The 72,089-nt window shown below is 47.6% G+C and overlaps 1 long non-coding RNA gene across 1 annotated transcript; it reads left to right on the top strand.

Moving 5' to 3' along the window:
• The first annotated feature begins 23,819 nt into the window (after window positions 1-23,819).
• LOC141176278 (uncharacterized) lies at window positions 23,820-56,683 on the top strand. Its single transcript, XR_012253126.1, has 3 exons — window positions 23,820-23,904; window positions 26,038-26,133; window positions 55,898-56,683. It is a non-coding gene; the product is annotated as an uncharacterized lncRNA (long non-coding RNA).
• The last annotated feature ends 15,406 nt before the right edge of the window (window positions 56,684-72,089 follow it).

Here is a 72,089-nt window from a genome sequence, read left to right as displayed (position 1 = left end):
GCGTTTTCCCGCCCTCTGCAGAGTTTCCCGCCACTGGGAGACGATTCCCGCCATTTCCAAAGATTTCCCGCCTTGGAAGAGCGGACGCCATTATGGGCGTGCCAGAGGACGGCAAGAGACCACCTCCCATCGTGGGCCAGGACGAAGAATGGCGCCAAAAGTGGAAACCGCGCCCACCAACAGAGACTGTGATGCTAGAGGTGTCAGTCAGTGTGAAAGAACTGCCCCTGGAGCTGACAACCACCAAGTTGCCCCGGGACCGCCCTCGAAGTAGGAGGAGACTGAACAAAAGAACGAAGATGGGTGCCGCCTGGAGCAGTCTGGAGCGAGCGCACCCGGAGACAAGAAGTCTAACCAGGAGTATGGAGAGAGCTTACCCGGAAATGGAGAAAGAGCAGAGCAGCACCGGCCCGCTGGCCAGGAGCCTGCTGGAAGAAGAGCAGAGCAGCACCGACCCGTTGGTCAGGAGCCTGCTGGAAACAACGACCCCACTAGGCCTAGTGGAGGTCCTAGCACAGCTCCCCCGAGACCGGGAGTGTGCACAGACTGCCCTGGAGGGCCTCGCACGGAGGATGGCCCGGGTACAGCGAGAGATATTGGCGGAGTGGAGCCGAGAGATGGCCCAGCAAACCAAGACCCGGAGCACGCCACCCAAGACGAGGAGACAGACCGCCTCTGAGGATGGCGCGGGAGGACCCAAGGCCGGAGACGGCGCCGAAAAGGGAGCCGAACGCATGGAGGCAGGTAAAGGGGACGTCTATACCCCAAACCGGGAAACCGCTTGCCTGCCCCGGCTCCCCGTCGCAGAGCCCGAAAGTCCCCCTGCCGTGCCCGTAACCGCCACGTCACCGCTACAAACTAGGCCTCAGCCGGAAGCCGCGACCCCTGTGACGTCACACGCCTCGACCCCGAGCGTGGTCAAGCAGGAAGTACTACCAGCCTGGTCGCAAGGCCCAGTACCCCCGGGCGCCGCATCACCAACAGCGCCCCCTACCTCTGCGGAGCCACCGGCCTGGTCGCAGGGCCAAGTAACCCAGGGCGCCGCCGTCCTAACGGTGCCCTTCACCTTCCAGGTGCCCCAGGCCTGGCCGCAAGGCCTGGGCAACCCGGGCGCCACCACCACCGCGCCCGTAAAATCGAGGGTGCCGCATCTGGGAGAGGACCTGTTCACCCAGCTCACATGGCCGGACGGGCGGCCCTTCATCTGGCCCGAAGAATATTATGAGCTGGAGCGGCAGAAGAAAGCAAGGGCCATGTGCGAACCCCTGATCCCGGCTCCGAAGCCCGTGAAAAGGATCTCGCCCCCGCTTGAGGAGACCCAGTTTGAGTGGGACCCCACCGGAGAAGATCTCATGGGTTTCACTCAGGAGACTCGGGCAGCTGCAGCAGAACGTGCAGAGTGCTGCCGACAACAGCTCGAGGTCTTCGAGAGGGAGCGGAGAGAGAGGCGGGTCCGGGAACAACAAGCCCAAATAAGGAGCGCCGAGCAGAAGAGCCGGACCAGGAGGGACCCCCGTGCAGCGCATAGTCCCCGTACCAACGGGACTGTAATAAAGTTTAATCTGCAGCACGGGTGGGGGTTCATCAGGGATCACCGCACCCCAGGAGACGTCTTTGTGACAAGGAGAGACGTTGAGTCCCACCTACCGGAGGGGCACAGAGGTCGTGACCTTTACATCGGGGACGAGGTCACCTTCACCCGGCACAAGTGTGCCAAAGGACCCTACGCCCTCCATGTACATCGCTTGACGGAGGAGGAGCTGCGGTGTGAGGAGGAGCAGGAGGACCCGGACGGGTCTGAAACCAAAGAAATCCCCAAAGAAAGAGCAGGAGGACGTCGTCGTTAAGTACGGCAGAGTAGGAGTTGTAAATAGTTACCCGTCGGGGTACAAAGTACTGTTGCTGCAAATGTAGTCCCCGTTGGGACCAGCATGTGTGAACTGTTACCCGTATGTTCCTTAATCCCACTGACCGAGGACTGAGAGCGGTCATTCCCTCCCTATATCTGGCCGAGGACTGAGAGCGGCCACCTTCCCCATGTATATAGTTGCGCTTCCTAAAGCGCCCCCTACTGGTTTTATAGGAAAACCATGTCCCAGAAAAAGAACTGTTGCAGTTTGCCCGGTCATCAGTTGCACAGTGACCGGAGGAGAAGCAAGAAGAGTCTACGAGAAAGTTTTCTATGAGAATGTTATTTATATATATATTTATATGGTGTTTTATATGAAGTTTTATATGTTCCGTTATTATGAAAAATTGTATGTTTTGTGGTGTTTTGTCTTTACAGCCCGAGGACGTGCTGTGATTTACCAGGGGGGAATGTAGCACCCTGAGGATTCGGCTGCTACAGGAGTATTGCACCTCAGCCAGAGGTGTGATATTCCACTCCCGGGTAAGGATGGAGTGTGGGACTGAGCTCGGCAGGCTGCATGCACTACACACATCCCATTTCCGAGGGGCAGGCCGACGGTACTCCCACTTAGAAATGTGCAGGTACGACCGTGTCTGTCCCTGGCTGGAGTGGGAGGGGGTTGGAACATCCCTGTAGTGTAGGGGCAGATAGGGGGAGCAGTCTGGGTAGTGCTAGGAGCTCATTGGGTGCTGGTCACCTGAGCTCACACATAGAGGGTTATATAAGGTGGGAACCAACTAAGATCAGGGTCAGTTGTAGAGGAAAAGTCAGCCTTTGCAGAGGAGTCAGCAAGTCAGAGGAAGACAGCAGAGGAGCAGAGCGGCCCAGAGAGAGAGAGAGGAGAAGAAGGACCCAGAGGGGGAACAAGAAAGGACTCTGAGATCCCAAATCCAAACATCGGGTGAAGAGTCGGCAACAGGGTACCGGATCCCAAACTGGTGGGGGCTAAAGCACACCTCAGCCAGAGACCGGAGGCCGTGGGCAGCATCTGCCACGGCCACCCACCATATCCACCCCGAAGGCAAACCACGAGTGGGGTCAGGGAACCCAAGGCCAAGGGTTACCAACAGAAGGCCCAAGGGAGCTGGACTTAGGTGGATCACTGGTGGGGAAGGCCAGAGAAAGGACAGAAGGAGAGCTCAGGGCCACGCTCCGGACTTGCTTGGGGGTTGGCCGGATCCAGGACCTGGTGGACGCAGCACGGCTCGGGAGGTCACTCAAGGCCGGAGTGGCCAGCTTACAGCAGTAAGTAAAAACCATAAACTGCACAGCCCGACTCTGAGCCTTATTACCATCTACACTGCACCACCACAACCCCCATCCTCTGCACCTGACCCCCTGAGGCTATACCCCTCCCGTTGGGGGTTATACTACCTAAGCTGCACTAATACCATCAGCCTCAGCGGACCCTGCTGCAGCGGCGGCCGTAGTGACCGCACATCAACGGGTGGCGTAGTCGACATTAAAGAACTTTATAACATCATGGGACTGCCACACACTGAGTTTGACACCCTGGGCACGGACCGGGTCACAGCCGCTCGGAGACTACAACCCCCATCTGATCCGGCTCCGGGTATTCCCCTAAAGAATATGGCCCAGGGGGCGCGTCATATACAAAACCCTCAGCCTCCTATATAAAGTATAGACTATAGGAGGCTGAGAGTGCGGTATACGTCATATATGAGGCTTAGAGTGCGGACGGGCCTACATGATGTATACAACGCACTCGGCCTCCTATATAAAGTATATACTATAGGAGGCTGAGAGTGAGGTAAATGTTATATATGAGGCTTAGAGTGAGGACGGGCCTACATGATGTATATAACTCACTCGGCCTCCTATATAAAGTATAGACTATAGGAGGCTGAGAGTGCAGTATACGTCATATATGAGACCTAGAGTGTGGGCGGCGGGTCTATATGATGTATACAACACACTCAGCCTCCCATATAAAGTATATACTATAGGAGGCTGAGAGTGCGGTATTCGTCATATATGAGGCCTAGAGTGCGGGCGGCGGGTCTATATGATCTATACAAACACTCAGCCTCCTATATAAAGTATAGACTATAGGAGGCTGAGAGTGTGGTATACGTCATATATGAGGCCTAGAGTGCGGGCGGCGGGTCTATATGATGTATACAACACACTCAGCCTCCTATATAAAGTATAGACTATAGGAGGCTGAGAGTGCAGTATACGTCATATATGAGGACTAGAGTGCGGGCAGCGGGTCTATATGATGTATACAACACACTCAGCCTCCTATATAATGTATAGACTATAGGAGGCTGAGAGTGCAGTATACGTTATATATGAGGCCTAGAGTGCGGGCGGCGGGTCTACATGATGTATACAACACACTCAGCCTTCTATATAAAGTATAGACTATAGGAAGCTGAGAGTGCAGTATATGGTCATATATGAGGCTTAGAGTGCGGACGGGTATACATGATGTATACAATGCACTCGGCCTCCTATATAAAGTATATACTATAGGAGGCTGAGAGTGAGGTAAATGTTATATATGAGGCTTAGAGTGAGGACGGGCCTACATGATGTATATAACTCACTCGGCCTCCTATATAAAGTATAGACTATAGGAGGCTGAGAGTGCGGTAAATGTTATATATGAGGCTTAGAGTGCGGACGGGCCTACATGTTGTATATAACACGCTTGACGCGCCCCCAGGGCCGTGGGGTACTCGGCAGCCGGGCCTATGGATGCCGGTTTGGGGAACATCACGGTGGCTGGCCCGGTCCGTGACCCAGTGTAGTCAGTGAAAAGGGGTGTTTTAATTTATAGGGGATTTGTAAAGTTCGTGACGCCACCTGTGGATTGCGGCTAAAGGGAGCCGCCGCTGTGGAGCAGTCCTCTGGAGCTGGTGTTCGTCAGCAGGGATGGTGTGGCTCTCCACAGGTAGAGCTAGCTCCAGGGCAGTGTAGAAAGTGTAAGTTGCGCTGGGCGTTGTAGTGCCGGGACGGAGAGCTGGCGCAGATGAAAGAATTGACGGAGGCAGTACAGTGCAGTCATCCGAGTTTTTACTCACAGTTCTTATGACAGTTCCACTGGTGCACTGTACGGGTGCTAGCCTCCCACGTCGCGCTGTGTTCACCAGGAAGGGGTTCAGTTCTTCCTCAGCAGGTTAGGAGTACCTGACAGAACTCCACTTTCTCGTGTTTCTAGCTAGACCGTCTTCACGCTGGGTCTTTCTCCCTTCTGCCCTGCGCTTCCCCACTCCCAGACCTGCTTGACCCTCATGGGGATTAGAATGAGGCTTCGGCAACTGACTATACAAGCCAAAAGCCTCCGGTTTTCCTAGCCGAGACTTAGAGTAACACAGCTGGACCAGGGGCCGGTCCCCTTCTAGCGGCCTACGATCCCTCTGTCTTCTGACAGATTCGGGGCGTACGGGTGCCATCCTGCACTCGCGATACCCCCTAGGATCCCTTCAACAGATTGGAGCCTACTCCCTGCTCCCCTCCTGGGCCTCTAGGACTAGGCCATACTTGTGGAGCAGAGCTCCTAAAGAGACTCTGCTCCCAGACTGTTCTTCTGAACTGTCCTCTCACTAACTGACCTGCCACCCTAAGATGGCTTCCCATTATATACCTACTTCTCCAAGTGCTCCCCCTAACTACTGTACTTACTCCACCCACACCCACTACTGGTTCCCCCTAACTTTGGGTTCCCCCCACTCCAGCCAGGGACAGAGCTCAGCAGAAAACACATTGCATCTTGCCCTTCCAGCCAGCCTGGAGCAGTGTAGTGTTGAATGTGGGTGCTGGGGTTCCGGGCAGCACTCCCTCCTTACCTGAGAGAAGGGAGACACCACACCTCTAGTTGAGGTGCAAGTACCTCTGTGGCGACTGAACCCTCAGGGGCGCCACACACTCATCCTCCTATATGAAGTATAGACTATAGGAGGCTGAGAGTGCGGTAAATGTTATATATGAGGCTTAGAGTGCGGACGGGCCTACATGATGTGTGTCACCCCAGGCCTGGATGCCACAAATATTAAAGGCTGTGTCTGAGAGCAGGAGGGAGGTTAACTGGTCAGGGACCATTAGCATTCAGCACCTCCTGTCCCAGGCCAGTAGGGGGAGCAGGCTGCCCCTATAAAAGCTGGAACTGAGGGCAGGGTTAGGGAGACCAGGACCCACTTCTGAAGCATCCAGAAGGGTTCCCAGAGAAAAGGGACAGGTCAGCAGCAGCTGAGGAGTCCGGGAGGCAGAGGAGGAACAGCAAGCCAGGGACAGAGGCGACGAGAGCCGGTCCTGCCTGAGAGAGAACTACACAACCGGACACTGAGGTCCGAGGCTGTCAGGGTTGCAAGCCCGGCAGCAGATAACCGACCTGAGAGGGATTTTAGGTCCCTTGGCCTGAGAAGCCTGGAGGCTCCGCCACACAGAGGGACCGGTACAGCACGGAGAAGCTACAGGTACCTAAGGCCCGAGTCGCAAGCCATACAGGCGAAGTACAAGGCCAGCTCAGGTACGTGGGCTATCACACCACGAAAAGGGGGATAGTCAGCAAGGGCAGACAGAGAACGGTAGGCCTACCCACTCACCATGATCAGTGGAGCTCCCCGAATGCTCTCAGACACCCAGGCCCATTCCTACCCTGTACTCCTGTTGGGTCATTAGTACTAACTACAATAAAGACCCTGGACTGTTTGAAGCGGACTCTGAACCCTTATTATTGCGGCCTGCACCATCACCCCCAGCATCCTATTACACTACCCTGAGGCTACACTCTTCCCGTGGGGAGTTATCCTATCCCTGTGCTGCATACCAACATCAGCCTCAGCGGTCTGCCATGCATCGGCGGTCATCCCTGACCGCAATCCACGGGTGGCGTAGTCGGACATTCAAAACCCTACAAATAGACTGCCACAGCATTTGGTCTGACCACCCTGAGCCACAGGATCGGGTTGCCACTACTACCCCCAACATTGCACTGAAGCCCGGTTCCGGGTGCCCCACGGGCAGCTTTGGCGTAGTCGGCAGGATTGTGACCAACCCGCCACAAACGTGTATTGCGCGCCTGAAAAAGATTGTACACGTACCTCAAAAGGAAGTTTCCCGCCATTCGGAGCCGTTTCCCGCCATCTTCAGCCGTTTTCCCGCCATCGGACGCCATCTTCGGGACGCCGCGCGGGAAGGAGAGGGGCGTGGACGTCCAAACCGCGTGAGACCTGAAGCCCCGCCCTACTCACCGACGCTGCGCAAGGTCCTGGAAGGAGAGAGAGCGACGCTGACGTCACCAGGACGCGACGCAAGATCCTCGCCCGGAGCAGCACCAGCGGAGCCACGGCCTATGTAAGAGGATCAACGGAAGGTAGGCCACGGTTAACTAGGGGGGAGGAAGATGTCGGAAGCAGAGGCCCCCTCTACCACCAGCGTGGCTGCAGCCGTTCTCCATGCCCTACATCCCCGGAGCAGCCTGGCTGCCCCAATACTCAGGGGAATCCCATACATTAACTGACTTTAAGGAAAGACTGCACAGTTTATTTAAAGTTTATCCCCTGACAGAAGAACAGAAAGTGAGCATTCTGACGGGGCAGTTAACCGGTACAGCCCAGCGGGAAGTGAAATCATGGTCAGATGAAGAGAAAAGGACAGTAAAGGGCATTCTGACCCGGCTGTGGAGTACCTTTGATACCCGTACCTCAGCAGAAATCAAAATGCGGTTCTATGGTTGTAACAGCGAGCCCAAGATAGTATCAGAGACTATGACTTGAACCTGCAAGAAGCTCTGGGAGCAACTAAACAAGCTGACCCTGGCAGCGTGCAGGACACCGATAAACTGTTGACTGACCAGTTCATAGAAGGTCTGCTGTCCAGCGCCCACAGAACCCAGCTGCGCCTCATGGCTCTACCGAACCCCGATTTGACTTTTGCGCAGTTCAAAGATAGGGCCATCCGGGTGCTCCGAGAACCCGCACCAGGTGGCGCTGTAGTTTCTTGGCGCCCTGCCATCACTTACCACCAGGAGGCGGCGCCCTACCCCGCAGACCTTGTGGGGGCTGATGCGCAGGCCCTAAATCCATCCCAGCCAGCCAACCTGTACCATCAGGTCCAAGAATTAACCAAGAGTGTGGCTGCATTGACCATGACCGTACAGTCGTTGCAGGTGGAATCATCAAGACCAATCAAGCTGGCTTCCAGTCCGGAGGATGTCCCGTGGCGTCGACAGAGCAGGATCCCGTCGTTCAGAGGGAGGCCCGCCGACCATTACACTGAGGATGGACAGCCGTTTTGCCGCCGTTGCAGCCATCCAGGACACATAGCCAGGTACTGTACTTTAAATGGGTCCGACGTGGGGCAGAGGGCCAACCCCCAGGGATAAGGTCATCAGGCCCGTCAAATTGGCGCGATAAGTACGTGGGGGGACGCCCGGTCTTACCCGTAGTGCTGGACGGTATCCCCATGAGCACCCTGCTGGACACCGGGTCTCAAGTGACTGCCATCCCCTACGTACTTTTCAAGCGGTACTGGAGTGACGCTGACATAGACAATGTCTTAAGCATCATCGCTAGCAATGGCCAACCCATGCCGCAGGTGGGGTTCAGAGAGATGACTATCAAGATTGGTAAGGTTGAACTGCCGGCACAGGGAGTGATCATTGTGGACATTGACCGTCGTGAAAGTCACCCTAAAATAACCTTGGGTACTAATGTGATTGAAAACTGTCTTTCAGAAGTAATTGTAATTTTGCAGCAGGTGGCGATGAATGCGAGCTCCAGCCAACAGAGGGTCCCCCACAGGTAGAACTATCTGGTGGTGAGATTGGTAGCGTGAGGATGAGCGACCCGTTCCCCATTGTCATGCCTCCCAAAAGCGAAATGATGATCTGGTGTCGGACTGCAATCGGGTTAAGAGGGAGAGACTACCAAGGTAGAACCCCTGAATTCAGACAGCAGGCCCACCATTTTGACAGCCCGGGGGGTGGTTGATGTCCGCCATGGAAGGGTGCTCGTACGGATCTTAAACATCGGGGAAAGGGAAGTACACTTGCCCCGGTACGCTACACTAGCCAAATTGTTTGCCGTCGAGCACAATGCTATCAGGGTCGTGGAACCCTTGCCTCCATCTCCACCGGTGGAGAATAATGGCTCCCAGAAACACAAGGAGGACTGGTGCCAGAAACTCCACATGGGTGCTGACTCGACTCCCTCGCACCAAAAACAAGGAGTCTACCGGGTGGTTCAGGAGTACGAGAGAATCTTTGGTAAGCACCCGCTAGACTTCGGCAGAGTGAAAGGGGTAGAACACCACATCCACACGGGGAGCCACCCACCAGTAAAAGAGAGACACAGACCTGTACCCCCTTAACATTATCAGAACGCAAAGGGCATGCTGAGAGAAATGAAGGAAGCTGGGGTCATTAGAGATAGCTGTAGCCCCCGGGGCAGCTCCCTTAGTTTTGGTAAAAAAGAAAGACGGTACAATGAGAATGTGCGTGGACTATAGACAAATCAATCGTATCACCCATAAAGACCCATTACCTAGGATAGAGGAGTCTTTAGCCGCACTAAAATCAGCTAATTTCTTCTCTACTTTGGACCTTACTAGCGGGTACTGGCAGGTTCCTGTGGCAGAGGCTGACAAGGAGAAGACCACCTTCACCACCCCGATGGGATTGAGCGAATTCAACTGTATGCCATTCGGGCTCTGAAATGCACCCGGGACCTTCCAGAGGCTGATGGAATGCTGTCTAGGGCACCGAAACTTCGAGACTGTCCTACTTTACCTGGACGACGTGATCTATTCGAAGACCTCCGAGGACCATCTAAAACACCTGGCAGAGGTGTTCGAAGCCCTGGCAGGCTATGGCATGAAAGTGAAACCCTCCAAGTGCCATCTGTTAAAGCTGAAGGTACAGTACCTGGGGCACGTGGTGAGTGCAGAAGGAGTAGCCCCCGACCTCGACAAGGTCACAGTAATCAAGATCTGGCCAAGCCCATCAAACATTAAAGAAGTGAGGCAGTTCCTCGGGTTGGTAGGCTACTACTGAAGGTTCATCCCCGGGTTCACAAAGATGGCAGCTCCAATGCAGGACCTCCTGATAGGTCAGTCTAAGACCAGAAGCCAAAAGCCACCCTTCAAGTGGGAAAAGCCAGAAGAGGAGTCCTTCTGCCAGTTGAAGTTGGCCCTCACGGGGGATGAGATCCTGGCCTACCCTGATTATGGCCAGCCTTTCATCCTCCACACAGACGCCAGCAATGTGGGGCTGGGAGCCGTACTGTCACAGAACCAACAGGGCCGAGAAAGGGTGATCGCGTAAGCCAGCCGGAAGCTGAGGCCCACTGAAAGAAACCCAGAGAATTACAACTCCTTCAATTCTTGGCAGTGGTGTGGGCCGTCACAGAACGGTTTAAGCATTACCTGGCCTCCGCAAAGTTCACTGTGTACACGGACAACAACCCGCTGACACACCTGGACAATGCAAGGCTAGGTGCCCTAGAACAGTGGTGGATGGCCCGGCTATCCAATTATGACTTCACAATCAAATACCGGGCAGGCAGGACAAACGCCAACGCAGACGCCCTGTCAAGGGTGCCTCACCTACCCGAGGGAGAAGAAGACTCGGAGGAGCTGGAGGAAGTAGAGCTCCCTGAGTTCCACCGGTATGAGGCCACTCAGTATTCTCACCGGGTAAGAGACAAAGACCTAACCACCGTCATGTTGAACCCCTTACTCCTCCACGGCTGGGCTGAAACGCAAGATAGTGACCCTGTAGTTCGCCTGGTGAAAGATCTGTTAACCAAGGCAGACGCTAGCCCTGGCCCGGATGCTCCAGAGGAAGCCAAGCAGTTATGGAAGGAGAAAAGCAGGCTATTCCTCTACGAGGGCAAGCTGTGCAGAAGGCTTGTCAACCACCGGACGCACGAGCTGACCTGGCAGGTAGTGGTCCCAAGACGAGATGCAGCAATGGTCCTGGAGGCCTACCATGACAGAGCGGGACACTTTGGGTGGATGAAATTGGAGTTCCTACTGAGAGAGCGGTTCTACTGGGTCAGTATGAGAGGGGCCATAGAGAAGTGGAGCAGGGACTGCGGCCCATGTCACCTCAGAAGGAAGGACCGTACCAGCCAGAAGACACCCTTGAGGCCCATCGTCACCAGGCAGCCTCTTGAGCTGGTAGCTCTGGACCATGTGTAGTTGGCTCCAAGCCGGTCCGGCTACATCTATGCCCTCACGATTGTGGATCATTACTCCCGGTTCCTGGTGGTGGTTCCTGTTAAAGACCTGACAGCCCAAACAGCGGCCAGAGCCTTCCAGCAACACTTCTGCCATCCACACGGGTATCCGGAACAGGTCTTGACAGATCAAGGTCCAGCGTTTGAGGCTGAAGTCTTCCAGGAGTTCTGCAACCTCTACGGCTGTAGGAAGATTCGAACAACGCCTTACCACCCGCAAACCAACGGGCTGTGTGAGAAAATGAACAATATCGTCATTGATCTCCTCAAGACGTTGCCCCTGGAAGAACGCAGCCTGTGGCTGGAGAAAATGCCAGACCTGATTGACTTGTACAACCATATCCCGGTGAATGCTACAAATTGCACCCCGGCTTACCTGATGCGCGCAAGACCAGGTAAGCTGCCGATAGACCTGGAGATGGGAGTCCTGACACCCGAGGACACCACACCAGACGCGGACTGGGATACGGAACGGCGGCTACAATACAAGAAGGTACAGGAGAGTGTGGAGAGGAGTCAGGCTCAAGCGAGAGAAAAGCAAGAGAGGCTCTTCAACCAACACACCCCTGCTGGTCCCCTGGAACCTGGTGAGCAGGTCCTGAAGCGGAAGAGAAGGCTTCACAAGCTGGACGACCAGTGGGAGAGAGACCCGTACACAGTACTGCAGTCCAACCACAACAACCCGAAGGTATGTGTGATTACCAAGGATGGAGGAGAAACCACTAGCACCGTCTCCAGAGACCAACTAAAACGGTGCCCCGAGCAACTGCAGAGTCCAAGTGAAGATCAAGATGGCCTTGAACCCGCAGAGGACAAGGAAGAAATGGTCAGCACCATTCTCGGAGAGTTCCCCCGGACCTGGACTCGGATAAATGATGCCATAGTGGTACCCGCCCTACACTTCCTTCAACCTACCCAGCAGGAGCCTGCAGAAGAACAAGAAGAACAAGCAGCCCCAGAGGCAGAGGAACCCATGCCAGCAGCCCAGGAGAGTCAACCCTCTGCTGACAGTGAGCCTGCCATGCCTGCGTTAAGCCAAATAATCCGCAGACAGCTGCCTGCCCTGCCTGTAAACCCAGCTAGCCTGTCAACCCGGAGCACTAGGGGTCAAATGCCAGCTTGCTGGAAGATCTAAATGTATAATGTATATATTTAATGTGTTATGTTTGTACCCTGGTTATTAATAATGTTTCTCCAGTTTTCTTAGATGCAATGGACTGACAAGTTATGGACAGTGAATAACCGGAACTACCATGTAGATAGTTGCACCTGGTGCCCTCTTTCCAAGTTGGCCACAGAAGAAAAACCTGTCCGGCGTGTCCTCCTTGTGGCCCAAAGTAGTTAGCTCAGCCTTGCCGCCACGCCCAAGGCCAGGAACTTGGGGTTTATAGGGACAGGTCCCCACATCGCTCAAAAACTTCGCCTTGTTGGGTGAAATGGACACCCGGTCACGGATCATACTGTGACTCTCTTCTTTTGTTGGTGATATGGACACCCAGGCACAGACCACACTGTGACCTAAAGAACTCAATATGTGGTGTTGTTTGTTATTTCTTTCCCTGTTGTGTTTATGGTCATGCATTTATACCCTGTATTTGTGTTTATTGTTTAGTCCCGGAGTACTAAAATTTACTAGGGGGGAATGTGTCACCCCAGGCCTGGATGCCACAAATATTAAAGGCTGTGTCCATTAGCATGCAGCACCTCCTGTCCCAGGCCAGTAGGGGGAGCAGGCTGCCCCTATAAAAGCTGGAACTGAGGACAGGGTTAGGGACACCAGGACCCACTTCTGAAGCATCCAGAAGGGTTCCCAGAGGAAAGGGACAGGTCAGCAGCAGCTGAGGAGTCCGGGAGGCAGAGGAGGAACAGCAAGCCAGGGACAGAGGCGAAGAGAGCTGGTCCAGGCTGAGAGAGATCTACACAACAGGACACTGGGGTCCGAGGCTGTCAGGGTTGCAAGCCCGGCAGCAGATAACCGTCCTGCGAGGGATTTTAGGTCCCTTGGCCAGAGAAGCATGGAGGCTCCGCCACACAGATGGACCGGTACAGCACGGAGAAGCTACAGGTACCTAAAGCCCCAGTCGCAAGCCATACAGGCGAAGAACACGGCCAGCTCAGGGACGTGGGCTATCACACCACGAAAAGGGGGATAGTCAGCAAGGGCAGCGAGAGACCGGTAGGCCTACCCACTCACCCTGACCAGTGGGGCTCACCCGAATGCTCTCAGACACCCAGGCCCATTCCTACCCTGTACTCCTGTTGGGTCATTAGCACTAACTACAATAAAGAACCTGGACTGTTTGAAGCGGACTCTGAACCCTTATTATTGCGGCCTGCACCATCACCCCCAGCATCCTATTACACTGCCCTGAGGCTACACTCTTCCCGTAGGGAGTTATCCTATCCCTGTGCTGCATACCAACATCAGCCTCAGCGGTCTGCCCTGCAACGGCGGTCATCCCTGACCGCAATCCACGGGTGGCGTAGTCGGACATTCAAAACCCTACAAATAGACTGCCACAGCATTTGGTCTGACCACCCTGAGTCACAGGATCGGGTTGCCACTACTACCCCCAATATTGCACTGAAGCCCGGTTCCGGGTGCCCCACGGCCCAGGGGGCGAGTCAGATGTATATAACGCACTCGGCCTCCTATATAAAGTATAGACTATAGGAGGCTGAGAGTGCGGTATACGTCATATATGAGGCCTAGAGTGCGGGCGGCGGGTCTACATGATGTATACAACGCACTCGGCCTCCTATATAAAGAATAGACTATAGGAGGCTGAGAGTGCGGTATACGTCATATATGAATGGCCTAGAGTGCGGGCAGCGAGTCTACATGATGTATACAATACACTCAGCCTCCTATACAAAGTATAGACTATAGGAGGCTGCGAGTGTGGTATACGTCATATATGAGACCTAGAGTGCGGGCGGCGTGCCTATATGATATATACAACACACTCAGCCTCCTATATAAAGTATAGACTATAGGAGGCTGAGAGTGCGGTATATGTCATATATGAGGCCTAGAGTGCGGGCGGCGGGTCTACATGATGTATACAACACACTCAGCCTCCTATATAAAGTATAGACTATAGGAGGCTGAGAGTGCGGTATTCGTCATATATGAGGCATAGAGTGCGGGCAGCAGGTCTACCTGATGTATACAATATACTCAGCCTCCTATATAAAGTATAGACTATAGGAGGCTGAGAGTGCGGTATATGTCATATATGAGGCCTAGAGTGCGGGCGGCGGGTCTACATGATGTATACAACACACTCAGCCTCGTATATAAAGTATAGACAATAGGAGGCTGAGAGTGCAGTATACGTCATATATGAGGCCTAGAGTGCGGGCGGCGGGTCTACATGATGTATACAACACACTCAGCCTTCTATATAAAGTATAGACTATAGGAAGCTGACAGTGCAGTATACGTCATATATGAGGCTTAGAGTGCGGACGGGTCTACATGATGTATACAATGCACTATATACTATAGGAGGCTGAGAGTGCGGTAAATGTTATATATGAGGCTTAGAGTGCGGACGGGCCTACATGATGTACAGTATATAACGCACTTGGCCTCCTATATAAAGTATAGACTATAGGAGGCTAAGAGTGCGGTAAATGTTATATATGAGGCTTAGAGTGTGGACGGGCCTACATGTTGTATATAACACGCTTGACGCGCCCCCAGGGCCGTAAGGTGCTCGGCAGCCGGGCCTATGGATGCCGGTTTGGGGAATATCACGGTGGCTGGCCCGGTCCGTGACCCAGGGCAGTCAGTGAAAAGGGGGGTTTTAATTTATAGAGGATTTGTAAAGTTCGTGACGCCACCTGTGGATTGCGGCTAAAGGGAGCCGCCGCTGTCTAGCAGTCCTCTGGAGCTGGTGTTTGGCAGCAGGGATGGTGTGGCTCTCCACAAGTAGAGCTAGCTCCAGGGCAGTGTAGAAAGTGTAAGTTGCGCTGGGCGTTGTAGTCCCGGGAGGGAGAGCTGGCGCAGATGAAAGAATGGACGGAGGCAGTACAGTGCAGTCATCCGAGTTTTTACTCACAGTTCTTATGACAGTTCCACTGGTGCACTGTACGGGTGCTAGCCTCCCACATCGTGCTGCGTTCTCCAGGAAGGGGTTCAGTTCTTCCTCAGGCAGGTTAGGAGTACCTGACAGAACCCCACTTTCTTGTTTTCCTAGCTAGACCGTCTTCACGTTGGGTCTTTCTCCCTTCTGCCCTGCGCTTCCCCACTCCCGGACCTGCTTGACCCTCACAGGGATTAGAATGAGGCTTCAGCAACTGACTATACAAGCCAAAAGCCTCCGGTTTTCCCAGCCGAGACTTAGAGTAACACAGCTGGGCCAGGGGCCGGTCCCCTTCTTGTGGCCTACGATCCCTCTGTCTTCTGACAGATTCGGGGCGTACGGGTGCCGTCCTGCACTCGCCGTATCCCCTAGGATCCCTTCAACAGATTGGAGCCTACTCCCTGCTCCCCTCCTGGGCCTCTAGGACTAGGCCATACTGGTGGAGCAGAGCTCCTAAAGAGACTCTGCTCCCAGACTGTTCTTCTGAACTGTGCTCTCACTAACTGACCTGCCACCCTAAGATGGCTTCCCTTTATATACCTACTTCTCCCAGTGCTCCCCCTAACTACTGTACTTCCTCCACCCACACCCACTACTGGTTCCCCCTACCTTTGGGTTTGCCCCACTCCAGCCAGGGACAGAGCTCAGCAGAAAACACATTGCATCTTGCCCTTCCAGCCAGCCTGGAGCAGTGTAGTGTTGAATGTGGGTGCTGGGGTTCCAGGCAGCAATCCCTCCTTACCTGAGAGAAGGGAGACACCACACCTTTAGTTGAGATGCAAGTACCTCTGTGGCGACTGAACCCTCAGGGGCGCCACACACTCGTCCTCCTATATGAAGTATAGACTATAGGAGGCTGAGAGTGCGGTATAAGTCATATATGAGGCTTAGATTGCGGACGGGCCTACATGATGTATACAACGCACTCGGCCTTCTATATAAAGTATAGACTATAGGAGGCTGAGAGTGCGGTAAATGTTATATATGAGGCTTAGAGTGCGGACGGGCCTACATGATGTGTGTCGCCCCAGGCCTGGATGCCACAAATATTAAAGGCTGTGTCTGAGAGCAGGAGGGAGGTTCCCTGGTCAGGGACCATTAGCATGCAGCACCTCCTGTCCCAGGCCAGTAAGGGGAGCAGGCTTCCCCTATAAAAGCTGGAACTGAGGGCAGGGTTAGGGAGACCAGGACCCACTTCTGAAGCATCCAGAAGGGTTCCCAGAGGAAAGGGGCAGGTCAGCAGCAGCTGAGGAGTCCGGGAGTCAGAGGAGGAACAGCAAGCCAGGGACAGAGGCGACGAGAGCCGGTCCTGGCTGATAGAGAACTACACAACCGGACACTGGGGTCTGAGGCTGTCAGGGTTGCAAGCCCGGCAGCAGATAACCGACCTGCGAGGGATTTTAGGTCCCTTGGCCTGAGAAGCCTGGAGGCTCCGCCACACAGAGTGACCGGTACGGCACGGAGAAGCTACAGGTACCTAAGGCCCGAGTCGCAAGCCATACAGGCGAAGTACACGGCCAGCTCAGGGACGTGGGCTATCACACCACGAAACGGGGGATAGTCAGTAAGGGCAGACAGAGAGCGGTAGGCCTACACACTCACCCTGACCAGTGGGGCTCACCCGAATGCTCTCAGACACCCAGGCCCATTCCTACCCTGTACTCCTGTTGGGTCATTAGTACTAACTACAATAAAGACCTTGGACTGTTTGAAGCGGACTCTGAACCCTTATTATTGCGGCCTGCACCATCACCCCCAGCATCCTAATACACTGCCCTGAGGCTACACTCTTCCCATGGGGAGTTATCCTATCCCTGTGCTGCATACCAACATCAGCCTCAGCGGTCTGCCCTGCAGCGGCGGTCATCCCTGACCGCAATCCACGGGTGGCGTAGTCGGACATTCAAAACCCTACAAATAGACTGCCACAGCATTTGGTCTGACCACCCTGAGCCACGGGATCGGGTTGCCACTACTACCCCCAACATTGCACTGAAGCCCGGTTCCGGGTGCCCCACGGCCGAGTCAGATGGCGAGTCAGATGTATATAACGTACTCGGCCTCCTATATAAAGTATAGACTATAGGAGGCTGAGAGTGCGGTATACGTCATATATGAGGCCTAGAGTGCGGGCGGCGGGTCTACATGATGTATACAACGCACTCGGCCTCCTATATAAAGTATAGACTATAGGAGGCTGAGAGTGCGGTATATGTCATATATGAGGCCTAGAGTGCGGGCGGCGGGTCTATATGATCTATACTTTATATAGGAGGCTGAGTGTGTTGTATAGATCATATAGACCCGCCGCCCGCACTCTAGGCCTCATATATGAAATATACCGCACTCTCAGCCTCCTATAGTCTATACTTTATATAGGAGGCTGAGTGTGTTGTATACATCATATAGACCCGCCGCCCGCACTCTAGGCCTCATATATGAAATATACCGCACTCTCAGCCTCCTATAGTCTATACTTTATATAGGAGGCTGAGTGTGTTGTATACATCATATAGGCCCGCCGCCCGCACTCTAGGCCTCATATATGACGTATACTGCACTCTCAGCCTCCTATAGTCTATACTTTATATAGGAGGCTGAGTGTGTTGTATAGACTATAGGAGGCTGAGAGTGCAGTATACGTCATATATGAGGCCTAGAGTGCGGGCGGCGGGCCTATATGATGTATACAACACACTCAGCCTCTTATATAAAGTATAGACTATAGGAGGCTGAGAGTGTGGTATACGTCATATATGAGGCCTAGAGTGCGGGCGGTGGGTCTATATGATGTATACAACGCACTCAGCCTCTTATATAAAGTATAAACTATAGGAGGCTGAGAGTGCAGTATACATCATATATGAGGCCTAGAGTGCGGGCAGCGGGTCTATATGATGTATACAACACACTCAGCCTCCTATATAAAGTATAGACTATAGGAGGCTGAGAGTGCAGTATACGTAATATATGAGGCCTAGAGTACTGGCGGTGGGTCTATATGATGTATACAACGCACTCAGCCTCTTATATAAAGTATAAACTATAGAAGGCTGAGAGTGCAGTATACATCATATATGAGCCCTAGAGTGCGGGCAGCGGGTCTATATGATGTATGCAACACAATCAGCCTCCTATATAAAGTACAGAATATAGGAGGCTGAGAGTGCGGTATATGTCATATATGAGGCTTAGAGTAGGGACGGGCCTACATGATGTATACAACGCACTCAGCCTCCTATATAAAGTATACACTATAGGAGGCTGAGAGTGCGGTATACGTCATATATGGGGCCGCCGCCTATATGATATATAGATCGCACTCTCTACCTCCTATATGAAATATAGATCACACTCTTGGCCTCTTATACCACATATACAATCTATAAGGCCTCTTTCACACATCAGTGTTTCCAGTATGTGTTGTGACAGTTTCCACACGTATCAGAGACACTGACACACGTAGACATATTCAGATGAATGGGTCTGTGCACATGTCAGTGCGTTTCCACAGACCGTGTGTCTGTGGGAAAAACACGCTGATATGTTTGTTTTTTTACACCATGCACGGGTCGAAAAACGCCTGCACACGTACGCACTGATGACACACTGATGACACACAGATGATTTCCGTGTGACACGTAGCGGCGCCTGGGAATCAGCAGTACAGTTCGTGCTGTTCCCAGGCGCCGGTACAAAGATGCCACACAGACACGGATATCTCCGGTACTGTTTTTTCCAGTATGGGAAATATCCGGACATGTGAAAGAGCCCCATGTCATATAGGAGGCCGAGAGTCTGTATGTCATATAGGAGACCGAGAGTGCGGTATATGTAATATATGGGGCCTACTGTGTATAATGTATAGATCGCACTCTACCTCCTTTATGAAATATAGATCACACTCTTGGCCTCTTATATGACATATACAGAGTATATGTCATATAGGATGCTGAGAGTGCGGGTCTATATTACATATACAACACACTCAGCCTCCTATGTAAAGTATATATTATAGGAGAAGGAAAGTGCGGTCTATATCTCATATAGGAGGCCGAGAGAGTGGTGTATGTCATGTGTGGGGCCTATATGATGTATAGATCGCACTTTCTGCCTCATATATGACAAACAGACCGCACTCGCGGCCTCCTATATAAAGCATATATTAGGGGAGACCGAGCATGCGGTCTGTATGTCATAGAGGAGGCAGAGAGTGCTGTACACGACCTATAAGCTCGCACTCTCTGCCTCCTGTATGATGTATAGACCGCAGTCTCGTTGTTCCTTATGTAGTGTATACAGCATAATAAAGTGTATAGTATGGTGCTGTGTTTGTATAATATTATGTAGCGTTGTGTATATAATATATTTTTAGCGCCAACATATTCCGCAGCACTTTACATTACAGAGGGGACATGTACAGAAAATAAAGACAGTACAGGATAACACACAACTCAGATACCAAGAGGAGTGAGGGACCTGCTGCTCGCAAGCTACAATCTATGGAGAAATAGGGGAGGCACGAAAGGTAAATGATAAAATGTGCTGATATTGTGCGATACAACCATTATAAACTAAATAGGGTCTGCACCAGCCAGCATGTGTACAGTACCAATACAGGGGACTATTAAGTGCATGGAGGGTGTGTACACAGATGCTACAAGGGTCTATATATGAATATAACAGGAGAAACAGAGTTTATATAGGCATAAAACCAGTATAGCTTTATTAGATACAAGATAGTAAAAAAGCCACAACAGTGGCGACACAAAGTAAATAACAGATTACAAAATACAGTACATGGTAACATATGTAGAGAGTATATGTGGCAAACCACCCCCCCCCCAAAAAAAGGGCTATAGAAGGGCAAGGGGTACTCCCCGCAATCAATTGTTATATTCAACAGCTTCCGCTGGGAAGAAAGACATGGGAAGGATCCGCTACATCTCCACCTTTAATCATGAGTGGGGGGAGATGCGGCGGATCCTCTCCAAGCATTGGGGTGTTCTTGGTGCGGAGCCCTCCCTACGAGAATATGTGGGGGACTATCCACTCATGACACCCAGGAAAGCCAATAACCTGGGTGACATGTTGACACGGAGTCATTATGTTCCCCCACTTACCAACCCTTTTGGGTCCTGAGGACCAAGGATTGGCTTTTTTCCTTGCGGCCACTGTCTGGCATGCGCCAATGCCGTGCGCTCTGTTTCCTTTTCCTCATCCGACGGCTCTCGTGAATACCAAATTTGTAATTATATATCCTGTGGTTTAACCCATGTGATTTATTACGCAACTTGTGCCTGTGATTTCATTTACATCAGTTTGACCACGAGAGAGCTAAGAGTGAGGATACGGGAACACGTGCGCGACATTGGCACGGCCAGAACGGTGGCCGACCAACGGGAGCCAAAAACTATCCCACGTCACTTTCAATGCAAACATAACTGCGATCCAAAATCTTTGAAGGTGCGTGGAATTGATATTTCACACCTTGGCTCCCGTGGAGGTGACTGGACAAAGGCTCTTGGTCAAAAGGAAGTAAAATGGATCGTATGTCTGAATACCATGTCTCCTCGGGGCCTTAATGAGGCACTTAGCTTTGCCCCCTTCCTGTGACATGGGCCTCGCCTGTTATATCATTCTCCGCCTTAGATGTTATATAACCAATTTTGGCCCTTTTGGCTATTTTTGTTTTTAATATTTATCTGGTATTTTCAATATTTGCTTTTTACCTTTTAATCCCTATTTTTCTTTATTTTTCCTCTTGGCTCCTTTTTTCTTTGGTCCATATATAGCATGAGAACGGAACCACATCCTATTTTATGCGCTGATCAACATCACTGGATTTAATGAGACCGGCCCTGCATACTGTATACATGGACATCTCTACACATTTGATGTTATACTGTCGTGACTTGTATTATCGGCCATTATATATATAATGCATTGCAGGACTAATGATTGCTTGACCCTTTGTTATTTTTTTGGATGCCGGCCTCTGCTATTGGCCATTATGTTGCTAGGTGACACACGATGCGGTGCGCATGCGCTCTGGGCACGCTGCTCTCGGCCCGGGCATGGCCGTCTTTCTCCTGGCCGCGCACTTCCGGTGCACATACCATGTGTTTCCGGCGTGCGCGTTACCAGGTGACGGATTCTGCCCGCACCGACAGTTTCCGGCGCCTAGCGCATGCGCCGACGAGCATCGGTCACTTATTCACTTCCGGTCACGTGACTAGTATCGCGGTCACGTGACCGTGTGAAAAGACTTTAAAAAGGTCCCTGTCCTTTACAAGCTTATGCCTCTTGAGAAAGCCCATAGCATCGGGGCGAAACACGCGTCGAGCCGCCCTTTTGGTCTCTTGGTGCCTTGAGTTTATCCTGTTCCTGGTCTACCTGTCACCTTTCTTCTGCTGGCCCTCCCTTATTAGTGACTGGTAAGCGGTATTTGAATTCTCCTCGACATTTGATGCATACCTGCACACTTGTGCGGATACTCTTTACTTATGGTATATTCTATATGTTCTCTGCTTATCACTCCCGCTTTTTTTGGGGGGGGTTTTGCCACATATACTCTCTACATATGTTACCATGTACTGTATTTTGTAATCTGTTATTTACTTTGTGTCGCCACTGTTGTGGCTTTTTTACTATCTTGTATCTAATAAAGCTATACTGGTTTTATGCCTATATAAACTCTGTTTCTCCTGTTATATTCATATTTAATATTGAGTAGGCTTGTGGCCATTAGAAGCTATGTATTTTCTAGTTGTCTTCCCGCCACGACTCTAAAAGATGAAGGCCGTTCTGTGTATAAGGGTCTATATATGCTACTACAGTATACACAGTATATGGTGTACAGATGGTTAGATACTAAGGTACTGCGTATATAGTGTGGAATCCACACTATATACACTGCCATAGCTATACATTATATAGTATATACACTGCTCCACTCTATATTCCTGAACACAGTGTATACAGTGCTGGCCAAAAGTATTGGCACGTCTGCAATTCTGTCAGATAATACTCAGTTTCTTCCTGAAAATGATTGCAATCACAAATTCTTTGGTATTATTCTCTTCATTTAATTTGTCTTCAATGAAAAAAACACAAAAAGAATTGTCCTAAAGCCAAATTGGATATAATTCCACATCAAACCTAAAAAAGGGGGTGGACAAAAGTATTGGCACCCTTTGAAAAATCATGTGATGCTTCTCTAATTCGTGTAATTAACAGCACCTGTAACTTACCTGTGGCACCTAACAGGTGTTGGCAATAACTAAATCACACCTGCAGCCAGTTAACATGGATTAAAGCTGACTCAACCTCTGTCCTGTGTCCTTGTGTGCACCACACTGAGCATGGAGAAAAGAAAGAAGACCAAAGAACTGTCTGAGGACTTGAGAAACCAAATTGTGAGGAAGCATGAGCAATCTCAAGGCTACAAGTCCATCTCCAAAGACCTGAATGTTCCTGTGTCTTCCGTGCGCAGTGTCATCAAGAAGTTTAAAGCCCATGGCACTGTGGCTAACCTCCCTAGATGTGGACTGAAAAGAAAAATTGACAAGAGATTTCAACGCAAGATTGTGCGGATGGTAGGATACCCAGGAAGACCCCACTTCTTACCCTGAGACATAAAAAAGCCAGGCTGGAGTTTTCCAAAAAACTTACCTGAGAAAGCCTAAAACGTTTTGGAAGAATTTTCTCTGGTCAGATGAGACAAAAGTAGAGCTTTTTGGGAAAAAGCATCAACATAGAGTGTACAGGAAAAAAAAAGAGGCATTCAAAGAAAAGAACACGGTCCCTACAGTCAAACATGGCGGAGGTTCCCTGATGTTTTGGGGTTGCTTTGCTGCCTCTGGCACTGGACTGCTTGACCGTGTGCATGGCATTATGAAGTCTGAAGACTACCAACAAATTTTGCAGCATAATGTAGGGCCCAGTGTGAGAAAGCTGGGTCTCCCTCAGAGGTCATGGGTCTTCCAGCAGGACAATGACCCAAAACACACTTCCAAAAGCACTATAAAATGGTTTTAGAGAAAGCACTGGAGACTTCTAAGGTGGCCAGCAATGAGTCCAGACCTGAATCCCATAGAACACCTGTGGAGAGATCTCAAAATGGCAGTTTGGAGAAGGCACCCTTCAAATATCAGGGACCTGGAGCAGTTTGCCAAAGAAGAATGGTCTACAATTCCAGCAGAGCATTGTAAGAAACTCATTGATGGTTACCGGAAGCGTTTTTTTGCAGTTATTTTGGCTAAAGGTTGTGCAACCAAGTATTAGGCTGAGGGTGCCAATACTTTTGTCTGGCCCTTTTTTGGAGTTTTGTGTGAAATGATCAATGATTTGATTTTTGCTTCATTCTCTTTTGTGTTTTTTCCTTGCAAGCAAATTAAATGAAGATAATAATACCAAAGAATTTGTGATTGCAATCATTTTCAGGAAGAAACTGAGTATTATCTGACAGAATTGCAGGGGTGCCAATACTTTTGGCCAGCACTGTATGTATTGTGGTGCAGCGGCATTGCTATAATGATCTAGTATGTCTGTTTAGGCTATTTCCTCCCCCTCAGCTGACTGGTCACATGACTGTGACATCACACAGGTCCTTTTGCTCACAGAAGGTATGGACACGTGACTGTGAGATAAGCACAGGTCCTGTGGCTGTGTCTACAGGATATATAAAAACCTGGTGAGTTGAGCAGTGTGCAGTGTACCTGTGAGAGAGGCATGAGGCCTGTTCCCCGGGTGGGTGGGACACGGTTTGTCTGAAGCCTAGTGAGGCCGGGTGAAGCCTGGATCCCGTGTGGATGTCAGTAAGCCTTGGAGGGCCAGAGGCTAGAGACCCCATCTGGGAAACAAATGGACCAAAGCAGCTAAAGCCCGACATAGGTAATACTATTTGTGTTATGGACATTTTCATGGACATTGTTTTATTATTACCTTGCGGGAGGCTGTAACTAGAGCCAAGTGGGCCGGTCTGCCACTTGGGCTCGTGGACTTTATATCTGTGTCGGTGGGCCACGGAGTTGGACCCGGAAATCAGCAGTTTATGGAGTTAATAAACTGCTGACTTGAGAAATACCGGAAAATATGGCAGGTGTGTTTTAAATTGACGCAGCGAAGCGAGTATCCCCCAGGATAATGACAAGCGCTGCCTTACAGTATATATAATGTGTGTGTATAAATATATATATATTTATATATATTGCAGAGTACCACTTCTGTCCTGTATACTGGGCATAATTCTCTATGTATTATCCTTTATATACACTGGATAGTACCAATTCTCCTGCACTGTATACTGGGTGTAATTCTCAGTATCTGTATATACACACTGCACTGCTAAAATAAAATGTATAATAATAATAATGTGAGTGGTTTCCCCTCTGAAACTTACCATTCCCAGCATGCCCTGTCAGATTTAATCCTTCAGGGTTTACTGGGAGTTGTAGGTTTGTTACTGCACTGATGATGCGGGGACGGGTATTGCATCCGAGCCCACAGCACCAAGTCATTCACACTGTAAGGCTATTTTCACACTTGCGTTGTGAAATCCGTCCAACTCTTCTGCCTGGAAAGAGTCGGATAGATTTCACAAAATTCCAGCACTTTCCTGATACAGCCTGATGCTCCCTTTGACTATAAAGGGAGGCTGGTCGTGAGCCAGCAAAATAGGCAAGCGCGCTGCTACATTGACTGTGCTCTATACATGCCAGGTGCAGGCTGTATAATACAGCAGGCACCGAACTGCAAAGATCAGGGCTGGCGATGCCACCATACCCGGTTATTTAAACCCTCAGATGCCACGTTCAATAGCAATTGTAGAATCTGTGACGTAAAGCAGAGGGAGGCGACTCATATTGGAGCAGTGAAATCGCCTCTGCCTGGCACATTCCCATGGTAAGCTGTAACAGGTACCTGTGTATAATTTAAGGAAAAAATGCTGGGATGATCTTCATGATTTTTTACCATATTTTTGCATCCTGCTTTTATAAACAGAGGTTTCATACTTGCTCCCTACCGCTGAGGTCCTCCATGCCTCTTGCATGTCAATGCTCTGGGTCTCGCTGTGCTTATATCTGCCACAGCAATGGCCACATGCTCCACTGCAGTCAATGACTGGCTTCACATGTCACCACTGAAACCAGTTATTGGCTCCTGTGCCGGCTGTGATAGATGGAAACACTATGTGGACTGTTCCATGGACATGGAGAAGGTGATGTAGAAGACCGTAGCGGTGCATAGCGGGTAAGGACCTATTCACATTTCAATTTTTCACTGACATGTGTTGTCCACATTTCTCATTTGCAGCACGCATACACATTGATTTTAATGTGTGTTCACATATCAGTGTTGTTTTACGGACCATGGGTCAATGAAAAAAATTCATGAACACATGCACTATTTTTGGTCCGTGATGCGGACCAAACACACACACACACTAAATTCTATGGGTCTGTGAAAATCACGGGAATGACATCCATGTTTGGTCCGTTTTTAACAGATAGATGCATTGGAAATTATTTTCTGAGCTGAGCAGTGTCCATGGAATACGGATGACCCATTGAGGGCACACAGACGTGAAACGGACCCTTCATGGATGAAACGTACACATTTTAGACACGGTGTGAACAGTGCCTAGGTACGAATCTTCTGTTTAGACAGGCATGCTGAGGGCACTTGCTAGAAAATAATTTTTCCAGAACATCCCCTTTACAGGTCAAAGTACACTGCAAACAGTACAATTGCAAAATAAGACAATATACAACAGTTTCCTCTTTACAATGAATGAACTAATAGTATTACATGTTCTTTTATGTAGGACCAATGTGAATGCTGTGCATTGTGAACAAGCAAGAGCTGAGAATACTGCGTAGACCACCGGATCAGTTGGTAGCCAGTTATAAAGTGATACAGGGTAGGTGATACACGAAATCTAGTATTGATAGCTAGCTTTTTGTTTTACTGGTAGAACATTGACTCAGAAATACAATGAATACTAAATGGAATTTAGGCTAGTTTCACACAAGTGAATCTACTGTGTGAAACACGCTGCTGGTATATCCGCTCTGGAGGAAGATCGTGCCGGCATTACACTTACATATACTCATATACAATGCCCAGCGCTTCCTCCTGTTCTGTAATGTAGTGACAAGCTGCAAATTGCATCTCGTTAGATTACAGAGTTGTAGTGTGGGCGCCTAGAGTCAATTACCCTGGTGGGCCCTAGGCACCCCAGTCCGACCCTGGCAATATTATTATCCTTTTGCCATAATATCACATAATTGTGTTATCTTCATTGTGCTTTATACAGATAACACCATGCTGTTTTGCACCATCTTGTGGCCTTTTTTGAGTATTACGCTCCCACTATGCACAGTGTTGATTTCTCTCTATGAACTATGAATGCTACACTACTTTTGCAGATTGCCCCAGTGGCACGCATTCTCATCTGGTGCCCTGCCAGTTCTCTTCCTGTATCTTTTGTTCCCTTCGGCGTCACAATCCAGTTTGTGTCACGGTCGGTCATGTGATGTGGGTCGAGGCAAGCTCCCGGACTTCACCAGTTCACGCATGCGTCACTACACTCTGCGTCCCTCTCCTATTGGCTAGCGCAGCATTTTTATTCTCTCTCTTCCTGTGATGTGTCGGGGTGGGCACATTGTAAGGCAGCTCCTGCTGTGAACAAAGTATGCAGTAAACTCATTTTTTCTCATCCATCCTGAGTGTACGCTATTTGACCGTGCCATGTATGGGAATATATATATACCTTTTACCCCAATCTTGTATACTTGACCATTATTTAGTCCCCATACCCCCGTATATTCTCATAGCATCATCAATAGTATACATGTATTTTTACACATATTTGCTTATATATATTTCAGATGATGGTTATATACAGTATACTGTATTTGTGATTTTATACTAAGCAGTGAGTCTCCTTTACATTTTACTATTTATATGTGTGATCTGCACCATCTTCCTGTTTTTGTATGTCCACTGCACCTTTTTACTTCATCAATAAAGTTAATCTTTTATGACATTTATTTATGAATCGCTATATTGACTTAATTATTATTTTTTTGTCCCTTCTATCAGTTTTGCTAACGATTAGTCTGTTGGCGCTAATGTCTGAGATATATGTACACACACTTATTATCCTCTAACATCAGAAGCACAGCGCACTTTATCCAGGACCAACAGGAATATACCTCGAGTGTCCTTATTGTTATATATATGACTCGCCCCCAGGGCCATGGGGTACTCGACAGCCGAGCCTTATGGCTGCTTTTGGGGGAGATCACGGTGGCTGGCCCGGTCCGTAACCCAGGGCGGGTCAGTGTAAAAAGGGGGATATTTTGTAGGGGAATTTGCCGTGACGCCACCTGCGGTGTCTGGTGAGGATCACCAGCGCTGCAACAGTCCTCTGAGGCAAATGTTAGGACAGCTTGTGATGGATCGGCTCCCCACAGGTGGAGCAGGCCTCAGGGCAGTGTAGATAAATGGAGGAGGTGTGCTGGGCGTTATAGTGCAGGGAGGGAAATGGCACCAGCGAAATAAAGGAGCGGAGGCAGCTCAGTGCAGTCATCCAAGATTTACTCACAGTTCTTAGACAGTCCACAGGTGCACTGTACCGGCGCAAGCCTCCCGCGTCGCACTGCGTTCACCGGGCAAGGGTTCAGTCCTTCCTCAGGCAGCTCGGGTGTACCTGGCAGAACCCCACTTTCATATGTACCTTCCTAGACCGACTTCACGTTGGGTCTTTACTCCCTCCTGCCCTGCGCTTCCCACTATGAATCCTGTTCGGGTGCTGCGAGCCCCCCCTGTCCGTCGGAGTTGCACAGACCTGCTTGACCTTACTAGGATTGGGGTGGGGGGTTCGACTACTGGCTATAGAAGCCTCCGTTTTTTCCAGCCGAGGCTTGAAGCTGCACGACTGGGCCAGGGGCCGGTCCCCTTCTTGTGGCCTAGATCCTCCTGACACTTGGCAGGTTCGGGGTGTACGGGTGCCGCCTGCACTTGCCGTACCCCCTAGGATCCCTTCTGCAGGACGGAGCTTACTCCCTGCTCCCCTCCTGGGCCTCTGTCCTAGGCCCTTGTAGTGGAGCAGAGCTCCTACAGAGACTCTGCTCCCAGACTGTTCCTCTGAACTGTCCCTAGAACACTGATCTCTTCAGACTTGGGCCTCACTGGCTAGGCCCGCCTCTGGAGCAGAGCTCCTGTAGAGGCTCTGATCCTCTCACTCTCCTCCTCTGACTGAACACACTCTCTCTAAGATGGCTTCCCTATTTATACTCCTATCAAAGTGCTTTCTCTAACTACTTCCTCCACCCACACCCACTACTGGTTCCCCCCATCCAGCCAGGGACAAGGCTCAGCAGCTGCGCTCTGCATGTTGCCCCCCCAGCCGGCCTGGAGTAGGGTAGTGTTGGATGCAGGTGTTTGGGGTTCCGTGCAGCACTCCCACCTTACCTGAGAGAAGGGAGACACCACACCTCGGGGTGAGGTGCAGTACTTCTGTGGCGACTGAACCCTCAGGGGCGCCATATATATACCGTATATAATTAAAAATAAAAAAACAGAATATCCTCCCGCCATTTTTACTTTTTCAGTTCTTTTATTGTACTCTAATGAATTTACATTTTTTAACTACCTGATTCTTGTCATTCCCTTTCTCCTTTTACCCCAGCCCTGTTACAAGCGCAAGTCTGTATATATCAGATATATACCATTTTATCTACTTTACCCATTAGACGACTGTGGTAATCGTCCTTTCTTGCAGCAGGTTTCAAGGGCTCAACTGCAAGCACCACCATCCTTTTTATTACTTAATTTCTGAGTACAGATCACCATAAAAAACACGAATCTGTCAATGAGTTTATGGGAAAAAGCAAACAAGTTATGGACTGTGGAAGAGATATATGTGACCAAAATGAACACTCATTTCCAGCAGATGATACCTATGACCTATCCCTACACTAAATACAGCTAACAGCGGTATTAATAGGGAATAGAATAGATGTTACCTTGATATTTTTTTTAGGTTGCAGCAGCAAGGACTATAAGGCAATAATTCTTGACTAGATGCCTGTAATAGCTATCCCTACTGCGACAGCTCAAACTACATGAACTACAGATAAGAACGGTATTATTAGAGAATATAATCTATTTGAATTAGCCCTGAAAAAAGCTATTAGTTTAACGTAGCAGCACCAAGGACTGTTATTTCATCAACCCTGCTGGGGAATATAGTGGAGCATTTCGTATCTACTCAGCCTAATATGGAGGAGACCAGGATCTTCTATACTTACTGTACAAAGTCTCCTGTCCTGGCTGTGACATCCTGTATGCAGTGTGAGAACTCCCAATGTGACGACCACCTGACAGCCCACAACAAGGCACTGGATCATATACTAATAGAATCCGGCTCTTTTGGTTTCCAAAAATGCTCCCTCAACAAGAAGATGGAGCCTCAGAAAAGCATTTTTTACTATTAATAAGGAGTGGGTGTCCTAGACTGGTAATGCATGCGCTTTAAGGACTGCCAAAAATTAGAAGGAGGCACTCCAATACCTCTTTGAAGAGACGTAGTGGAGGGACTCAGAAAACCTTTTTTTCCCATTATTAATGAGTGGGCATCCTAGACTGATAATGCGCATGCACTAAGTGCATGGGCTGGAAAACATTTAGGCTATGTGCCCACGTTTCGGACCTGAAGCATATTTTTTACGCTTCTCCCTGGCGGGAAAATCGCATGCGGATATTACATGCGGTTTTCCCGCCAGGTAGAAGCGTTTGTGAGGCGTCTTTGCATGCATTTCCGCATGCGGGTTATCAAGCACTTCTCCAAGCATCACTTGGAAAAGTGCTTGACAACTTGTTCAGAATGGTAAAAAATAAACTTTATACTCACCTTCTGATGCATTCTCTGCCCCGTCCGGAGGCTTGAGCGGCTCACGCTGTTGTGTGCAGGACCTGCGGTGACGTCATTGTGTCATGTGGTGGGTCACATGACTCAATGACGTGGCAGGTCCTTCAGACAACAGCGCGACGGAGGGAAAACATCAGAAGATAAGTATAAACTTTATTTTATTCTTTTTTTTTTACAGGTTCTTTGGTACCCAGGTCTGGATGAGAGTCTCCTCTCATCCAGACTTGGGTACCATCCGCACATTGATTCCGCTGCGCTTCCGCAAAATTAATGAACATGCTGCGGATTTTTGACCGCAGCATATATGCTGCGGAAAAATCCGCAGCATGGGCATTGACATTGCGGAATGCCATTGGGGACCATGGGGTGCGGATATACATGCGTTTTTCAAGCGTTTACGCTGCGGAAATTCCGCAGCATATACGCTTGAAAAACGCTACGTGGGCACACAGCCTTACCCCCGGAGGGGGTATACATTTATATCAGAAAATGTTAGCGATAGGCCTCTCAAAATTCTCAATGCGGGTATTATAAACACCCTTAAAAGATTTATAGTAAGGGTAGCATGATCACCCTGTTGATATGGTGGTGGAGGAGAAGGAGGAGGAGGACATAAAAAGGTCAACCTGTCAGCATTTTCAGATGAGAGGCGGATGTGCCTATCAGTTATAATTTTCCCGGCGGCACTAAAAACCCGCTCTGACAAAACTCTAGCAGCAGGGCAGGTCAGGACATCCAAGGTGTAGAGAGACAGTACATGCCATGTGTCCAGCTTGGATACCCAATAGTTGTAAGGCACAGAGGAATCATGAAGGACGCTGGTACGGTCAGCAAGGTACTCAGCATCTTCCAAAACTTTTCCCTCCTTGTCAGAGTACACCAGACATCAGGGCCTGGGCGCTGGGAGGGTTTGAGAAAACTGTCCCAGACCTTTTTTAGTGTTCCCCTGCCTCTGCTCCATCTGGTGTGTGTCTCAATCGTCAGTACTCCTTTGTTGTCTAAGGAACTGTGACCTCTGCTGCCTGCGTTGTCAGATGGAATTTTTTTTTTTAATAATTCCTCAACTAGGGCCTTCGAGTACTGCAACATTTTATTAGACCTCTCCGCCACGGGAAGGAGAGATGGAAAGTTCTCATTGTAGCGTAGGTCTAGAAGGGTGACCAACCAGTAATTAGTGTTGGCCAAAATGCATATAACGTGAGGGTCGCAGGAAATGCAGTGGAACATAAACTCAGCCATGTGTGTTAGACTGCCAACAGCCAAGACTTCTGTCCCCACCAAGAGGACACCTGTCCATCTTCTCCACCTCATCCTTCCTCTACTCCTCCTCTTCAGGCCATCCTCACTGTACTGATTGGATGAAGGTGGTGTGGGTAGTACCGTCTGTAGCTCAGGCAACCAGTGTTATGATCGGCTACAGGGACTAAGGAAAGACAGGATATCTGTCCCTACAATAAAACTAAACTAGATTCCTACGATGTAACGGGGAACCTGATCCTGCGATCAGACCCGCTAAAGTCCTCGGCTAGTCTGTACGAAGACCTATAGATGTGAGGGAGGGATCCCTACAAGAACTAGGGACTGGGATAAGTTGGACACCTCCTAGCAGAAATAGTAGCAGTCAAAGACAAACACACAACAAAAAGCATAGAGGTCAGAAGACCTAGCAAAACTAACAGAGAACGGCAACAGAGCACCAAGCTAGCTCAAGAGTAGTAAATACAATGAAGTCCAGCAAGGCCAGGAGGGCGGAGCCGGATAAAATAGGCAAAAATGGTCTTGTGACCAGCAAACTAAAAAAAAACTAACAGGAGAGCTCTAACAACCAGCTCCTTAACTCCTCCTCCTCCTCATTATGGATATAGTTAGGTCCATATATATTTGGACAGACAACATTTTTCTAATTTTGGTTCTAGACATTACCACAATGAATTTTAAACAAAACAATTTAGATGCATTTGAAGTTCAGACTTTCAGCTTTCATTTGAGGGTATCCACATTAAAATTGGATGAAGGGTTTAGGAGTTTCAGCTCTTTAACATGTGCCACCCTGTTTTTAAAGGGACCAAAAGTAATTGGACAATTGACTCCAAGGTTATTTCATGGACAGGTGTGGGCAATCCTTTCGTTATGTCATTCTCAATTAAGCAGATAAAAGGCCTGGAGTTGATTTGAGGTGTGGTGCTTGCATTTGGAAGGTTTTTCTGTGAAGTAAACATGCGGTCAAAGGAGCTCTCCATGCAGGTGAAACAAGCCATCCTTAAGCTGCAAAAAACAGAAAAACCCATCCGAGAAATTGCTACAATATTAGGAGTGGCAAAATCTACAGTTTGGTACATCCTGAGAAAGAAAGAAAGCTCTGGTGAACTCATCAATGCAAAAAGACCTGGGCGCCCACGGAAGACAACAGTGGTGGATGATCGCAGAATAATCTCCATGGTGAAGAGAAACCCCTTCACAACAGCCAACCAAGTGAACAACACTCTCCAGGAGGTAGGCGTATCAATATCCAAATCTACCATAAAGAGAAGACTGCATGAAAGTAAATACAGAGGTTCACTGCACGGTACAAGCCACTCATAAGCATCAAGAATAAAAAGGCTAGACTGGACTTTGCTAAAAAAACATCTAAAAAAGCCAGCACCGTTCTGGAAGAACATTCTTTGGACAGATGAAACCAAGATCAACCTCTACCAGAATGATGGAAAGAGAAAAGTATATGGCGAAGGCGTGGTACAGCTCATGATCCAAAGCATACCACATCATCTGTAAAACACGGCGGAGACAGTGTGATGGCTTGGGCATGCATGGCTGCTAGTGGCACTGGGTCACTAGTGTTTATTTATGATGCGACACAGGACAGAAGCAGCTGAATGAATTCTGATGTATTCAGAGCCATACTGTGTGCTCAGATCCAGCCAAATGCAGCCAAACTGATTGGTCGTCGTTTCATACTACAGATGGACAATGACCCAAAGCAACCCAGGAGTTTATTAAAGCAAGGAAGTGGAATATTCTTGAATGGCCAAGTCAATCACCTGATCTCAACCCAATTGAGCATGCATTTCACTTGTTAAAGACTAAACTTCAGACAGAAAGGCCCACAAACAAACAGCAACTGAAAACCACCGCAGTGAAGGCCTGGTAGAGCATCAAAAAGGAGGAAACACAGCATCTGGTGATGTCCATGAGTTCAAGACTTCAGGCAGTCATTGCCAACAAAGGGTTTTCAACCAAGTACTAGAAATGAACATTTTATTTACAATTATTTCATCTGTCCAATTACTTTTGGTCCCTTTAAAAACAGGGTGGCACATGTTAAGGAGCTGAAACTCCTAAACCCTTCATCCAATTTTAATGTGGATACCCTCAAATGAAAGCTGACAGTCTGAACTTCAACTGCATCTGAATTGTTTTGTTTAAAATTCATTGTGGTAATGTCTAGAACCAAAATTAGAAAAATGTTGTCTCTGTCCAAATATATAACTGTATGTCCCTCAATTTTGTTATGTCACCCATCCTGGTAAACAGTTGAAACCAGAAGTTTACATACACTAAGATTACTATGCCTTTAAACAATTCTGGACTGCCCAAATGATGATGTCATGTGTTTGTAAGCTTCTATTTTTTTGGCAACATCTGAGTTAATTAGAGACACACCTGTGGATGTACTTTAATGCACACCTGAAACGCACTGCTTCTTTGTATAGCATCATGGAAATATCTAAAGAAATTAGCCAAGATATCAGGAAGAGAATTGTGGATTTGCACAAGTCTGGCTCATCCTTGAGTACAATTTCAAGATACCTGAAGGTACCTCATTCATCTGTGCAAACAATTATATGCAAGTACAAACAAAATGGGAATGTCCAGCCATCATACCACTCAGGAAGGAAACGGTTCTGTGTCCCAGAGATGAACATGCTTTAGTCCAACATGTGCATATCAACCCAAGGACAAAAACAAAAGACCTTATGAAGATGATGGTGGAAGCTGGTAAGATTGTGTCAATATCCACAGTGAAACGAGTACTGTATCAATATGGGCTGAAAGGCCACTCTGCCAGGAAGAAGCCATTACTCCAAAAGAAACATAAAAAGCCAGATTAATGTTTGCAACGCACAGGAGCAAAGACCTTAATTTTTGGATACATGTCCTGTGGTCATAATGACCATCATTACGTTTGAAGGAAAAAGGGAGAAGCTTGGAAGCCTAAAAATACCATCCCAAATGTGAAACACGTGGGTGGCAGCATCATGTTGTGGGGTTGTTTTGCTGCAGGAGGGACTGGTGCACTTCACAAAATAGATGGCATCATGAGAAAAGAAGATTATGTGGCAATACTGAAGCAACATCTTAAGACATCAGCCAGGAAGTTAAAGCTTTGGCATAAATTGGTCTTCCAATTGGACAATGACCCGACTCATACTGACAAAATGGTAACAAAGTGGCTTAAGGATATCAAAGTCAATGTTTTGGAGTGACCATTACAAAGCCCTGATCTCAATCCTATAGAAAATTTATGAGCAAAGCTGAAAACGAAGGTGCGAGCAAGGCGACCTACAAACCTGGATCAGTTACACAAGTTTTGTCAGGAGGAATGGGCCCAAATTCCGACCAACTATTGTGAGAAGCTTGTGAGAAACGATTGACCCAAGTCATTCAGTTTAAGGGCAATGGTACCAAATACTAATGAAATGTACAGTATGTAAACTTTTGACTTTGCAGTAAGTAATAAAAATGCTTTAAAACATTCTCTCTCTCATTATTCTGGCATTTGGCAAATATTAAAAATGATGGTAATCCTAATTGATCTAAAACGTGAAAGGTTTATCCTGATGTCATGTTAGATATTGAGAAAAACATGTATATGTGTCTTTTTATATAATGCATGTAAACTTCTGGTTTCATCTGTATATCCCCCCCATCCTGTTATATATGTTCCCCCTATACTTGTATATATGGCCCTCCCATCCTAGTATATATGGTCATCCAATCCTGGTATATATAGCCCTCTCATCCTGGTATATATGGCCCTCTCGTCCTGGTATTTATGGCCCTTCCATCCTGGTATATATGATCTAAAATACTGGTATATGTGGCCCTCCTTCCTGGTATATATGATCTAAAATCCTGGTATGTGTGGCGCTCCATCCTGGTATATATGTCCTCCCCAACCTGGTATTTGGCCCTCCCATCCTGGTGTATATGGCACTCCCATTCTGGTATATATGATCTCCATCCTTGTATATGTGGCCCTCTATCTTTGTATATATGTCGCCATTTCTAGTATATATGATCCCCATCATGCCGCATACTTAAAAAAAATAAACCATTCTGCTCACCTTCCCTTTGCTCCTACACGGTGCGGCACCATCTTCTGAGGCTGGCAACTTACTTCAGTGTATAAACGGCGCAGCGGCCCTCACATGCCGACATCAGCTGCCAGAATATTCACTGCTCCCCACGCCTGGGATTATGGGGGGGGTCTCGCATAAATTGAAACTAGAATACATGGTGGAAGGTGTAAAAAGCAAACAGGACACAGTAAAGTAACATTGTGTAGATACACAGTAATACTCATCATACATGATTGTGTCAACAAAATGGAATTCTCTCACCCATTCTTTGTTTCTCCGGGATGAAAGTTGCTGTCTGGGGAGTTCCTTCTGGACCAAGTAGTTGTATAAGCTGGCCCTGTTAGTCCCTTTAGGCTCAAGCTTAAACTATCCCCACAAAGCTCCCGCTCTGACAAGGGCAGACCACAGCCAGCCCTGTATGGAGGCCCTGCACTTTCCCTTTGACATTTTGTTGACACAATCATGTATGAATTATTATAAATATGTAGGATCTGCACTCAGACCTCATACTTGTGTTTTGAGAAATCTCTGTTTTTCATTTAAGTGTCTGGATTCCTGGAGATAGAAATAAATGCTTAATCCATGGAATAAAGGGAAGAACAGAGATTTTCCCCTAGTTTAATTGATGTATATCTGGATCTGTTAAAAATTGGTGTTTCAGGGGAGGGCGACTTACTGTGTCCCCCGTATACACCCTCTTCCCTCTACAGATTCTATCCAGAGCCTGGTCTTCACATCTGAAGATAGAGTTCAAGCTCTTTATGTATTTTTACACATATTTAATATAGAGATGGTCCCCTGACTGTGTTAATGGTAATAATCATTCCAGCATTGAGATCCATCTCTCTTTTTATGGGTGGCATTATCTGTTTATTGTTCTTAACTATTAAATATTAAAAGTTATGTTTTAGATTCTCACTTTAATTGCTGTCTAGTATCTAATCTATAGTGAGAACATATCTCAATATTGGTTGGTGTTACTCTCACTGTTTTGCTTGTTGCTGAAAAGGTGAAAAACCAATTAAAAACAATTTCTGCTTTTGCCCCAAATTAATGGAACGTGTGTATCCATATCATGGATGCCGATACAGTTGAAAACAACAATAGGAAAGGGAGCCATCAGCTGTTGCTCCCTCTCCCATCATTCCCCCTCTCCATCTGAACTCTGTGATGTCTCAGTGTAGAAGGCGCGATGACATCACTACAGCACGCCCTCTGTGCTGAGCAGTGCAGGGGCTGGAGCTGCGAGGGATAAGGGAGAGGTGAGTATTTGTTTATTTATTTTATATGTATAGAGGACTACATGGGGCCCATAATACTGTATGGAGCACTATATGGTGCCCTTAATACTGTATGGAGCACTAAATGGTGCCCATTATACTGTATGAACCACTATATGGGGCCCATTATACTGTTCCAAGGATTATGTGGTGCCAATAATACTGTATGGAGGACTATATGGGGTCCATAATACTGTATGGAGGACTATGTGTTGCCCGTAATACTGTATGGAGCACTATATGGGGAACATTATACTGTATGGAGGACTATGTGGTACCCATAATACTGAATGCCCCCCCCCCCCAAAATACTCAGGAGCTCATGAATACACAGTGTTTAGAAAATAAATGTCAGACTAAGGGACCAGAAACCACCACATTCCGATATGAGAACTGCCAGTCTTGATGAATCAGGGCTAAATCTTTACTTGAAAGTTTCAAATGTAATAGAAATGTTCTGGCTGCAGTGAGGAGGTCATGTGATTGGCAGTTACTGGTCATTCCTGGCACCTGCAATGAGAGAGCGAGCACAGCGACTTGTCTACAAGGAGCATCCGGAGAGTTTTTAGCCATAAAGGCACAATGTTTTGTCATTTTTTCCTTTTCCTCCCATTTGTACCCTCCCCCATTTCCCCTTTTTTCATTTTTGCAGGATTTACAGGATTCCATCATCCTTTTACTGGTCATCGTGTGGCAAGTATCATTCTCTGTAGCCCATATACAGTTCACAGAGCACAATACATTCACATTACACAATGTATACACAGAGGGAGGAATGGAGCTGTCCACATTATTTGATCGGGAAGGAGCTGTGTAACAGATTTATAGTTTTAGAGTCATAAAAGAAACATTAAAAGTGTGCATCATCCGTCAGAGGTATCGGTTTATCTTATATGTCCCAGCGTATACATTAAATGGATGCCTAAATGTGATATAAAAATAGTCTATCACTGGTCATAGAGAGAAAGGGGACAAGAGAGCAGGAGAACTATATATGTATATGACTCACCCCCTGGGCTGTGGGGCAACCGGAACCGGGCTTCTGTACGATGTTGGGGGTAATAGTGGCAACCCGATCCCGTGGCTCAGGGTGGTCAGACCAAATGTTGTGGCAGTCTATTTATAGATTTGTGAATGTCCGACTACGCCACCCGTGGATTGTGGTCAGGGTAACCGCCGCTGCAAGGCAGACAGCTGAGGCTGGTGTTGATGTGCAGCACATGGGTAGGATAACTCCCCACGGGAAGAGTGTAGCCTCAGGGCAGTGTAGGTGAATGCTGGGGGTGATAGTGCAGGCCACAATAGTAAGAGTTCAGAGTCCGCTTCAAACAGTCCAGGGTCTTTATTGTAGGTGTTATTAACGACCCAACAGTAGTACAGGTTAGGAATGGGCCTGGGTGTCTGAGAGCATTCGGGCGAGCCCCACTGGTCAGGGCGAGTGTGTAGGCCTACCGTTCTCTCTATGCTCTTTCTGACTATCCCCCTCTTCGTGGTGTAATAGCCCACGTCCCTGAGCTGGCCGTGTACTTCTCGCCTGTATGGCTTGCCACTCGGGCCTTGGGTACCTTTTGCTTTCTCCTCGCTGTACTGGTCCCTCTGTGTGGCGGAGCCTCCAGGCTTCTTAGGCCAAGGGACCTGCAATCCCTTTCGAGTTGGTTCTCTGCTGCTGGGCTTACAACCCTGACAGCCTCGGACCCCAATGTCCGGTTGTGTGATTCTCTCAGCCAGGACCGACTCTCGTCGCCTCTGTCCCTGGCTTGCAGTTTCTCCTCTGCCTCACTGACTCCTCAGCTACAGCTGAACTGTCCCTCCTTCTCTGGGACTAGTCTCAGTCCTGAGCTAGGTCGTCCAGTTCTCTCTAACCCTGCGCCCAGTTCCAGCTTTTATAGGGGCAGCCAGCTCACCCTACTGGCCTGGGACAGGAGGTGCTGTATGCTAATTGTCCCTAACCAGGGAACCTCCCTCCTGCTCTCAGACACAGCCTTTAATATTTGTGGCATCCAGACCTGGGGTGACACATTCCCCCCTAGTAAAATTTAGTACTCCGGACTAAACAGGAAACACAAATACAGGGTATAAATGACAACATAACATATTTACAAGTACATTTTGTCCTTAAGGCCACGGCGCTTCCGTGACCGGGTGTCCATATCACCCAACAAGGTGAAGTTTTCCACAGTGTGGGGACCTGTCTCCATAAACCCCAAGTTCCTGGCCTTGGGCATGGCGGCAAGGTAAAAGCTAACTACTTTGGACCACAAGGAGGCCATGCCGGACAGGTTTTTCTTCTGTGGCAATCTTCACAAGAGGGCACCAGGTGCAACTATCTACGTGGTAGTTCCGGTTATTCACCGTCCATAACCTGTCAGTCCATTGTATCTAGGAAAACTGGGAAAACAGTATTAGTAACCAGGTAACAAGTATAACACATTAACTACATACTTTACATTTAGATCTTCCAGCGAGCTGGTATTTGACCCCTAGTAATCCGGGTTGACCTGCGTAACCCACTGTCTGGTGGTGGTCTAACCTGGCTTTCCCCACTAGCATTTAGGGTACAGCTACTAGCTGGGTTTACAGGCAGGGCAGGCAGCTGTCTGCAGGTCCTTTGGCTTACCGCAGGCATGGCAGGATCACTGTCAGCAGAGGGTTGACTCTCCTGGGCTGCTGACATGGGTTCTTCTGCCTCCGGGGCTGCTTGTTCCTCTTGTTCTTCCTGCTCTGCTGTAGGCTCCTGCTGGGTTGGCTGAAGGAAGTGTAGGACGGGTACCACTATTGCATCGTTTATCCGAGTCCAGGATACTCTCCAAGAACTGTGTTGATCATTTCTTCTTTGTCCTCTGCGAGTTCAAGGTCATCTCGATCTTCTCCTGCACTCTGTAGTTGCTCGGGGCTCCGTTTTAGGTGGTCTCTGGAGACAGTGCTAGTGGTTTCTCCTCCATCCTTGGTAATTACACATACCTTCGAGTTGTCGTGGTTGGACGGCAGTACTGTTTACGGGTCTCTCTCCCACTGGTCATCCAGCTTGTGAAGCTTTCTCTTCCGCTTCAGGACCTGCTCGCCAGGTTTCAGGGGACCAGCAAGGGCTCTCTTGCTTTTCTCTCGCTTGAGCCAGATTCCTCTCCACACTCTCCTGTACCTTCTTGTACTGCAGCCGCCGTTCCGTATCCCAGTCCGCGTCTGGGGGAGGTGTCCTCGGGTGTCAGGACTCCCATCTCCAGGTCTATCGGCAGCTTACCTGGTCTTGTTCGCATCAGGTAAGCCGGGGTGCAATTGGTAGCATTCACCGGGATATGGTTGTATAAGTCTATCAGGTCCGGCAGTTTTTCCGGCCACAGGCTGCGTTCCTCTAGGGGCAACGTTTTGAGGAGATCAATGACAATATTATTAATTTTCTCACACAGCCCATTTGTTTGCGGGTTACATAGTTAGTAAAGCCGAATAAAGACTTGCGCCCATCAAGTTCGACCTGTAAGTTCTGTAATTGCTGAAGTTGATCCAGAGGAGGGCAAAAACCCCAAATGATTTAGCCAATCTTCACGTGAGGAAAAATTCCCTCCTGACTCTGAAACCAGGCGTTGTCCGAATCTTCTTACAGCCGTAGAGGTTGCAGAACTCCTGGAAGATTTCCGCCTCGAACGCTGGACCTTGATCTGTCAAGACCTGTTCCGGATACCCGTGTGGACGGCAGAAGTGTTGTTGGAAGGCTCTGGCCGCTGTTTGGGCTGTCAGGTCTTTAACAGGAACCACCACCAGGAACCGGGAATAGTGGTCCACTATTGTCAGGGCATAGACGTAGCCCGACCGGCTTGGAGCCAATTTCACAGGGTCCAGAGCTACCAGCTCAAGAGGCTGCCTGGTGACAATGGGCCTCAAGGGTGTCTTCTGGCTGGTAAGTCCTTCCTTCTGAGGTTACATGGGCCGCAGTCCCTGCACCACTTCTCTATGGCCCCTCTCATACCGACCCAGTAGAACCGCTCTCTCAGTAGGAACTCCAGTTTCTTCCAACCCGAAGTGTCCTGCTCTGTTATGGTAGGCCTCCAGGACCATTGCTGCATCTAGTCTCGGGACCACTACCTGCCAGGTCAGCTCGTGCGTCCGGTGGTTGACAAGCCTTCTGCACAGTTTACCTTTGTAGAGGAATAGCCTGCTTTTTTTCTTCCATAACTGCTTGGCTTCCTCTAGAGCGTCCGGGCCAGGGCTAGCGCCTGCCTGGGTCAACAGGTCTTTCACCAGGCGAATTGCAGGGTCACTATCTTGCGTTTCAGCCCAGCCGTGGTGGGGTAAGGAGTTGAACATGACGGTGGTTAGGTCTTTGTCTCTTACCCGGTGAGAATACTGAGTGGCCCCATACCGGTGGAACGCAGGGAGCTCTACTTCCTCCAGCTCCTCCGAGTCTTCTTCCCCTTCGGGTAGGTGGGGCATTCTCGATAGGGCATCTGCGTTGGCGTTGGTCCTGCCTGCCCGGTATTTGATTGTGAAGTCATAGTTCGATAGCCGGGCCATCCACTGCTGTTCCAGGGCACCAAGTCTTGCATTGTCCAGGTGTGTCAACGGGTTGTTGTCCGTGTACACGGTGAACTTTGCGGAGGCCAGGTAATGTTTAAACCATTCTGTGACGGCCCACACCACTGCCAAGAATTCTAGCTTGAAGGAGCTGTAATTCTCCGGGTTTCTTTCAGTGGGCCTCAGCTTCCGACTGGCGTACGCGATCACCCTTTCTCTGCCCTGTTGGTTCTGTGACAGTACGGCTCCCAGCCCCACATTACTGTCGTCTGTGTGGAGGATAAAAGGCTGGTCATAATCTGGGTAGGCCAGGATCTCATCCCCCGTGAGGGCCATCTTCAACTGGCAGAAGGACTCCTCTTCTGGCTTTTCCCACTTGAAGGGTGGCTTTTGGCTTCTGGTCTTAGACTGACCTATCAGGAGGTCCTGCATTGGAGCTGCCATCTTTGTGAACCCGGGGATGAACCTTCGGTAGTAGCCTACCAACCCGAGGAATTGCCTCACTTCTTTGATGTTAGAGGGGCTTGGCCAGCTCTGGATTACTGTAACCTTGTCAGGGTCGGCGGCTACTCCCTCTGCACTCACCACGTGTCCTAGGTACTGTACCTTCGGCTTTAACAGATGGCACTTGGAGGGTTTCACTTTCATGCCAAAGCCTGCCATGGCCTCAAACACCTCAGCCAGGTGCTTTAGATGGTCCTCGTAAGTCTTCGAATAGACAATCACGTCATCCAGGTAGAGTAGGACCGTCTCAAAGTTTTGGTGCCCTAGACAGCATTCCATCAGCCTCTGGAAGGTCCCGGGTGCATTGCAGAGCCTGAATGGCATACAGTTGAATTCACTTAATCCCATCGGGGTGGTGAAGGCGGCATTCTCCTTGTCAGCCTCTGCCACAGGAACCTGCCAGTACCCGCTAGTAAGGTCCTACGTAGAGAAGAAATTAGCTGATTATAGTGCGGCCAAAGACTCCTCTATTCTAGGCCTCGGGTATGCGTCTTTATGGGTGATACGATTGACTTGTCTATAGTCCACGCACATTCTCATGGTACCGTCTTTCTCTTTTTTACCAGAACCAAGTGGGCTGCCCAGGGGTTACAGCTGTCTCTAATGACCCCGGATTCTTTAATTTCTCTCAGCATGCCCTTTGCGTTCTGATAGTGTGCGGGGGGTACAGGTCTGTATCTCTCTTTTATTGGTGGGTGGCTCCCCGTGGGGATGTGGTGTTCTACCCCTTTCACTTTGCCGAAGTCTAGCGGGTGCTTACTAAAGATTCTCTTGTACTCCTGAACCACCCGGTAGACTCCTTGTTTTTGGTGCAAGGGCTGTGGAGTCAGCACCCACGTGGAGTTTCTGGCACCAGTCCTCCTTGTGTTTCTGGGAGCCATTACCTTCCGCCTGGGGAGATGGAGGCAAGGGTTCCACGGCCCTGACAGCATTGTGTTCAACAGTATACAATTTGGCAAGTGTAGCGTACCGGGGCAAGTGTACTTCCCTTTCCCCGATGTTTAAGATCCGTACGAGCACCCTTCCATGGCGGACATCAACCACCCCCCAGGCTGTCAAAATGGTGGGCCTGCTGTCTGAGTACACTGGTTCTACCATGGCTTGGTAGTCTTTCCCTCTTAACCCGATTGCAGTCCGACACCAGATCATCATTTCACTTTTGGGAGGCATGGCAATGGGGAACGGGTCGCTCATCCTCACACTACCGATCTCACCACCAGACAGTTCTACCTGTTGCTGTCTCATCAGGGCTCTTATCTCCTTCTGGAGGACCCTCTGTTGGCTGGAGCTCACATTCATCGCCACCTGCTGCAAAATTACAATTACTTCTGAAAGAGACAATTTTCAATCACGTTAGTACCCAAGGTTATTTTAGGGTGACTTTCTCGACGATCAATGTCCACAATGATCACTCCCTGTGCCGGCAGTTCAACTTTACCAATCTTAACGGTCATCTCTCTGAACCCCACCTGCGGCACGGGCTGGCCATTGCTGGCGATGATGCTCAAGTCATTGTCTGGGTAGTGGGTTATGTCAGTGTCACTCCAATACTGCTTAAAAAGTACATAGGGGATGGTAGTTACTTGTGACCCGGTATCCAGCGGTACACTCATGGGGATACCGTCCAGCACTATGGGTAAAACTGTGCGTCCCCCCCCATGTATTCATCACGCCAATTAGACGGGCCTAATGACCTTATGCCTGGGGGTTGGCCCTCTGCCCCAGGTCAGACCCATTTAAAGTACAGTACCTGGCTAGGTGTCCCGGCTGGCTGCAACGGCGGCAAATCGGCTGTCCATCCTCAGTGTAACAGTCGGTGGGCCTCCCTCTGAACGACAGGATCCTCCTCTGTCGACGCCACTGGACATCCTCCGGACTTGAAGCCAGCTTGATTGGTCCCGACGAGTCCATCTGTAATGACTGTACGGTCCTGGTCAATGCAGCAACACTCTTTGTTAGTTCTTGGACCTGGTGGTGCAGGTTTGCTGGCGGGGATGGGTTTAGAGCCTGCACATCAGCCCCCACAAGGTCTGCGGGGTATGGCGCCGCCCCCTGGTGGTAAGTGATGGCAGGGCGCCGGGAAACTACAGCGCCACCTGGTGCGGGTTCTCGGAGCACCTGGATGGCCCTATCTTTGAACTGTGCAAAAGTCAAATCGGGGTTCTGTAGGGCCATGAGGCGCAGCTGGGTTCTGTGGGCGCTGGACAGCAGACCTTCTATGAACTGCTCAGTTAATAATTTATCTGTATCCTGCACGCTGCCAGGGTCAGCTTGCTTGATTGCTCCCAAGGCTTCCTGTAAATTTAGGCCATAATCTCTGATGCTATCTTGAGCTCGCTGCTTACATCCATAGAACCACATTTTGATTTCTGCTGAGGTACGGGTATCAAAGGTGTCCCGTAGATGGGTCAGAACCCCCCCTTACAGTCCTTTTCTCCTCAGCTGTGCAAGACTTTACCTCCCGCTGGGCCGCACCAGTTAACTGCCCTATCAGTATGCTTACTTTCTGTTCTTCTGTCAGGGGATAAACTTTGAACAGGCTATACAGCCTTTCTTTAAAGTCACCCAAGGTATGCGACTCGCCGGCATACTGTGGCAGCCAGGCTGCTCCGGGGATATAGGGCATGGAAAACGGCATCACAAGCTGCAGCGGCTACGCTGGTGGTAGAGGGTCCCTCCGCGTCCGACATCTTCCTCCCCCCTAGTTAACCGTGGCCTACCTTCCGGCGATCCTCTTCTGTAGGCCGTGGCTCCGCTCGCGATGCTCTGGGCGAGGACCTTGGGTCGCACGGTGATGACGCCGGCGTCCGCTGGATCTCTTTCCAGGACCTTGCGCAGCGTCTCAGCGTAGGGCGGGGCTATAGGTCTTGCGCATTTTTGACGTCCATGCCCCTCTTCTTCCCGCGCGGCGTCCCGAAGATGGCGCCCGATGGCGGGAAACTGCAACGGATGGCGGGAAATGGCCCGAATGGCGGGAAACTTCACCCAGGTATGTATAAAGTCTTTTTCAGGCACACAATACCCGTTTGTGGCGGGTTGGTCACAATCCTGCCGACTACGCCAAAAAGCTGACTCACCCCCTGGGCTGTGGGATACCCGGAACCGGGCTTCTGTACGACGCTGGGGGTAGTAGTGGCAACCCGATTCCGTGGCTCAGGATGGTCAGACCAAATGTTGTGGCAGTCTATTTATAGATTTGTGAATGTCCGACTACACCACCCGTGGATTGCGGTCAGGGATAACCGCCGCTGCAAGGCAGACCGCTGAGGCTGGTGTTGGTGTGCAGCACAGGGGTAGGATAACTCCCCACGGGAAGAGTGTAGCCTCAGGGCAGTGTAGGTGAATGCTGGGGGTGATAGTGCAGGCCACAATAGTAAGAGTTCAGAGTCCGCTTCAAACAGTCCAGGGTCTTTATTGTAGGTGTTATTAATGACCCAACAGTAGTACAGGTTAGGAATGGGCCTGGGTGTCTGAGAGCATTCGGGCGAGCCCCACTGGTCAGGGCGAGTGTGTAGGCCTACCGTTCTCTCTATGCTCTTTCTGACTATCCCCCTCTTTGTGGTGTAATAGCCCACGTCCCTGAGCTGGCCGTGTACTTCTCGCCTGTATGGCTTGCGACTCGGGCCTTGCGAGTTGGTTCTCTGCTGCTGGGCTTACAACCCTGACAGCTTCGGACTCCAATGTCCGGTTGTGTGATTCTCTCAGCCAGGAGCGGCTCTCATCGCCTCTGTCCCTGGCTTGCAGTTTCTCCTCTGCCTCACGGACTCCTCAGCTACAGCTGAACTGTCCCTTCTTCTCTGGGACTAGTCTCAGTCCTGAGCTAGGTCGTCCAGTTCTCTCTAACCCTACCCCCAGTTCCAGCTTTTATAGGGGCAGCCAGCTCCCCCTACTGGCCTAGGACAGGAGGTGCTGTATGCTAATTGTCCCTAACCAGGGAACCTCCCTCCTGCTCTCAGACACAGCCTTTAATATTTGTGGCATCCAGACCTGGGGTGACACATATACACACAACAAGCTTTATAGGAAAGTAATGTATATAACTGAAATTACGTGTAGAAGTGGGATTCCACTGATTCTGATCAGAAGGATGAGTGCTTTAATGCGGAAAGAGAGGTTAATTCCCCCACTGACTCAGTAAAAGCACATCCCATACATCGCAGGCGGATCATAGATACCCCTGTAGGTGCACAACAGAGAGATGTGTTGGAGGATTATAGTCAGCAAGAACTTAATGATCTTCATGATTGTTTTTCTCAAAAAGCCAATGAATCATTGATTACTTGGGAGGTAAGACTGTGGGAGATAGGGGCCCATGGAGTACAAGTGGATACAGTAGATGGTCCCAAGTTTGTGCAACTAAGTCATGATCCTGTAGTGAAGGAAGCGTTCTGTACACTGCGGATTCGGTTGCAACATTCGACTTGCAGTATACTGGATGTTGTGGCTATGGCATTACAGCCTAAAAATCCATCTGAAGCAGATTGGCCCCCTAATAAGAAGCCATGGTTTACATTAAAAGATTGTTCCCATAGGTTGAAGGAAGAGGTCATGAAAAAATGCTATTTCTGTAAGGACCTATGATGACTACATGGCAGTCCTAGTTAGTGTGTCTGTCAGAAATCGCATAATCAGGGCTGCTCCCCAGCTTATAAACATATAATGATGACCCTAATGGTAAACCAGACTGGGAAGACCATCTCCAACACCCTAGAGGCAATTCGGCAATTGGGTAATTTGGGAGATTGGGGCCCCAGGACTAGTGGTAATTTTGTTTCCGGAGAGCAGCGTAGAGAATCTAAAAACAATAACAATGGCTCCCGCATATCGCGCAAGGATATGTTTATTGCCTTGTTGAAAGATGAGGTTCCCAAAGAGGAAATTGATGGGATTGGTACTGACTAGTGATGAGCGTGCATGCTCGCTACTGCTCGGTGCTCCCCCGAGCATTTCACTGCTCGAGATGTGTGGCGCCCCTGAGGGTTCAGTCGCCACAGGGGTACTGCACCTCAGCTCGAAGTGTGGTATCTCCTCTTCCAGGTAAGGATGGAGCATTTCTCAGGACCCCACTTTACCACTCAACACTAAACCACTCCTGTCCAGTAGGGGGTCTAAATGCACCAGGGTGCTGCCCCAGCCCGGGATAGAGGAGATGGGGGGGGGGGGGGGGGGAACCAAAGATGGGGGGAACCATGTAGTGGGTGAGGGTGGAGAACATACTTTTAGGAAACACTTATTCTTTCATATTTAATCTACGGCCATCTTAAGTTCAAGGTCTTTGATTGTGATATTCGTCTGTGATTGTGGTATTCGTCTGTGATTGTGGTCTTCTGCCAGAGTCCAGCAAAAGTCTGCAGCTGACTGAAGATACACGGTCCTCGTTCTCTGGCCTTGAGACGAGGAGCGGGTCTGCGTTAACCACTGTCACTACCCGGTCAAGGTCCTGACCTAAGAAGGCCTGGAGGGGAGCAGGCAAAAGGATCCCAGGGGGGATACGGACGGAGCGGAGTGGCCACCTGTACTCTTTATTCTGGCCTAGTCAGAGGGATTCCTGCTGCAAGAGGGGTGACTGGCCCCCGATATCTGACTTTGTTACTTCACGTTTCAGTCAGAAAAGCCCGGAGGCTTAGTGGATCCCAGGGGGGATACGGACGGAGTGGCTTACGCCACCTGTATCTCTTACACTGCGTTTATCCAGTGGGACCCGGCCTTACACCTCGTTCTAACCACACACAGTCAGGAGAAGACTTAGTGGGAGAACTTACCAAGGAGAGGAACACACACCAGAGGGGTCTCGACAGGTGCTCCTGATCTACCTGGAAAGTGCTGGACCCACCATCCCGGTGGTCGCAGTACGCCGTGAGTAGCAGAGGGAAGCTTTTGCGGCTGAAGTTCATCTGAAAGTGAGTAAAAGCCCTGGATGACTTCACACACCGCCTCAGCCTGTTATTTCCTGCGCGGCACTGCACCCACCATTCCTTCTCACACTGCCCTGAGGCCTGCTCCGCCTGTGGGGAGCTGTCCCATCTTAGCAGCCCGTAACACCAGCCTCAGTGGACTGTAGCAGCGCTGGTGTCCATCACCGGAAACCGCAGGTGGCGTAGTCGAAATATCACTCTTACTTGAAAGGCCAATATTTTTATGTGACGGCCCTGGGCACGGAACGGTCCAGGCCACGACTGCCTCCCCCGCTACCCCTACACTGACCCGGCTCTGAGTAAACCCATATCCCAGGGAGGGCTGGAGCGTCGCAGATGCTCGGCGCTCGCCGAGTATTTCCGGGGGTTGCTTGGCGGGAACTCGGGTCTCCTCCCTGCATGTTTGGTGCTCTTTAGAGCGCCAAGCAACATGCAGGGATGGTCTGCCACACACTGTAATGCCGCAGCCATGTTGGTTGTGGCATTACAGTGATTGGCTGGCCGCACAGCGTCATCAGGTCTATATCAGACCTGGCGCCGCCATGCTCGTCAGTCACTCCGGAATCAGACAGTGTAGGGAGAGCTGCTGCTAAGCTAGGGAGAGATTTGCTTGTTTCTAGTTAGTGTAGGTATGCCAGACTATATTAGAGACACATATTCATCTCAACTAACAGTCCTTCTGAGGACTAATCCAGCTGCAGAGATATCAGTGCTAGGCAGGCAGGCAGAGTATATAGCAGACTGCAGTGCACATAGCAAGAGGGTCCATTCCAGTTCTGTCTGCTGCTTTTCCAGATATTTCCAGAAAATAGCCCTAGGTATCGGGTCAGGAATATATATATTTTTATTTTAATCCTGATTATATACTTAAAAAGCAATCCAGAGAACACCATTTTTCATCGTCATTTGCTTGTTGGCACTGCAGAGTACAGCCAGGTCCTTTTCATATTACAGCGCTAAAAATGCAGCTATTTAAAACTGGTTTGTCCATCACACGGATCACATATAATTGCGCTCCAATTTGAGCCATTTGTAGTGAGCGTGGAAGATATTGTCGTCCATTTTAAATGGACAAGGCACGTGGCAAGAGACGGGGAACTGGACGTGATGGTGATGGTGCATGCAGAGGCCGAGGCCGTGGGCAAGCTGAAATTGTGCCACAACAAACACCCACTGCTTCTCGCTCGACCTTCCTGTCCCAATTAATAGGGGACCATAGAACACCACTATTGAACACAGAGCAGTGTGAAAAGGTTAGTGGTTGGATAGCAGATAATGCTTCCAGTCACTTAGCCACCACCACCACCACCTGTCTTCCACACAGGTCAAGTCTCAGTAGCCGTGAGTCTGGACTGCATATTCCTCACCCTGATCCTCCCCTTCCTCCCACCATGCCGAGTGCCCAGAGACCACTGATCCCACACTTGGACACTCCGAAGAGCTGTTCACTTTTCCATTTATAGATTCGGGCCTCTTGCCTGGTCTACTTGAAGCGGGGCAAGAGAAGATCGCATTTAGCAATGCCCAAATATTTGAGCAGCCACGGTCATACGAAGGCGATGGTGGGAAAGTGTCACGAGAGGTGGACTATGAGACACAATTGCCAGAAAGTCAGGAGGAGGACCATTGTGCGGAGGTGGAAGACGAGGTGGTGGATGATATAGTAACTAACCCAACCTGGCAGGAGGACATGCAGAATGAGGACAGCAGCACACAGGGGGAGGAAGGAAGAGCACCCCAACAGGCATGAAGATGCACTGTGGTGGTCGCAAACAGAAGGCGAGAAAGAGTTCCCAGTAACACCAACTCGACGGACGTTGCCAGTGCAACTGTTAGGTCTTCTCGAGTCTAATTGATTTTTAAAGACTCTGCCGATAACCCCAAAAAGGCCATTTACACCACCTGCCAGGCCAGCATTAGGCCAGAATGATTAGGCACATGGCAGCAAAGCACCCGACTTTGTGGGCCGAACCCCAGGGTCCAGGAACAGTGTCTGCAGGTGACACCACTGCTTCTTCCGCTGTTTTGTGTGCAAGCCAATCCCCTGTCCATAGTGCATGCGAAGATGCCTCCTGCCCTGCACCTGTCGTTGCACAATCTCAAATAGCATCATCAGCAAGCACGTCCTTGTCCCAGCGCAGCATTCAGTTGTCCATACCCCAGTCCTTGGAACGCAAGCGCAAATACGCAGACAACGCCCCATAGGCCACACTACTAAATTTCCACATTTTGCGACTGCTTGCGCTCGAAATGTTGCCTTCTAGGCTCGTGGAGACGGAAGCTTTCCGCGACCTGATGGCAGCGACCATCCCTCGGTACTCGGTCCCCAGCCGCCACTATTTCTCCTGATGTGCCGTCCCTGCATTACACAACCACGTGTCCCACAACATTAGCCATGCCCTCAACAATGCAGTTACAGGGAAAGTCCACCTAACCAGGGACACGTGTACAAGTGTTTGTGGTTAGGGACGGTACATCTCGCTGACGGCACACTGGGTTAACATAGTGGAAGCCCAGTCGGACCTTGGGACGGAACACATCCTCCCGATGCCGAGGATTGCAGGCCCTAGGTCAATCAGGGTTGCCCCCCACAGTCTACAGCTCCTGCACCTCATCCTTCTCCTCCTTTTCAGCCTCAATCTCCGAAATGACCACATCAGTCACAAGCTGGAAGCACTGCCTCAGCCAAGCGGGCTGTGCTGAAGCTAATATGCTTGGGTGGCAAACCGCACAATGCTGAAAAGTTGTGGACAGCTCTGAAAAAGCAAGCAGATCTGTGTCTGACACTACTGAACCTACAGTCAGGCATGGTCATGTGTGACAATGGCCGGAACCTGGTGGCGGCTCTGAGGTGAGGCGAGCTCACACATGTACCATGCCTGGCCCATGTGTTTAACCTCGTGGTTCATCGGTTTCTCAAAACCTACCCAGAGCTGCCGGATCTGCTCATCAAAGTACGCCGCCTGTGTGCCCATTTTAGAAAGTAAGGTACAGCTTCCGCTGCCCTTACCGTGCTTCAGCAGCGTTTGCAGCTTCCGGCTCATCGACTGGTGTGTGATGTCTCCACGCGTTGGAACTCTACACTGCAGATGTTGGAAAGAATTTGTTAGCAGAAGAGGGCAGTTGTTCACTACCAGCATCAACAAGGCTGTATTCAGTTCAGACTCCACACAAGACCTCAGGGGTGGACATGGATAGCAGACATCTGTACCATCCTCCAAAATTTTGAGGATTCCACCAAGATGGTGAGCGGTGATGACGCCATAATTAGCGTCACCATCCCGCTTCTCTGTCTGCTGAAACGCTCTCTGCTCAGAAGCAAAGAGGATGAATTGCAGGCGGAGCACAATGAGATGGAGCAAGGAACCATACAGGATGATTACACACAGTCCAGCCTCATCTCATCCCAACGGGGATTGGGTGACAATGAGCAAGAGAAGGAGGAGGAAGAACAGGAGCTAGTTTCTTGCGCTATAGACGGTACTACCTGCACAACTGTCATACCGTCAGTTCAGCGTGGATGTCCTGAGGACAGGGAAGAGGAGGAGGAGAGCATGATCAGTCATCCTCTTGGTGAGGACACGGAAGTCTTGCCTGTTAGCAGTCTGGCACGCATGGCTGAGTTTGTGTTACGCTGCCTTTCCCGTGACCCTTGCGTTCTCCAAATTTTGGGTGACAGTCATTACTGGTTGATGACACTTCTAGACCCACGCTACAAGGAAAACATTATATCTCTTATTCCTGAGGCGGACAGGTCTACAAAAATGGGGCAGTACCAGAAGGCCCTTGTTGTGGAACTATTAAAAAAAATTCCCTTTTGAAAACGCTGGCAGCAGAGGTCACAGTTCATTGGACAACCAAGGAGTACAGCCGAGAGAGACACAACTCCAATCCAGCAGAGGCAGGGGAACACTGTCAAAGTTCTGGGAGAGTTTTCTCAGCCCCTCCCATTGCACAGGCCCTGAGGTGCGGGTTACTCTCACAAGGAGTGCAAAGTTTGGGAAGATGCTGAGGGAGTACCTTGCCGACTGTACCAATGTCCTCCATGATTCCTCTGTGCCTTATAATTATTGGATATCCAAGCTGGACACGTGGAATGAACTGACTCTCTACGCCTTGGAGGTCCTGGCCTGCCTGGCCGCTAGCATTTTATCAGAGAGGGTTTTTAGTGCCGCTGGTGAAATTACAACTGATAAGAGCATCCACCTGTCAACTGTAAAAGCTGACAGGCTGACTCTTATAAAAATGAACAAGGGCTGGATTGGGCCAGACTTCTTAACACCACCATGATAGCAGCGTAACATAAACTTAAATCCAGTGTCTTTTTTTGGGAGGTGTATTCCCATGCATCTTTTCACAGCCACACATGGGTATACGCTTCCTGATTTTGGATATTTGCTTCTGGTCTTCAATATGTTCATTTATACCCCCCAGGGGTAAATGTTTGTCAGCCCATACGCTTAGTGCATGGGCATTACAAGTATAGGAGACCCGCTCCTTTCTAATGGGAACATTTTTTTATGAGGCCCTCCTCCACATCTTTTCCAAGGTGCATTGGAGTGCCTCCAAATTTTTGGCGCCCTTGCATTCACTGCATAGGCCAACACAATGGGAGACCCACTTCCTATTAATAGGAACATTGTTTTCAGGAGGCCCTCTAACCTCCACGTCTCTTCCAAGGGACATTGGAGTGCCTCCCAATGTTTGGCAGCCCTTGCATTCACTGCATAGGCAAACAGCATGGGAGACCCACTTTCTAATAATGGGAACATTGTTTTCAGGAGGTCCTCCTCTAAGTCTCTTCAAAGGGGTACTGGGGTGCGTCCAAATTTTCAAAGGGGTATTGAGGTGCGTCCAAATTTTGTGCAGCCCTGCCACTCACTGCATACGCAATAATAGTATAGGAGACCCACTCTTTAGTAATGGGAACAACAAAGCACAGCCGGCTGATGGCTCTCTAAGAATGGTGAGGGCTGACTGCTGGCCCTTTAAGAATAGAAAAGGCCGCCTGATAACCCTATAAAAATAGGCTTTGTGACTTTCAGAGTGCCTCCTTCATAAATGAAACAGGATGTGTCTGATGTGTCACACACCACATGGCCAGATAAGGTTGTAAAATATTTAAAATTACATCTCCCGGTGAATGCATTTGTCACGGTTGAATGCAAAAAGGCATCAAAAACGCTGGTGTGGAGGAGTATTTTTGGTTTTGGTTATCTATTTTGCCTTCTATACAAGTCATTACCCTGTAAAGGATGTTCCTTAACATATTTCCCAGGAAAATCCATTTTGGTTTCGTTTTTGTATGTTTTATTGTGAGTTCGTAAAAGTGGCGTAATACCTCTGACAACGTTGTTCACAGCAGTGACCTGGGAGTCAGAAATGCTTTCAGGGGTCTTCCCCATGCTGTTCCCATGTCATTTGAGCACTGTTCCCATCGATTTGGGCAATTTTTAGGCCTCTGCAGACCTCCGGGGGGAGCCGCCTGAAAAATGTTCGAATTTTTCATAGACTTACATTGGGCTCATTGCTCGGGTCGAGCATTCCAATTTGCTCGACTCGAGCATTTTAGTGCTCGCCCATCACTAGTACTGATGAAATGTGTAAATTATACCAAAAGCGAGGGCTTCATAAGAAATCAGGAAGTTCACAAAATAAAAAGGTGACAGTGGAAGATTCTGGATCCCCACAGCGTGGGCGTAGTTGGACACGGAGAGAGCGGGAGGGCCCACTCCGACTTCGTCCCCAGTGAAACCCACAGCGCCGGGGTTTGAGGATCTTTACGCTGAAGTAAAATTGCTGTTGCAGGAGGTCAAAACACAGCGACAGGAGTTGACTTTTTCTCCCAGAGAGGTTTCCCAGTCAGAGGGAGACACAAGTGATTGACTTCTTGGCCGAGCCCTCCACATAGATAGACGCCCTCATGTAAATTTGGTCATTAATTGGCAAAATAAGAATAGGGGCTCACAACAATAAATGTTGTTAATCTTAACCAATCACAGTATATAAACTAAAGGGAAGACATTTTAAAATTATATATTTATTAAGGTATAAAGTTAAAAACATACCAAACAATTGTGCAAAAAAACAAAACAACCCTGACTCACAGGCTAACAGACTAAACATTGTATACTAATTACCAATCAAACAGAAAAAAAACCCAACCAATAACCTAGGTTATAATCATGGTTCAGCTTCCCATCTACTGTTAGTAGTTATATTGTCCGAGGTCAGCCTATACTCTCCTAGGTATACCTAAACAAGTAGTATATTGGTTAGATGATTTCAGTATGACATATCTATAACCATCCACTCAAAGGAAGATGCCTAGTACCCAATTTCAACTATAACCATCCTTTCAGATGAAAAATGCTTAATGCCCGACGCGTTTCACCACCAACTGTCGTAGCGGCTCTTCAGGGGCAACACAAGTTAACAAGCCAATATATGGTTATGTATAACACATTACAGATAACAGTTTCTGTTTACTCCACTGAGAAATCAACAAATAAATCTTCTTCTAGTGTCTCTCTTGCTGTAGCTTTTATTTAGAGATTCATCTAGTATTCCCCATGACCTATAGAGGTTGCTATTCCATCATCATTTATAAACACTCATCAGATCAGAGCCAAATACTCCTTTTGATGATATAGACCTAAGTCTGTCCCACTCCATATGCTGGAAAATATACAGCAAAGATGTGTGGGGGAAAGAACTGTGGCAAGATGTTTGGGCAATTGTGCAAAGAATTAAAGTGACTGTATTTCACGTTGACGTCCATTGTGCTTCAGATAACCTGGAAAGACTCTTCAATTCAATAGCGGATGAACATTCCAAAATATCAGTTGCTGATGCCAGTGAGGAGCCTGACTCAGCTGAAAAGCAACTTGGATTGGCTCAATGGGCACATCAGAAATGTGGGCATCTTGTAGAAAAAGCTACTTATGAATGGGCACAAACCAGAGGAGTGCCCCTCAGGTTACATGTAATTAAGGAAACAATTATGAAATGGCCAGTGTGTCAACATTCACAACAGAGACCTATTCCCCATGTGGTTAGGGGCCATATAGCCCGAGGCAAATTGCCTGGACAAATTTGGCAGGTGGATTATATTGGTCCCCTTCCACAAGATGGAGGATGTGTGTATGTATGCACGGCTGTGGATACATACTCAGGGTACATGATGGCTTGTCCGTGTAAAGCGGCCAATGCCAACAGTACGATCAAAACAATGGAAACCATAGTATTATACTACGGAATTCCGTAACCAATTCAGAGTGACAATGGTAGTCACTTCAGGAACAAGAAGGTTGCAGAATTTTGCTCAGAACATAACATTGAGTGAATCTTTCATATCCCATATTATCCCCAAGCCGCAGGATTGGTAGAGCAGATGAATGGGTTATTCAAAGAACAATTAAAGAAATTGGGAGATGGAACTTACAAAGGGTGGAGAAAACATTTAAATGAAGCCCTTAACATTCTTAACAGGCCAATTGGAGAACAGGAAACACCATCAATGAGGATGATTACCCCCAATTTACAGATAATGCCCTTAAAAGCTTCTACCACAGAACAGACGGTTCTCTATTGGGAATTGGAGACGGGAGCACTAGGACCCTATAGGGCTACTCCACAAGCTGCAGGATTAGATCTACAATCCCATGAGGAAATCAGATTGGAACAGGAGTTATAAAGGCAATCAGAACTGCTATAGGATTACAAATGCCTCCTGAACATTTTGGTCTTATAGCTCCAAGGTCAGATTTAGCCTTAAAGGGAATTCAGGTGATGGGAGGAGTGATAGATCAGGACTATCAAAGTGAAATTAAGGTACTCCTGCTGAATAGTGGGGATAGTGACTGGTTGATTCAAAAAGGAGACAGGGTAGCTCAATTGTTGATTTTATCCATCCAGAAAATGAAGGTGATCAAGGGAACAGCCCCCACAGTAATAACTGTCAGAGGAGATAAAGATTTTGGTTCCAGTCATTCTTTAAATGATGGTGCAAAAACATGGGTAAAACAAGCTGGGGATAAAGGTCCCCCAGAGCCTGCAGAGGTGATTGCTAGAGGGGCAGGTAATGTGTTAATAGTGATGAAGCCAGGACAGGAAAAATGGGAACATATTCCAGCAGACAGGTGTTATCTCAGAGAATAATAAATCTGCTCTTTCTTTTTAGTGTCCAATTCAAATATGGAGATGGTGGCTGATCGGTGTTACAGGCATGGTCCTTTCGGTCTCTGTCTCTACCCAACCGTAGTATCAACAAAGAGAAGAAGTGCCAGTCAAAGAAAATGTGGCATTGTGTAAAATTAAACAGAACCTATGGAGTTACTTGGCACAATTGATGAACATGAGCCATTTTTGTATGACAAAAACTGCTACCGCTACCAATATACTAGAGAATTGTATGGTAGCTATACCAACTCCCTTACAACTGTGGACAAACTCAATAGGGGGGTTTGTCCAAGATGAGGAGATTGAAGGAGATGTGATCCAAAATGATACATATAACCTGTATTACGCTTGTATAAACTGTACTGGAGAGGACTTCCTTACTGAAGACATGATAACTATAAAGACTCAAAATAATGCATCTGCTGAGTTATGTTATCAAATGACTTGTAATCAAAATAAAATAGAAGGTAACAAAAGGCACAATGAACATAATATCATGTGCGGTTCACGTTCAGATAAAAATTTCAAGAGAATGAGGTAGCGAAAAACATGAAGTGCAACAAAACAGTAATCTCTCTCTCACATATACAACATGTAAAATTGCCCAAGGGGTGGATGTTTTCTTGTGGGAATACAACTTTTAATTATATTTCAGCTAACATAATAGGTGGGCCATGTGTTATTTCTAGATTAGCCCTAATGATGTATCCTTTGTTTCCATCCCATAAAGCTAAACGTCCAAAGAGGGGATTTTCCTGTTTAGCTGAAGATTGTAAGTATAATGTAAAAATATTTAGATTTGAGAGTCCTCAATGGTTGATACCTTTTAATGGCTAACTGAAAAGATGGTAACAAATTGCAAGCTTTCGAGACTACTCAGGCCTCTTCATCAGGCATAGTATACCACAAAATCTGAAGAGTCACATATTTATACACAATAAGACATACAAAAAATGCAATAGGTAAGACAGGTGATGAAAAGCAGAGTTATTATGGAAGAGATAAACAGATCTGGCTATAAATATTTTAGCAGTTAATAGATAAAGAGTGTGAAGGTTTTATTGTCCTGTGATTAGGTCCAGTGTTATGATGGCCTCACAAGTCTGAGGAGCAAATTCCTTAGTTGATGTAGAATGAGATAAATCCATGCGACACATTCATTCCTGTTCTGAAAGTGTTAAAGGTCACCATCAGTTTATATTCATGAAGGAAGCAAACAGACAACTGATGGACACGCGCTACTACAAAAAACTGGAGTCTGACCCTACACAGGACTATTACAAGGAACTAAACAAGTTGGTATCTTGTCTGCCTCACGAATCCATAAGAGCCGATGACCTGATACCAGAGAGTCCAAGAATAGGGACATTCTATATGCTCCCCAAAATCCACAAATCTGGAAATCCAGGAAGACCAGTTATTTCATGTGTGGGCACCCTTACTGAGCAAGTTTCTGGATGGGTAGAGTGTGTTCTTAAACCACTGGTAAAGAGTACACCCAGATACATTCAGGACATGACAGACCTACTGAATAAACTAGCAGCAATAGGTCCTCTACCAGAACCATCCTGACCACCATGGATGTGGAATCTTTGTATTCTAATATCCCACACAAGGATGGATTAAATGCCTGCAAAATCTTCATAGAAAATACAGGAATTGTTGCTGATTCTGTGGTCAAACTTACAGAATTCATCCTCACGCACAATTACTTTGAATTTGATAACAACATATATCTACAGGAAATGAAAGGCTAAAGAACCAAATCAATATACAGGGTTGAAGTACATAAAATCCATATGGACCCATGTTATTGCATGCTGGACTTTAAGTCCGAACGGACCATCATATAAATATACTAGGAGGTCTCTGCTGAGCAGAGAAAAAAAGATGGCCACTAGAGTTCGTACAAATTCATAAAAATATCTTTATTGAAAATATAAATACCACATCAAAACAATTCGTATCTATGCACAAACAGACCACATCATGTGGACACAATGCTGGAGACCAAAACTATTGGATTAAAAAGTTACACCATAAAAACCATGTGACACAGCGGCCACAATTGGTGAGCCTACGTATAGTAGATGATTAAGGGGAGGTAATGAAAAAAATATATACATTTTATCTCCAATATATAAATGTTGCATGTAAATTTGTCAATAAAATATAGAGTATTTCATCCTCCCAATTTGTTTAAATCTAATTATGACATCCAGAATACTTATAAATTATGGTTATTAAAGAACATACCCCATATTCAAATGAATGGCATTGCTCAAACATATACCTGGATAGTCACTTGGCCACCAAACGAACCGCTGTTGGCGTCACCCCGACGCACGTTTCGGTAAGAACCTTTTTCAAGGGGTATTCATGCATACTGATCACCCACCCTAATATACCCTGTGACAATTAGTGAAGTGTGCGCATGCTATACCGCCATACCGGAAGTATCCAGCGGCGCGCACAGGCCAATCACCTGACTTCCTACAGACGCATCCCAGTCACCATGGAGAGGCGTCACATGATCCACAGTCACGCGATCGGAAGTACCGCCCCCGTCGTCAGGGACGCCATCCCCGCTACATGCCTGGCCATGGAGTGACGCGGCCCCACCGCCGCAACCGTGGCGCACAGTAACCTTTCCTTGCAACCAGAAATTTTTTTAAACCTGTCCGTTTATAACGACCACAGACAAGATAAAGATTCCCAATTCACATCAGGACTATAAGATCCCAGGTACGTTCAGCTGCATCACATCTAATGTAGTGTACTTAATTATATGTACCAAATGTCCAGCTGGGGGTCTGAAGAATTTCAGAATATAAACTGATGGTGACCTTTTAACACTTTCAGAGCAGGAATGAATGTGTCGCATGGATTTATGTCATTCTACATCAACTAAGGAATTTGCTCCTCAGACTTGTGAGGCCATCATAACACTGGACCTAATCGCAGGACAATAAAACCTTCACACTCTTTATCTATTAACTGCTAAAATATTTATAGCCAGATCTGTTTATCTCTTCCATAATAACTCTGCTTTTCATCACCTGTCTTACCTATTGCATTTTTTTGTATGTCTTATTGTGTATAAATATGTGACTCTTCAGATTTTATGGTATACTATGCCTGATGAAGAGACCTGAGTAGTCTCGAAAGCTTGCAATTTGTTACCATCTTTTCAGTTAGCCATTAAAAGGTATCAACCACTGAAGACTCTCAAATCTAAATATTTTTTTATCTACTGGCTAACAGGGTACAAGAATATATATTTTCCCTATAAGTATAATGTAAACCTTTTAACTGAATCAGAAATTCTAGGGTTATGCCTTACGATTGTAGGATCTCCTGCCATAGTCCCATATGCTGCTATGACTGTAGGGAGATTTTCTTGTCTTGTAGCTAGATCAATAAATGCTACCAGTAGAACCTTAGAAGATATATTATTAGATTTACAAATTTACCGGAAAAGCTGTCTTACAGAATAGAGCGACTATAGATTATTTGTTATTAATTCACCACCTTGGATGTGAAGAGTTTGAAGGTATGTGTTGTTTTAACTTGTCAGATCATAGTCAGGATTTGCAATTTCAGATTGATCAGTTACATGATGACATTGATCACATCACACAGAGTAATGGTAAATGGTGGGATTGGTTATTTTATTGGTTGCCTGATTTTGGTTATTTACGCTATATTTTAGGAATAATTTTTGCTATAATCTGTGCTTGTATCGCCTTATGCTGTTGTATACAATGTATTCCTTCTTTTATAGCAACGTGTCGTTCATCTGCTGAAGATATTCTCTTGAGATATGGTATTGTATGTAAATGATATATGGCTTCCAGATGATCAAGGGTGGTTTATAGTGCTAAGGTTTTTAATGTCCATCAGGAATCCATATTGGTAGCCTGTCTTTAACCGCTTCCCGACCGCCCACTGTAGATAAACGTCCGCGCTGCCTGGGCTCTGTACAGCGCAGACGTTTAAAAACGGTGGGTGGTCTCGCAGTGCTCAGGACCCCCTGGGTCCTGCAAGCGCTGTGAGCGGTGCAGAGCGTTAGCTCTGACAGGGAACATCATCGGGACCTGATTAGATCAGGTCCCAGTGATGTTAACCCTTTGCTGTCTTCTATATGCTGCGATCTATGAAGTGAAGATCTCATATAATGTAATACATGTCTATTACATTACATGAGATCAGGGATCAGAAAAATAAAAATTAATGTCCCATACAGGGACTAAGTAAAAATGTAAAAAAAAGTAAAAAAAAATGTTTTGAAACTGTTAAAAAAAAAATACAAAATAAATAAATAAAATATTAAACCGATAAATCCATATAGTTATGCAAAAATAAAAAAAGTACACATATTTGGTATTGCCGCGTCCGAAACAACCCGAGCTATAAAACTGTCACACTAATTAACTTCTTATGTGTACACCGTAATAAAAATAAATAAAAAACGGAGCAAAAAACTATGCTTTTTCCTCATATCGCCAAACAAAAAGTGGAAAAAATGCGATGAAAAAGCAAAATGGAAATAGAAATGGTACCGCTGAAAACGTCATCTTGTTCCGCAAAAATCAAGCCGCTATACAGCTCCATCAGCCAAAAAATAAAAAAGTTATACCTCTCAGAATAAAGCAATTCAAAAAAAATATTTTTTCTATAAAATTGTTTTATTGTGTAAAAGCGCCAAAACATAAAAAAATATACAGTAAGTGTAGTATCGCTGTAAACGTACTGACCCGAAGAATAACGCTGCCTGATCACTTTTACCACACGCAGAACGGCATAAAAAAAAAACCTCAAAACAATTCCTGAATTGTTGTTTTTTGTTAATTTTACATCCCAAAAACACGGAATAGAAAGCGATCAAAAAATGTCACGTACCCACAAATGGTACCAATAAAAAATGTCAACTCGTCCCGCAAAAAACAAGCCATCACATGACTCTGTCGGCCGAAATATGGAAAAATTATAGCTCTCAAAATATGGCGATGCAAAAACTAGATTTTGCAAAAAAAGCGTATTTTAGTGTGTGACAGCTGTCAGTCATAAAAACCCGATATAAATCTGGTATCTCTGTAATCGCACCGACCCGAAGAATAAAGTAATCTAATCAGTTATATCACACTAGGAACGGCGTAAAAAATAAATAAAACCAATTCTTCACCTGCTGATTTGTTTATTATGTCTCCCAAAGATCGCAGTATGGCTCGGCACACATTTATCCTGCGCTCTGCGCTGAGCACTTACGCCAGAGTTTCCGTGTAAATCTCTGAAATATGTGATTCAGCCGGAACCCATGACGGAAGATTCCCTGTAATGAGGCAGATATAGGCCACTGTGGATGCCGTCTGGCCTGTGATCCCACGGTGTCATTTGTTTTAGGCGTGCATAAAAGTGCGGTTGGCCACAGTTTTGTGCACTTCTGAAAAAAAGGACACCGCTAAACAGAGACCAGACGGAGTCCAGAGTAACTCTGCTGCCTCATTACAGTGAATGGATCCCGCAGGGGTTTCATCTGAATTACATCACTTGGAAATTTAGATGGAAACCCCGATGTAAGTGCTCAGCCTAGAGCGCCGGATAAATGTTACGTAAAATGTTCCCAATAAAAGCTTCAACTCAGTCCTCAAAAAAAGCTAGTCCCCACTCAGGTCCGTCATCTGTTAAAAATATAAGGGACTTCCAAGTTACTGGTAGCAGAAAGGCTCTGGAAAAGCGAAATGGCCCTTGCCCCCCAAAAGAAATTCAAAAAATTTTGTGCTCCCAAATCCAAATGCCTATTCTACAATATTTTGTTCTCCAATTGTCAAATGGCACTCCGTCCCCCCCAGATCTCGCCATATGGCTGAGCGGTACGATACAGCCACATATGGGGTATTGCCACTTTTAGAAGAAATTGTGTGACACATTTCGGCACCATTTTTACCCATTGCCCTGTGTGAAAATGTAAAATCTGAGGGTAAAACATTTTTTTGTGGTAAAAATATAATTATGCTTTTTTCACTGCCCAATGGTATAAATTTAAAAATTAAAAAATACTCACTACTTCCCTAGATGAATTCCTTGAGAGGTGTAGTTTACAAAATGGGGTCACTTGTGGGGGTTTCTGCTGTTTTGACATGTCAGCGACTCTTCAAATGTGACATGGTGTCTGCTGCCTATCCCAGCCAACATAGCGCTCCTTTCTCTTCCGAACCCTGCCGTACACCAAAGCAGTGGTTTTCCCCCACATATGGGGTATCGGCGTGTTCAGGAGAAATTGAACAACAAATTTCATGGTGCAATTTATCCTGTTACCCTTATGATAGTACAAAATTAGGGAAAGGAAAACATTTTTTGTGGGAAAAATGTGAAAATTTTATTTTTATGGCTCAATATTATAAACTTCTGTGAAGCAGCTGGGGGTGCAAGGTGCTCACCACACATCTAGATAAGTTCCCTAAGGGGTCTAGTTTCCAAAATGGTGTCACTTGTGGGGGGTTTCCACTGTTTAGGCACATCAGGGGCTCCCCAAATGCAACATGGCGTCCGCTAATTATTCAAACAAATTTTACATTCAAAAAGTCAAATGGCGCTCCTTCCCTTCCGAGCCCTGCCGTGCGCCCAAACAGTGGTTTTCCCTCACATATGGGGTATCAGCACGCTCAAGAGAAATTGCCCAAAAAAATTTTGGGTCCATTTTTTCCTGTTACCCCTGTGAAAATAAAAAAAATGGGGTCTAAAGTAACATTTTTGTGAAAAAAGTTAAATGTTCATTTTTTTCTTCCACATTCCAAAAATTCCTGTGAAGCACCTGAAGGGTTAATAAAGTTCTTCAATGTGGTTTTGAGCACCTTGAGGGGTGCAGTTTTTAGAACGGTGTCACTTTTGGGTATTTTCTGTCATAAAGACCCCTCAAAGTGACTTCAAATATGATGTGGTCCCTAAAAAAAATGTTTTTGTAAATTTTGTTGGAAAAATGAGAAATTGCTGGTCAACTTTTAACCCTTATAGCTCCCTAACAAAAAAAAATTTTGGTTCCAAAATTGTGCTGATGTAAAGTAGACATGTGGGAAATGTTATTTATTAAGTATTTTGTGTGACATATCTCTCTGATTTAAGGGCATGAAAATTCAAAGTTTGAAAATTGCAAAATTTTCAAAATTTTCACCAAATTTCCGATTTTTTTCACAAATAAACGCATGTGATATCAAAGAAATTTTACCACTATCATGAAGTACAATATGTCACGAAAAAACAATCTCAGAATCAGGGGGATCCGTTGAAGCGTTCCAGAGTAATTGCTTCATAAAGTGACAGTGGTCAGAATTGAAAAAATTGGCCCGGTCACGAAGGCAAAAACGGGCTCTGGTGCGAAGTGGTTAAAGAACCCTTTAACAGTTCAGCTTATGTTAGCCTTGTAATTTTCCAAACGCCTGGACCTCATAGCTCTATCAATGTTTAGTTTATAGTATCAAGCAGTACCACATAGCTCTTTTATTAATGTTTAGTGAGAACGATGCATGTTTATATTCGTTAACAATATTTGGTAAGAATATGCTGTGTTTATAGAATGGTAAAACATCTGGTACCAGGAGCCTTTGCCATGTTTCATCTCCGGTGATATACAGTTATATGAAAAAGTTTGGGCACCCCTATTAATCTTAAGCTTAATGTTTTATAAAAATTGGTGTTTTTGCAACAGCTATTTCAGTTTGATATATGTAATAACTGTTGGACACAATAATGTTTCTGCCTATAAATGAGGTTTATTGTACTAACAGAAAATGTACAATCTGCATTCAAACAAAATTTGACAGGTGCATAAGTATGGGCACCCTTATCATTTTCTTGTTTTAAATACTCCTACTTTTTACTGACTTACTAAAGCACTTTTTTTGGTTTTGCAACCTCATTGAGCTTTGAACTTCATAGCCAGGTGCATGCAATCATGAGAAAAGCTACTTAAACTGGCCACTTGCAAGTTGTTCTCCTGTTTGAATCTCCTCTGAAGAGTGGCATCATGGGCTCCTCAAAACAACTGTCAAATGATCTGAAAACAAAGATTATTCAACATAGTTGTTCAGGGGAAGGATACAAAAAGCTGTCTCAGAGATTTAACCTGTCAGTTTCCACTGTGAGGAACATAGTAAGGAAATGGAAGAACACAGGGACAGTTCTTGTTAAGGCCAGAAGTGGCAGGCCAAGAAAAACATCAGAAAGGCAGAGAAGAAGAATGGTGAGATCAGTCAAGGACAATCCTCAGACCACCTCCAGAGAGCTGCAGCATCAACTTGCTGCAGATGGTGTCACTGTGCATCGGTCAACTATACAACACACTTTGCACAAGGAGAAGCTGTATGGGAGAGTGATGCGAAAGAAGCCGTTTCTGCAAGTACGCACAAACAGAGTCGGCTGAGGTATGCAAAAGCACATTTGGGGAAGCCAATTTCTTTTTGGAAGAAGGTCCTGTGGACTGATAAAACCAAGATTGAGTTGTTTGGTCATACAAAAAGGCGTTATGCATGGCGGCAAAAAAACACAGCATTCCAAGAAAAACACTTGCTACCCACAGTAAAATCTGGTGGAGGTTCCATCATGCTTTGGGGCTGTGTGGCCAATGTCGGCACCGGGAATCTTGTTAAAGTTGAGGGACGCATGGATTCCACTCAGTATCAGCAGATTCTTGACAATAATGTTCAAGAATCAGTGATAAAGTTGAAGTTACGCAGGGGATGGATCTTTCAGCAAGACAATGATCCAAAACACCGCTCCAAATCTACTCAGGCATTCATGCAGAGGAACAATTACAATGTTCTGGAATGGCCATCCCAGTCCCCAGACCTGAATATCATTGAACATCTGTGGGATCATTTGAAGAGGGCTGTCCATGCTCGGCGACCATCAAACTTAACTGAACTGGAATTGTTTTGTAAAGAGGAATGGTCAAAAATACCTTCATCCAGGATCCAGGAACTCATTAAAAGCTACAGGAAGCGACTAGAGGCTGTTATTTTTGCAAAAGGAGGATCTACTAAATATTAATGTCACTTTTCTGGTGAGGTGCCCATACTTATGCACCTGTCAAATTTTGTTTGAATGCAGATTGTACATTTTCTGTTAGTACAATAAACCTCATTCAAGGCAGAAACATTACTGTGTCCAACAGTTATTACATATATCAAACTGAAATAGCTGTTGCAAAAACACCAATTTTTATAAAACATTAAGCTTAAGATTAATAGGGGTGCCCAAACTTATTCATATAACTATATTTGATCGGTGTTAAGTGACATCGGAAGAGCTGGTCACTCAGAAGAAAGATACTATATTGAACAAATAGACTCTGTCAGAACTTGTGTAACATTTGGTTACGCAAACATTTTGTTTTTAAACAAGATATAAGCTAGTGAAGTTTTCAGCTAAGACAGAAGCCTGTTGACCTGTGGACTAAAAGGGGATGCCCCGACGACGCAGTGTGGATTCATCCCAGGACTTTTCTTGGTCTTCGCTATTTTGCTCCTCACGGCTGATGTCTCCCAGACAGATGATGTATGTTGCTCCTGGTGAAGTTTTTCCTGTATAGTGTGCGCTGTAAGTACTTTACCTTTGTGATTTATATTATGCAAAGGTGTACGCAATATCACACTATTTCCTATTTTCTGTAATCATTTAATTATAATAAAAATTAATTGCCTTCTTTAAAGCCGCATCCGAGCCCTTTAAATACTTGGCAAAACATAACCCTAGCAAAAACCTAACCCTAGCACAACCTTAATCCCAGCACAATCTTAACCCTAGAGTTTATTTTTTACAGCTTTCCTCGTGCGGTATAAGTGATTAGATGACTTTATTCTCCAGGTCGGTGCGATTCCAGCGATACCAGATTCATATCGGGTTTTTATGATTGACAGCTGTCACACACTAAAAAATCCCTTTTTTTTTGCATCGCCATATTTAGAGAGCTATAATTTTTCTATTGGTACCATTTTCGGGCACGTGACATTTTTTGATCGCTTTCTCTGCCGATTTTTAGGAGGCAGAATAAACAGAAACCAACAATTCAGGAAATTTTTTTTATGCCGTTCTGCGTGTGGTAAAATTGATAAGGTAGCTTTATTCTTCAGGTCAGTACGTTTACAGCGGTACCACATTGATATCTTCTTTTTATGTTTTGGTGCTTTTACACAATAGAAAAAATATTTTTTTTTGCATTGCTTTATTCTGAGAGATATAACTTATTTAAATTTCAGCTGATGGAGCTGTATGGCGGCTTTTTTTTTGGGGGGGAGGCAAGATGACCTTTTCGGCGCCACCATATTTATTTACAGTTGTCTTTTTAATCGCATTTTATTCCATTTTTTATTTGGCAGTATGATGATAAAGCATCGTTTTTTGCTTTATTTTATTTTTTTTACCGTGTTAACTAAAGAGATTAACTAGTGGGACAGTTTTATAGGTCAGGTCGTTCCAGATGCGGCAATACCAAATATTGCTGCTGGAGACCCTTAGGATGTCGGCAATGGATCACCCCCCTGGCTGGCTGGATGAGCAAGTGGCTGGATCGCCGACTGTGGAGCCCGGACGGCACCAGGAGCATCTTCCCTGCAAGAACGGAGCCCAACAAATTTAGGTTAATTCATCATGTCTCTTATCCAAGGGGTAGGTCGGTGAATGATGAAATTGCAACAGAATTATGTTCCGTTGTTTTATACCTCTTTTGACGAGGCGGTGGGATGGGTCAAGAAATAAGGAAAAACGTTAGACTGCTGGATTGTTTCTGGGACGGAGCATCTTTCATAGATCGTTGCCTGCCAATAAGCTGTTCCATTTCTTGCTCCTTGTTTGAGGCATTCAGTTGCTTCCTGGAATGGGTTGTCCGAGACGTGTCTGGGGGGGTACCAATCATTCATTATATGGACGATTTTTTGTGTTTCAGCCCGAAGGATTCACCGCTGTGTGAATCCACATTGCATGCCATGGAATGGATTGCCGAGCTGTTTGGAGTCCCCCTGGCTTCTGAAAAAACCGAGGGCCTGGCGTCTTGTATTTGTTTTCTGGGGATCGTTATTGATTCAGAGAAGTGGAAACTCCGATTACAAGAGGAGAAAGTGGTGGTGGCAAGGGCTAGGTGGCTGAAAAAGATTACATTGAGGGAGACACAGTCGCTGCTAGGCAAGTAGAATTTTGCATGTAGGGTAATGCCCATGGGGAGGGTCTTCTCCAGAAGCTGGTAAATGCAACGGCGGGGGTAAAGGCTCTTCATCATTACATTAGATTTGTCGGTGTGGGACACTTTCCTCGAAGCGTATAATGGGCGTTTTGATAATGGAAGAGGTAACAGACAAAGTGGACACAAAAGCACAGGTTTTGGCGCTTATTTCAAGGGCCAGTGGTGTGCAGGGGAGTGGCCCCAGCGTTGGAGAGTGGAAGGGCTGTTAAAAAACGTAGCGTTGCTGGAAGTTTTCCCAATAATGTTTGTGGTGACACTGTTGGGTCATCAATTTCAAAACAAACGGATTAGTTTCCGCTGTGATAACATGGGGGTAGTGTTGGCGATCAACAATATTACGGCATCTTCTCCACCAGTAATCAGGGTGTTACGGTAACTGGCATTGGAATGTTTAATAATGTATAACAGCTTCTCACATTCCAGCTGAAAGGAATTCAATTGCTGATGCCCTTTCTCGTTTCCAGTGGGATCGCTTTCGGTCGCTGGCCCCAGATGCAGAGGAGAGGGGGCTCGAGTGCCCACAACACTTATGGAACTTGGCATTTGTGCAGCCCAACCATTAATTAAATGATCCATATCCCTTAGCACATGGAAGGCCTATCAAGCTGCTTGGGGGCTGTGGGAGGGTCGGCTGAGGGGTATCAAAAATACCTTGCCTGAAGAAGATCAGGTAGGCTTGCTGCTCCTACGGTTAGGGGAGGGGGCTCAAGGTTAATCGGTTGATTGCAGCTTTGGCATTCGGCTTTAAGATCAGGGGTGGTAGGGATCTGACAAAGAATTTCCTAGTGAAGCAAGCAGTTAAGGGTATTCGTAGGGGGCGGGCACAGAGGGATGATCAGCACCCGGTTTCGTTTAAGCTCCTGAAATATTTGGGAAAGGAACTGGGAGGTATTTGTAGCTCGGAGTATGAGGTAAGGCTTTTCCTGTTAGTGCCCCAAAAAATGCCCAGGAAAAACCTAAGGGTTAGCGAGCTAGTAGCTCCATCTAAGAAGAAAGGCGGGGGGTACTAGCAGGAGATGTGTTTGCAACAAAACAAGGTGTTGAATTTTGGTTGAGGCTTTCAAAAACAGACCAGTTAGGAAGGGGAAAAAAAGGTATGGTTAGGAGAGGTGCAAGGGTCAGGGATGTGTCCTTTAAAAACTTTTGAGTCCTCCAGGGGACTGGGGCAGAATTCAGACGTACCATTGTTGTGTCACGAAGATTGAACATTATTGCAGTATCAATTCACCGTCTTTTTTAGGATGTGCTTGAACAAGTTGGGGTTGGATCCGTGTAATTGTGCCCCTCATTCTTTTCGGATAGGGGCCGCTATGGAGGCGGTGGCTTGCGTCCTGAATTTGAATATTGTAAAATGGATAGGGAGATGGGAATCGAGGCGGATTTTGTCTTGCGTGAGACCGGAGTCGACAGTTAACTTGTGAAAAAAATGTGTATTGTTGTGTTCTGATCACATGTTGTTTCTGGATAGGTTTCCCTCTATTGATTTGGATAATGGGCCACGCCTATGTCCACTGGGCGCGGTGTGGGCAGACATACGACGAGATGGAAGGCAACTCAGTGCTTCAAGGGAGAAAGCTGTTACTCGCTGGCTTGGGTTTAGGGGTATGGGGTGGAACAGGTTGTTGCGGCAGGTGAATAATTTTGTCCATTTAGATCGCCCCCCCCAGACATACTGTTATTACATGTAGGGGGTAATGATTTAAGGGTTCGGCCGTGTAGGGATCTAATCAGAGACGCGATTTATTACGGCTTTGGGCATCTTTTCCGGGGATGATAACGATCTGCTCCGAGATTGTTCCCCGAAAGAAATGGCAAAATGCCTGGTCCATAAAGAGTTTGAATAGAGCACAGAAGAAGGTGAACAGAGCGGTTTCCAATTTTGTTTCCAGAAATGGGGGGGCGTCAATTCGGCATTTTGATTTGGAGAATGGCTCGGAAGATTTTTGGTTGGCTGACGGAGTTCATTTGAACAACTTCGGAATTGATTTATGGTCATTAGCTTTACAAGGGGGCATCGAGCAGGCGATGTTTATGAAAGGAAAGGGGGTCTCGAGTACTTAAGGTTGTCAATTACTCTTGTGGTGGCGTGCTTTAGGGTCCTTGAAGTTGGTTATAAATTGGTATGGGAGTGTCAACAGGACATGGATCCCTCAGTTATAAGTGGTATTTGGGTCTGGCGATTTATGGGACTTATGACAAAGGAATATCGAGTCCCGGGTGTGGCGGTTTTAACCGTTTCTGAACCCTCTTTCGAGGGGGTTCTTGGAGCTCCTGAGCTTGAGGTTCGCAGCTGGGAGTAAGTGTGGTTTATCTCATTGGGGTCACCAGACTCTTCTTGGCTTCAAGGACCCTAAGACAATTTGTTTATATAACACGGTTTTAATTGCTACTGCTATAATAAAGGGCCACTGTGGCCAATTGTATCCAAGCCACAATGTCTGTCGTTCTTGGGGTTAGAAGATGGGGGTGAGGGTCAACTCACCAAGGATTGGCAATACCAACGTCGACTGTTCCTCAGGGACCTCCCACTGGGTGGAGGTGCCTTAAGTACCCAGTGCCTCACAGCAATAGGCTGGGGATGCATTAGGAATATTCCTTTAATAATTAGGAAGTGATGCCGCCGCTCTAGGCATTCCACCAGGAAACATGCACACAGCAAGAAGAGGAACACAGTGCGCAGCCTGGATGGCAGCCTTGCATGGTGAGCGATAGGAAGCCATGGCGACACGCCGCCAGGGATGTTACAAAAAGTTTAATGTTTTTCATCATACTCACTTCAGAGTGACGGAATTTTCTTATTACTTTTTATGAATTCTCAATATATCAAAGTCCCAAAATCAAAGATAGACAAAGAAATTTATCTATTAACATTTTTTATTATTTATAACAAATATTATATAAAATTTAAATAAATTCAATCAATAATAACAGAAAAACTGCACAGGAAATGTTATACATAACAGTAAACAAATAAGGGCTATGTAATGATTGTATTTGCCCTGTCTTTGGTATAAGCTGTAACGAGTCTGGGAGGCGGAACCTCTGGGCTACTATACAAGGGGGCGGTCCTTGTAAGGGAGCGGGTGGCGACCAGGCAGGCAGTCACAGCAGGTGACCGGGACAGTCTCTGGGTGTACGGGCAGGAGGTCACGGCAAGTGATCGGGGCAGTCTCTGGAAGAACGGGCTGGAGGTCACGGCAAGTGACCGGGGCAGTCTCTAGGTAAAGGGTAGGTACAACCTGTGATGGCTGAACCTCCAGGTAGGCTAGCAAGGCAGATGGAGGATGTGTGCTCCCAGGTGAGCAAGCGAGAGTCTCTGGAATAGCAGGTGGTCACAGCACGTGACGGCGGAGCCTCCGGGCAGGCAAGCAGGCAGGTAACGGAGAAGCGCTCCCAGGTGAGCGGGCAAGAGTCTGGAATAGCTGGTGGTCACAGCACGTGACAGCGGAGCCTCCGGGCAGGCAAGCAGGCAGGTAACGGAGTAGCGCTCCCAGGTGAGCGGGCAAGCTGGTCCATAGACAGACTGACCGGAGTTGTAAGGCAGACCGTCGTACCTCAGGCAAGCAGGCAGGTAGCTGATGTGCACTCCCAGGTGAGCGGGCAAGTTGGTCCTTAGACAGACTGACCGGAGTTGTAAGGCAGACCGTCGGACCTCAGGCAGGCAGGCAGGTAACAGGAAATCAGGCAGGATTAGGACAGCAAGCTGGCAGGAATCTGGCAGGTAACTGGCAATGGGACCTGAGGGCTGAAGCAGAGTAGAACGGTGCAACAACATTGCTCGGGCACCTCCATTTTGGAGGAGGTGCCTTATATATGGTAAAGTCCTCCGGCCATTGGCCGGGGACTCCTTAGGACGGCGCGCGCGGCCCCTTTAAGAGGGAGGGAGAGCGCGCGTGCGCGCCCTAAGCACAGTGGCCGGGAAGGAGCGCGCGCTGCCAGCAGAGCGGGAGAGGGACGCCAGGCACGGAGCAGAGCGGTGAGGGGAACAGCGTCCCTGCCTAGCAGAGGGCAGGGACGCCGGCACTACAGTACCCCCCCTTTAGGCCCCCCCTTTTTTAGGCCATATAGAAATTTAGCTAGGATGAGAGGGGCATGGATGTTCTCCCGGGGCTCCCACGTTCTCTCCTCAGGACCAAACCCCTTCCAATCTACCAGAAAAAAGGTCTTTCCTCTTACCCTTTTGGTGGCAAGAATGTTCTCTACCTCAAACTCGTCCTCAGCAGAAACCGGAACAGGAGGCGTACCTGTAGACTTGGAAAAAGAGTTAAGCACCACGGGTTTGAGGAGAGATACATGGAAGGAGTTAGGGATACGTAAGTTGGCCGGGAGTTTCAATTTATAGGCCACCGGGTTGATCTGACTGATGACCTCCAGAGGACCGATGAACCGAGGCCCTAACTTGTAAGAAGGTATCTTGAGTCGGACATATTTAGATGAGAGCCAGACTTTATCTCCTGGACGAAATTGTGGAGGATCCATGCGTTTTTTGTCAGCGTGTCTTTTCATACGCTCGGATGACAGAAGGAGTGCGGACCGGGTACTCTCCCATATGGAGGAAAATTTGCTAACGAGAGATTCCGCAGCCGGGTTGTCCACAGAGGTGGAGACAGGAAAAGGAATCCAAGGATGCTGACCAAAGACTACAAAAAACGGGGATTTGGAGGAGGATTCGCTCTCGTGATTATTATAAGAGAACTCGGCCCATGGTAGGAGATCCACCCAGTCAGAATGGTGGGCATTAACGAAGTGCCGGAGGTAACTGGTCAGGTTCTGATTGATCCGCTCCACTTGACCATTGGACTGTGGGTGGTAAGCGGAAGAGAAGTCCAGGGTGACGTCTAGCAACTTACAAGTGGCTCTCCAGAAACGTGAGGTGAACTGTACCCCACGATCCGACACGATGTGGAGGGGCAGGCCATGAAGACGGAAGATGTGGCGGATAAAGTCTTTAGCCAGCTCG

Source organism: Phyllobates terribilis, unplaced genomic scaffold (assembly GCF_046119375.1).
Source record: "Phyllobates terribilis strain yellow unplaced genomic scaffold, ASM4611937v1 Scaffold_23__1_contigs__length_19252631, whole genome shotgun sequence".
NCBI lineage: Eukaryota > Metazoa > Chordata > Amphibia > Anura > Dendrobatidae > Phyllobates > Phyllobates terribilis.
The sequence above is the reverse complement of the archived record's forward strand: the minus strand, read 5'-3'. Positions and strand labels throughout refer to the sequence as shown.